General features: G+C 39.1%; 1 pseudogene; it reads left to right on the top strand.

Annotated features, from left to right (window-relative positions):
- The first annotated feature begins 27,174 nt into the window (after positions 1-27,174).
- LOC149205979 (uncharacterized) lies at positions 27,175-34,145 on the top strand (annotated as a pseudogene).
- The last annotated feature ends 37,944 nt before the right edge of the window (positions 34,146-72,089 follow it).

Below are 72,089 nucleotides of genomic sequence, written 5' to 3'. Positions count from 1 at the left end.
ACCTTGGCTTTGTTCTTTGTTCTGTGGTTTAGGGGCACCTTTCCCTTGCTTTGGATTCGCAAATCCAAAGTCTCACTTCTTTTGTTTAGACTTCTGCTCGATCTTTACGGCATATCGGTATGCTATGCCGAGCGATGAGATGTTCAGAAATTCCATTTATTCTTGGATGTACTTGTGTAGGCAGCCGCGGTATTTGAGTATCAAATGCTGCTCCGAATCCTTGATACCCAACTTCGTGCGAAGGGTATGGAAAATATTGGTGAACTCCGGCACATCTTGATCCCTTCCCTACCGCAGCGTGGTCCACTTTATGTATTCGTCCTCATAGCTTCCAACAGGGTAGTATTGCTCCTTAATGGCATCCCGGAATGAATTCCAGGTGGGTGTGGCTGAAAATACCGAGCCTGTAGTTTCATCCTTCTGCTCGCAGTAGGTTTCCCACCAGTCCTCGATGTGGGGGGCTGCTTTGAGAAGAGCGAAAACAATATTTTCCCGACTCGAAAATTCATGAACAGAAAAATAACCCTCTAGCATATTTAACCATTTATCTATGACATCTACGTCTATCTGGCCCTCGAATATGGGGATTTCAAAATTAACTTGTACCTTAAAGGGTGTGGCGTTTCCAGAGTAGCTGCTGGAAGCCGATGCGTCACTTTTGGGTAGCCGCTGAAGCATTTGGGCAAAGTTGTCCATCATCGCTTTCCGTTGTCGCTCGAGGGATTCTTCGAGCAAGATTTTGATAGGATCTCCTGCTCCCTCGTCTTTCTTCTCATCTTCCATGGGAGGCCGTCGGTATTTGCGAGGCTGGTCTTGCAATGGTTCGACCAGCTCAAGCCCTAACTCCTTATATCCTGACCTTGTTGGGGACATGCAAAGAAAATAGAGAAAAAGTAGACCGCTCTGATACCATTGATCCAGACTTAAACAGGAACGCAAAAAATTACAGAGATAACCATATACACAAAGATGCAGTGGAAATAATACTTCATTTCATTAATGAAAAATATTGAAATATGCTTACAACCAGAAATGGAAATAAACCAGCTAGGGCGATGGTAGCTTATCTCTGAGAAGAGATGTGTGGCTACATCCCTCTGAACCGTGTTACAATGAGGCTCGAAGGCCTATTTATTGTTGAGAAACAATGGAAAACCCTTCACATTCCAAAACCTAACCCTAGAAGATGAAACGCCAAATTGTGGGCCCCATTTTTGGGTAAGTTGGTACATCAACTTCCCGGGGTCGCGAATTGGTCGTATTATCTCCGTTTGACGCACATGATAGCCCGTTGGAAAGATCTCTTCGAGGACTACGACAGAAAAGATGATTTTTAGACAAAAAAGTCGTTGGCGGGTAGATTTCCCAAAAAACGTTGTTTAGGGCCTCAAAACGGCTCTGGAAGTTTAGGACTCGAAAAATTGCTAAAAATAGTAAACTGTGCTATAATTAAGGAAACTGAAAAAACCGAAAGAAGCACTAGAGGGGATCCAAGTGGAATTAGTGGGTGGCCACCAATATCCGCCTGGATCACTTAGAGTTTCACCCTACTCAATAATTATACTTTAAATTTAGTAAGCTTTTGTTAGTTAGCTTGTAATAACAGGTCAAAAAGTCAAAATTTTAATATTTAAAATTATCAGGGAAAATGATCTAAGAGGTATGTAAGAGGTTATAAGACGTTGGAAGTTAAAGAACCACCCACTCAAATAATAAATAATACCATTTCCTTCAAGCAAAGGGTTCTCTTGTTGGGATTGCAATCTATCTTCATATGTTAATGCGCCTAGTGGTTAAGGACATGTGTTTCCTCATAAGAGGTCACAAGTTCAAATTAAGAGTGGGGTAGAGTATGTAAACCTCTGTAAACTTTAGTAGTCATATTGTTGCATGGTAGTGGATCCCTTGTCCCACAAACAAGTGGGTCTCATACACCACTTTGGTTTCTGGCTTGGTAGTGACCTTAACATTAGATTATTATTATTATTATTGAGAAATTATTGTTGTTGTTGTTGTTAATAAAGAGATTATCATTCATGAGTTGTTTCATACTCTTGGAGGTTGTTTTATATGTGGATTATTTTCTACTTGCATAGTTTTCTTGGTGCTTGTGGATGGTTGTATAATGTTTTATGGACTATTACGTTGATTTTCACTTACTTTGTAACTTGCTAACCTCTAACCTAAAATATGGAGTTTATTGATGGTAGTGGATTATTCTCTAACACAACAACTTTGATTATTCATATGCATATTTAGTAGACCATTCTCTTTTTGTTTTCTCCATATGACTAATCTGGTTTAACTACATAATATCTTTCCATAAAACATTAAGTTCTACTCCTTTTACATTAGGACACCTTATAAGTTTACTAGAAATAATATAAAAGAAATAATGATAGTGAATTCTTTTCTAAAATCTTACATAGATAATAGTAATGACATAAAGATGGTTGACGTAGCGCGGAAGAAGAACTCAAGAAAACCCCAAAATCACCCCGTGGATCCCCTTTAAACTATAACCCAACTGTTTTCCTTTTTTCCCGAAATACATTGAAAAACAATGCAAAACATTGATATTTACCTTTTTATATTGGCGCGCTTATCGTATGCCGAAAGTCAACACACCGATGCTTTGGAACCGTCGATCTGGATCGGTGAGATCTGACAGTTGTCAGAGATTTCGGGTGGAACAATAGACTAGGGTTTAACCACCCGATATACAGTTTTATTCCCCTCCGCCTTTGCTACGTGGCAACGTTTCAATGGAATCAGGTGTCGGACCACTAAAACCACTTACCACCTTATGTGCACCTGAAATACCATTTACTGTAGTGAGACCGCTTAGCAATCCAACGGTTGCGGTTGATCGCGATCCAACGATTGCGATTTAATTGCCCGATTGCAAGTCGCAAGGTCCAATTGCCAGGATCCTTATGCTTCAAAGCGGCGATGTGATAATGCTTCCGGACCCGATAGGTTATAAGTCCTTCTCTATAATATTTCGGATCTGGTTGTATCGAAATATTGGAGTTCGATGATTTAATAAGCCGTTTCCTTTCCACTGAAGTGATGCGATTGAGGTCCACGAACCCGATAACATCAAAAACCTCCATCCATAATATTTGAAGTCCGGATTCCAAATCTGAATGTGTTTTGCGACGATTTTTAGTGTAATTTGGGTTTTCCACTTGCGGGATCAAAACGATAGAATAAACTCGCCGATTTCGACATGAAACACAGAATAGAAAAGGAAATAACACTCTGTCCCGAATGCAAAGGATTTGCAAGCAAACAAGGGTTTCCACAGGTTCGATAACCAGTCTTACACAAAATATGATTCATTCATAATAAATTACTTATAGAATCTCGGCCTTAGGCTTGATTACAACAAAATAAAGACCTCTGTATCAAAACCCAATCCACACACTATTCCTGCTCTCGCTCTACTCAACCCTCCCTTCAATCCTCTCCCTTTTTATTACATGTTTCCTTCCTTTTATCAATCGGATATCACTCTAACTATGTCTAACAAATCAATCCCTATTTTTAATAAGTCTAACAACAAATCTTCTAATTGCTAGCTCTATCTCACACCTAAGCTAACAACTCATATTTGAGCCTAAAATAAGACAATTTCTAACTTATTACAATAATGAAATATAACTCATTTCTTGAGAGATCAAACCCTCTCAGTAAAACTGCCTTTCGACCAATCAGGTAAATGAAATTCACTTGTTTAGCCAAAACATGTGAACAATCTTTCACATTGCTGGCTAAGTCCAGATGCTCCTGCATCAGACCCCCGGGGAAGAAAAGAATTGTCCTTCAAACTTTCAGGACTTACTCCATACTTCTGCAATTCTACTGTTGTCAACCAGCTAGCATCCTCCACTGGCTGTCCTTTCCATTTGACTAGATATTGGAAATAATTCTGTCCTCTGGTTCTTTTGGATACTCTTTTCTCCAAAATAACTTCCACTTCTTTCTTAGCTGCCTTTGGCATTTATTCTTCCCAGTTCATAGTTTGAACTTCATCTCCTGTAGTTTCCTCCTGTAGCTCTGTCTCTGCCTCTTTGTATGGATACAAATCTGCAACATTGAAGATAGGTGATATTCCAATCCCTTATGGCAACTCAATTTCATAAGAATTACTTGAAAACTTCCTTTTAATTCTACATGGCCCTATCTTTTTCATTTTCAGTTTATTGTAAGTTGTAGCAGGAAATGTTTCTTTTCTCAAATGCACCATCACTAAATCTCCCACTTGGAATTCTTTCTCTCTTCTTTTCATATCTACCCTCTGTTTGTATTTGCTACTGCTTTCCTGCAATCTTCCTTTGACTTCTTCTTGTAGTCTCTACATCTATTCTGCAAACTCTTCAGCTTTTGCACTTCTAGTCTCCTGTTTACCCAAATCCCTGAGCTCATACACACCTCTTGGATTCATTCCAAAAACAATCTGAAATGGACTCATTCCAGTACTTTGGTTTGGAGTATCATTATAAGCAAACTCAGCTTGAGCTAGTGCTAAATCCCACTGCTTAGGATTTTGATACACTAGACTTCTCAATATATTTCCCAAGCTCTCGTTTACTACTTCGGTCTGTCCATCTGTTTGAGGATGGTATGCTGAACTAAAACTGAGGTTAGCTCCCAGTTTCTTCCAAAGAGTTCTCCAGAAATGCCCTACAAACTTTGTATCTCTATCAGACACAATACTTACAGGCAATCCATGTAATCTTACAATTTCTGAAAAAATAGATTAGCTATATGTGTCGTATCACTAGTCTTCTTACAAGCAATGAAATGTGCCATTTTGGAAAATCTATCTACCACAACATAAATATAATCATTCCCTCTTTGAGTTTTAGGTAAACCCAAAACAAATCCATGCTAACTGCATCCCACGGTCGGTCTGGTATTGGAAATGGCTGATACAATCCTGCATTCTGACTCCTTCCTTTTGCATGCTGACATATCCTGCACTTCTCAACAAATTTCTTAACATCAGTCTGCATTTTTGGCCAATAATAAAAAGCATTCACCTGAGCAAAGGTTTTATCTTGTCCAAAGTGACCAGATAATCCTCCACTATGTTTCTCCTTTATTATGTTTTCCCTCATGGAACATTTGGGAATACACAACTTGTTGCTTTTAAACAATAGGCCTCCTTGAATGAGATAGTCCAACCACTGAATTCTGTTATGACTCATTGGATTCTGAACTGTTGTATAGATATCTTTGAAATCTACATCATCCTTGTACATTTCAATCATTTCCTCAAATCCTACAACACCCACTTTGAATTCTTGCACAATAAAACTTACCCTGCTCAATGCATATGCTACTTTATTTGACTTACCACTCTTATGCTTTATTAGAAAAGTAAAGCTTTGTAGAAATTCTACCCACTTGGCATGTTTCTGATTCAGCTTCGGTTGGTTATTGATGTGTTGTAAGGCATGATTGTCTGAATACAATATGAATTCTTTTTGCAGCAAATAATGTCTCCATTTTTTCAAGGCCTGCACAATAGCATAAAACTCTTTATCATAAGAAGAATATTTCTTCTTTGCATCATTCAATTTCTCACTGAAATATGCTATCGGTCTTTTCTCCTGACTCAGAACTGCACCAACTGCAACTCCACTAGCATCTGTTTCTACTTGAAAGATTTTCTCAAAATCAGGCAAAGCTAAAATTGGCTCCTCTGTGATTTTCTTCTTCAGCAAATTAAAATTTTTGTCTACTGCTTCTGTCCACTTGAATGGCTGATTGATCTCCTTGATTGTTTCAAGAATGGGTGCACAAATTTGACTAAATCTTTTGATAAACTTTCTATAAAAACTTGCAAGACCATGGAAGCTTCTTACCTCAAATATATTTCTAGGAGTAGGCCAGTTCCAAATTGCTTGGACTTTCTCTGGATCCATCTTCAAGCCTTCTTTAGAAACTAAAAATCCCAAGTAAACCAGTTCTTCCTTCATGAAACTACATTTCTTCAGATTTATCAGTAGTTTCTCTTTCTGCAGAGTTCTTAGAACCAACTTAAGATGCTCTAAATGTTCTTCTTTACTTTTACTAAAAACTAGAATATCATCAAGATAAACAATAAAAAACTTGCCTGCATACTCCTTCAAGACTTCATTCATTAATCTCATGAATGTGCTAGGTGCATTAGTGAGTCCAAAAGGCATCACTAACCACTCATATAACCCACTATTTGTTTTAAATGCAGTCTTCCACTCATCGCCTCCTCAAATTCTTATTTGATGATATCCACTCTTCAAATCTATTTTAGTAAAATATTTTGATCCATTCAAACAGTCCATTAAATCATCCATGCGTGGCAAAGGAAATATGTACCTGATTGTGGTCTTGTTTATGGCTCTGGAGTCTATGCACATATGCCATTCTCCTCCTTTCTTTGGACTGAGTACTGTTGGTACAACACATGGACTAAGACTTTCTCTGATTAACCCCTTATCCATCAGCTCTTGCACTTGTCTTCCAACTTCTGCATTCTCTTGAGGAGTTAATTTGTATGCTGCTTTATTTGGCAAACTTGCTCTTGGTATTAGGTCAATATGACGACTAATATTCCTGATCGGTGGTAATGCATTCGGAAACTCATCCACAATAATGTCAGCAAAATCATCTAACCGAACTTTAACTTCTTTAGACAAATCATCCAAGTTTGTGGAAGTCAAAATTACCTTTGGTCTTCCTACAATAGCAAAATGCAACTCCTCATTCTTCACTACCTCCTGCAGCAGCTCCTTTCCACTTATCAGCATAATACTACTTCCAGGTGTTCCTTTGTCAGCATTGTCCTTTAATGGAAGCAATGTGTGTTTAGTTCCATCCTTCTCCAGAGTATAAGTGTTTCTCCTTCCATCATGAATAGCTATTTGATCAAATTGCCACGACCTTCCCAGCAATATATGGCATACATCCATGGGCATTACATCACATAATATCACATCTTTATACGTACCAATTTGTATCTCCACCTTGCGTTTTTCAGTCACAATAATTTGTTGTCCCTTCTATAACCATGATACCTTGTAAGGAGTAGGGTGCATGGTCTTTGCTAGTCCGAGCTTGTCCACCATCTTTGTAGAAACAAGATTGTCAGTGCTTCCTCTATCAATTATTACTTTACAACACTTACCTTTGGATTTATAGGTAGTTCTAAACAAATTCTTCCTCTGTGCTGGTTCTCCAATCTTCGACTCTGCCCTAAGCAAATTCCTTCTCAATAATAGTGATTCACCTACTTCAGGGGATTTTTCCTTTTCCACAAGTTGAGGTGGTTTTGGCTTTGCCTCAGCCACATTCACATTCCTCTGACTTGCTGGTTTATTATGAGGACAGTCCCATGACATATGTCCCCATTCTCCACATGTATAACACCAAACATCTCTTCCTCGCCCTCTTCCTCTGGGCACAAATCTTCCTCTGTTAGGTTCTCCCCTCTGTGGTGGTCTACTACTTGAGCTTCCTGCTTCATGCTGATGTCGTTGTCCCCTTGGTCTGGTAGTTCCTCTATCTCTTACTGAGCTTCTTCCTCTATTCCTCTGACTCTATTTCCTTAATATCTTCTCTTCTGCCTTCAAACTTGCTTGATAGGCATCCTTAATAGTTTTCAGACTTAACAAGCTAATCTCATCTTGTATATCATACCTTAAACCATTGATATATGTAGCTATCTTTTCCATATCATCCTCTCCATGTCCTACCCTAATACTCAATCTATAAAATCCTTCTGTATATCCTTTAACAAACATTCCTTTTTGCCTTAAATTTTGCAATTGCTTAAAAAGATTTAACTGGTAATCTTTAGGCAAAAACTCGGCTTTCATTTTACTTACCATTTTGTCCCATTACTTGATCTTGGACTTCCCTTTCCTCGTTCTTGATGTCTGTACCTCGTCCCACCAGATAGTTGCATGACCCCTCAATCTGGTAACTGCAAACTTCACCATGTTCTTCTCATCAACCTCTTCATAGTCAAAGTACTGGTCTAAGGATCTGATCCAATCCATTAGCTCTTCTGCGCTCAAACTCCCTTCATACATAGGGATTTCCCCCTTAGGATTTCCTCCTACTTTCACCAGCATCTTGATGACTTTGGTAGTTTCATTGCCTTCATCTACTTCCTCCTCAGGAGATTCTTCTGAAGAACTATCATCTCCTTCATCAGGCACTCTTCTCTGAGCAGTCTCAATTGTCTCCATTCTCGCACGCAGACTCTTGACCTCTTCCTTGACCAATGCCAACTCTTTGTCCTTGGTGGCATTTTCGCTGCAAACAACCCTTTATTTTGTTTTGATACCACAAATGGCGCAGTGCGGAAGCAGAACTCGAGAAAACCCCAAAATCACCCTGCGGATCCCCTTTAAACTATAACCTGACTATTTTCCTTTTTCTTGAAATACATTGAAAAACAATGCAAAACATTGATATTTACCTTTTTATATTGGCGTGCTTATCGTACGCTGAAAGTCAACGCACCGATTCTTTGGAACCGTCGATATGGATCGGTGAGATCTGACGATTGTCAGAGATTTCAGGTGGAATAATAGACCGGGGTTTAACCGCCCGATATACGGTTTTATTCCCCTCCGCCTTTGCTATGTGGCAATGTTTCAATGGAATCAGGTGCCGGACCACTAAAACCACTTACCACCTTATGTGCACTCGAAATACCGTTTACTGTAGCAAGACCGCTTAGCGATCCAATGGTCGCGGTTGATCGCGATCCAACGGCTGCAATTTAATCGCCCGATCGCAAGTCGCAAGGTCCAATTGCCAGGCTCCTTATGCTTCAAAGCGGTGATACGATAACGCTTCCAGACCTGATAGGTTATAAGTCCTTCTCTTTAATATTTCAGATCTGGTTGTATCGCAATATCGGAGTTCGACAATTCAACAAGCCGTTTCCTTTCCACTTAAGTGATGCGATTGAGGTCCACGAATCTGATAACATTAAAAACCTCTGTCCATAATATTTGAAGTCCAGATTCCAAATCCGAATGTGTTTTGTGACGATTTTTAGTGTAATTTGGGTTTTCCGGTCGCGGGATCAAAACGATATAATAAACTCGCCGATTTCGACATGAAACGCAAAATACCAAAGGAAATAACACTCTGTCCCGAATACAAAGGATTTGCAAGCAAACAAGGGTTTCCACAGGTTCGATAACCAGTCTTACACACAATATGATTCATTCATAATAAATTACTTACAGAGTCTCGGCCTTAGGCCTGATTACAACAAAATAAAGACCTCTGTCTCAAAACCCAATCCACACACTATACCTGCTCTCACTTTACTCAATCCTCCCTTCAATCATCTCTTTTTTTATTACATGTTTCCTTCCTTTTATCAATCGGGTATCACTCTAATTGTGTCTAACAAATCAATCCATTTTTTAAATAAATCTAACAACAAATCTTTTAATTGCTAGCTCTATCTCACACCTAAGCTAACAACTCATCTTTGAGCCTAAAAGAAGACAATTTCTAACTTATTACAATAATGAAATACAACTCATTTCTTGAGAGATCAAACCCTCTCAGTAAAACTGCCTTTTGACCAATCAGGTCAATGAAATTCACTTGTTTAGCCACAACATGTGAACAATCTTTCACATTGTCGGCTAAGTCCAGATGCTCATGCATCAATGGTTTAGAAGTTATTAATTACACTTAAAACCTTCTCAACTTAAAATTTGACTTTAAAGTGTAATACTCCCAAAATGTGATTAAATTGTGATTGTTATGTATCATTATCTGAAAATATCAATCTGCACCAATACTCCTCTTCTAAATTTTGTGTAAGGATAATGACTTTAAATAATCACATCAAAATATTTTCCATTTTTAACATTGATTTATAATTGTATTTACTCACATCCATACTTTTCTAAATTTTCCAATTTTAACATTGAATTATAATTGTATTGACTCACATCAATACTTTTCTAAATTTTACTTATAACAAAGATGAAGTGCATTATTCACACCAAAATATTTTCCTAAAGTGCATTTAATACATTTAGCTATTTTTAAATCATAGTTATAGGTGCACTTCAATAACTATTTAAAGCATGTGGATATATTTCAATCCCATACTTTTTAGATAATTTTATTTTTAATATCTATATATATATAGATATATATATTAATAATTTATAACCAAGATAAAAATTTTCTGTAATCGACCGGCCGATAATGTGGGAGACGAGTTCGCTGAAACACTTAATACAAGCAAATCTGTATAGGCCCATACAATTATTACAAAATTGAAAATTGAAAAGACGCTCATCTTTACATGATGTTTACATGCAAAGTATTTTATGTAGCTAACATTTCTCTTAATAAAATATTATATAATGTACTTTCAAATTATTAACTTTTTTTTTTAATAATTTATTAGTCTTAGTCAAAGCAATATTATATCAATTGATTTGTTGGACGCTCATCTTTATCTGATGTTCACATGCAAAGCATTTTATTACATTAGAAAGTGGCTTGGGTTGGGAGAATTACTAATTAAAATGTAATATTATTACATTGTATTTAATATTTCTCATCACTCCCCAATCTAAATATTACATTTTTTTATCGTTGAGTTTGTTTACTTTTAAACTTCAAATATAAAGAAAAATTACAATAAAAATTGGACCAATTTAGGGGAAATATTGGGTAAAATACAAGCAAAGATCCATCTTAAATACAGATCTAACATGAGCCGAGAGGGATCCAATTTCTTCACGTGCAATTTTTTTTTATGAACTGACATTCTTTAAATATTTTGTATAGTTATTTAATTTCTTTTTATTTTCAAATTTTATGCATCATTTTGGGCTGTAGAATGAGTCTCTCGCTTAATGAACCTCTCGGGTCAATAATATTATAGTCTTATATTTTACCCAATATTTCTCTCAAGCTAGTAAAAAGTGGTTGAAGGTGGGCATAAATAATACATAAAATGTAATAATTACCTTTTACCTAATATTTCTCCCACCTCCTCCCCTCACCCCAGCTCACTTTCATAGTTAAGCTTATTCATTTCTAAACTTAACATTCTAGATCTATCATATCTCTATTTCTATAGCACATTATTACACATAAATTAAGAGAATATATTACATATATTATTTAAAGTGATTCTAGCCATCATTTTCTACCACTAATTAAGCATCTAAATATAACATCAAACCAATATGGATCTAGGCTAGTTTAATTTCCCCTTTAAATAGGTTATATTCCACATGAATACCATAGGTCCTTAATACCATGGGTCATTTTTATTTTTTATATTATGATTTTTCATAGGGTTATTTTTATTTTATTTTCGCCAAGTTAAAATGATTACACTATATTAAGTTACATTAAGTTACGCATATCTACCATATTTTATTTTTATTTTTTTCTGAGTCAAAATATTTACATTAACTTTACAAATCTCTAGCATCCCAAGTTTGAGAGGACCTCTCAACCCAATAAAAAATGAGTAATTTTATTAAAAAGGTAAAAAAAAAATTATATTATATTTTAAAATAAATACATTATACAATTAAGAAAATACTTTTGCCTCCTAACCATCCACTATGGTTCAAAATCTATAATCTACCAACCTTAAATTAACTATTTTACTTTAATTATTTCACATTTTCTCACAAAAAAAACTTCTGATATGAAATGATCATAAACTAAAACTGATGTAGAATTGATTGACCAATACTGAATTGAACGTTAACTAACAATGCAGAAATCGAGGAAAATTGCTTGAGAAGAAGACTTTACGATAGCTGATTAAACATAAAAATGATGCATAACAAAAATTAAAACAGTAAAAACAACAACAATACCAGAAAACAAAATTGATGACGAAGTTCATCCTTGATGGACTACGTCTCCGGGTCCACTTTCAAGATGGGCGATCGTTTTGATTAGGAATGAACATAAGGTGTTGATTACACAGAGAATTGATGTAACAACCTTGAAATAAAACATGTAATTAATTAGATTAATCATGCGTTTTATAATCAACACACAATTTATTAACTAATTAACATAAAATTTCAGAAATATGAGTAGAGACAACTTACCTGTGGCGATGATGTTTCTCACTTGTGACTTCGGGGTTGAATGCTAGTTGAATTCTGCTAACTGCAACAAAGTCTTGGGGACGACTCTCCACCCAACCGTAGGCTCAATTGCACAAAATCTTGCTACAACTGGCTACCCCGAGCCCTCAATCAACGTACTACTGTCAGGGAATCCTTTGTCTCATAACACTATTCTCCCAAGAGAATGGATGATGGAATCATAGAATGATGGAATGCCTCTCATCTTCCTCACCATCTATTAAATAGAGAAAACATTGGAAGGGGAACCACATGCACACACTCAATTTTTCAACATGCAACTTTACTGCTTTCTTGTTTTATTTCTTTTGTTTTTACTTTTTGATAGCTTTACTGATTTTTACTGCTTTCTTGTTTTATTTCTATTTATATTTATTTAGAGCTTTAGTATTGTTCTTTATTATTTTATTATTATTTATTATTTATTTACTATTACTATTTATTATTTATTGTTTATTATTTATTTTCTTGTATTTTAATATTATATTATATTATTTATTATTTTTATTATTTATTATTTATTATTAAGGGACATTACATACTCCCCCACTTTAAGGAACTTCGTCTCGAAGTTAAGTTGAATTATTTAACATTTTATTTTGTTATTTATTACTTCATGTTCGCCGACACCCTCTGCTGAACTAGTATAACCAACAGGCATCGAAAGTTTCACAACACCCAGGAAATCCCAAGGAATCTCTGTCCTTTTTCCCACTTTCGGAACAAGGCATAAGCCTCCCCGGTTTGTATCCTAGTCCAAGGCTAGCCCCAAGGCTCGCGCCCGACTCAGACCTCATCTGCCCCAAGGCAGGCATCTAATACAGTACTCAATGACTCCGGGCATCTCGCCAGGTTGGCCCACTCCCTTCACAACTACTAAGGCACACAACCCCAGGCATCAAAGTCCTTACACCCCCACCAGACTTCGGCATCCCAATCCAATACTAGGCACCTAGCCTACAATATCAGGCACTTGGCCTCCTCAAGATGGTCCCATAGCCCCTCAAGAGCTATCCATCAAGAGCTATACAAGAGAAAGGAACCACTGGCATATGTAGTGTTGATTGAGTTTGTCCCTAACCCATATGGTGTTACTTATTCTCCCTTGTGCGTATGGGATCGCATGAGATCATCAAATAAACCGGCCCTCTCGGCCCATTTGTGGAGTCTTGTCAATCATCACACCTCAACATGCAACCAATGCATTAGCTATACCATCATAGTATCATAGAAAATAATCCACATGCCAAGTCTTGCATGTCATCATAAGAACATTCATCATTGTTAATCGCAACATTATGAATAATAACGAACTGCATGCTCATGCATGTCATAAATTTGTACGCAACTATCACATGCTTCACCTCATGAAATACCATCATAAGTTATAACATCAACATATTTTCATCAAAGACATATCATGAATTCACATAATAAATGAACCACATGTCAATAAACCTCATATTATAGCATCATAATTCCTATGCCACGTTATGCATATCATATCCATGTGTCAACATGCAACTTTACTGCTTTCTTGTTTTATTTCTTTTGTTTTTACTTTTTGATAGCTTTACTGATTTTTACTGCTTTATTGTTTTATTTCTATTTATATTTATTTAGAGCTTTAGTATTGTTATTTATTATTTTATTATTATTTATTATTTATTTACTATTACTATTTTTTGTTTATTGTTTATTATTTATTTTCTTGTATTTTAATATTATATTATATTATTTATTATTTATTGTTAAGGTACATTACAATTGATAAATCTAAATGTGCACGCAGGCACTTCTGATCACTGTCATCAGATAGCTCTCTGAATCAACTTTCCAACACCTCTTACGGATTTCAATCTCGACTCCGGATGCTCTTGTAACACTGAAACCAAAACTACCTATGACCTCCAAAATCTGCAAGCAAAAAGTCAAAAAAACACTCTCCTCTTCTTCAAAGAACTAAATTTCCCATTATAGGCCTACAAATTCATTCAAACTTCCTCCACTGAGTTTAGTAATGAATTTGGCCTAATTTGGGTTCATAAGGTTCGGTCTTGTTATGGTAGGACACCTTAGGTGTTGGTTTGCATGGTGGTTATATTAAAATAGCATAAAACTTAATTACAAAACCCATAATAGACTTTGGATAAGCGCTGACTATTGGCGGTCTGGGAAACTGCGCTGAATAGGTGATAGCTACATGTGAACAATCGCGGTCTAACCGCAAGCTGCCACCCGACGGCTGATCCCTGACGGTTCCGGTTACGGTTGGCGTGTTCACATGCTATAACTCTGCTACGGTTATCACTTTGGTCTGAACTCCGCCTGTCGGTTAATGTAACCTTTTGAATGTTCACATGTGCATGACTGTTGTCACGGTTCCGATGCGGTCTATAACCTGACTGCCATAGTTAATCTGTGCCCAGTCTCCATACTGTATTCCATTCACATGTCCCCGTTGCGGTCAGGCTGCCCACGCGGTTAGACTGCAGCGGTTTAGGACTGTGTTAAGTTTTATTTGTATTGTTTTCAATGTATTAATATTTGAATATAGTCCAAGAGTTTAATAGGTTAGGTTTAGGACTTTAGGTTTGTAACATGATTTGAATGTGATGGTTAGGGTCATTAGGATTAGGCTTTTAGCATTAGGTTTATGTCTTTAGTGTATGGTTTTAGGTGTAGCATAGATTTAGGTCTTAGATGTAGATTAGGGTTTAGTACATAGAAATTTATCAACCCATTTACAATCATTTCGTCACTAAGCGACATTAGCGACATTTATCGCATGATGACAAACTTGTCGACAATGTGACATAAAACCATATGTACGTCATCGACACAAGTGGTATTTGCGACGACAACCTGACGATGAACCATATCGACACTTTGCCACAGATGACACCCATGTCGACACCAAATCCTACGAGTCGAACGACAACGCACATGTCGTCAACCAATCCTAGCGGAACTATTGATGAACTCATGTCGACAACCAGGCGCTAAACCATCTCAACTAAACGCCTTGAAAACCATAAACATTACCTGAACAACCTGATCCATAACAAATACTATTGAACTGTCGAGGCTGAACTGAAGTGACGACGACACTGAACACTGATGATGACACTTGAACACTTGTGCATTGAATCAATGAAATCCTCTTGGATCATTCCTCTCCACTTGAAAGCTTTTGGACTGCAAAATTTTGACTAAACAATTAGTCGAACTCCTTGACTTGCCACAAAGATAGATAAATTATCCTCGAACTCATTATATTTCTTCGCATACCTTCCAAATAAGCCCGTTTGATAGTTTCAACACAAGTGGTAAACCCTACATCCAGAACCTCAATAAGAGACTTGGACAAGTAGTCCTTTTTAACTCGATAAGCAACTTCAACTCAATCTAGATCAGGTCCTTTTGAGAGAGATACAAACTTGTCTCCTATCCAACTCAAACTAGGTTTCTCTTGGACTGTGAACCTAGCTTTGATACCATGTTGAAATTAAGTTGCAAGATTGAATTTATAGTCATGATAATTACTCTTGAAGATGGAGGGCAGAACTCCCTCTCTTTCCACCTTGACCTGACGATGTACCAATACATTCGATAAATCACCTGCAAGTGATGACCCTGATGATGCTGGCCATGGAACTTTTTCAGTTGGTGACCTGTTTCATCCATATGCAGTATGAACAACTTGGGACGATGGGCAAACAACCTGTTATAATCATGGCAATTGAATTCTTTCCATGAAGAATCATGAGTTAGTGATTCATAATCTTTGAAAACATACTCTACTGGATGTTTTTTAATACCATCAACATGTATAAACAATATGTTTTGCAGAATGACAGAGACAATCCAAGATACTTTTGACATCAAACCAGTTACTTGATTACACATACTTTCCTGCTTCCTCTTTACTAAGTGAACTTGCTGCAATGAACCTATCCAACTGTAAGGTGAAATTTGTTGCAACTTAGTTTGATTCTGAAAGTATTGAATCAGTTGTTGATTTGTTTGAATCACTTTTCCTTTGTTTAAATGATGTTTCCATTGATTAGCACTTTCCTTTGTTGCATAAGTTCCCATTAGACACTTCGACACTGCTTTAGAAAAGGCTGTGCTATGAAAACAAATAGATTTCCTCTCCACTTGAAAAGAGGTTTCCAAACTGTTCGAGACATGACATTGTGACACATTACAAGAGAAATTGAACATTAGTTTTTCCCAATATTGACCTGTATCCCCGCAACTGTTAAGATCCAAACTTAAACTGAATTGATTCATTCTGACATTAGGAAGAGGAGCTTTAGGCACATACTGTATTTCATGTTGTAATCCCCGCTTATGAATAAGATGTTTGGTTTTACATAGAACGGAACAAGTTTCTATCTCTTCAATCAAACCATATTTAAGTTGAGTTGCACAACTTAAACAAGAATCATGTTGATTGTTATGTTGATCCTTTACACACATGATTACAAACCTATTTTTTGAAATTATTAATCGCTTCATCTGATTAACATTAACTGAATTCAAGTGATTTTTGTTTTGATGTTCCATGACAATAATTTCAACCCCATCTTTCTTAAGGTGATATTTATGTTCTCTCCTGTAAAATACTACGTCATGATCATAAAGATAAGGACTCCCTAAGACAACTCCACATATGTCTACTAGAACCACATCTAATTCCACTTCATCAATGTAATTAGTTGTTATGGAAAATCTTAATTGACACTGTTGGGTGACTTTTATCTAAGTTGATTTATTTAGCCATCCTAATGGGTAAGGTCTTGGATGATTTCGTGTTTCCAAACCCAAAATTTTAACTAAATATTCAGAGATTAAATTCACCTGTGATCCATTGTCAAACATTGTATCTATCTTTATATGCTTAGAAGTTATCCTTATGTTAAACAATTCAACTCTTTTATCCTCATGTGAAGGATTTATGTTTGAAGAAGATGCAATAGTTTTCGAACTTGAACCAGTATCAGAAGTTTTACCTATCGTAACCATGGCGATTATCCTCCTTTCATCCCCTGAATTTGAACCTAGATCCTGCTGGACTGCTGTAATGGCCTTCTTTTCATCCTTCTCCTTAAGAAACTTTTTGGGCTTAAGTTCTGGATGAAGTTTCTAGCACTTCGATTCATCATGACCGATTCTCTGGCAATGAGAACAAGTAGGTCTTTCCTTCTAAACGATCGCTGATTTCTTTCTCTTCGAATTGTTCTTCCCCTTACTGTCACTGGAATCTTTGGTTTCCAACTCTTTGGATGACTGCGATGAAAAATTGAATGGTCTGCCACCTGATTCAATATGTATGGCCTAAACACACACCTCATCAAAATCATCAGGATTAAACATCAATAAAGTATGCTACAAATATGAATGTAAACTGCCGATGTATTTTAACAAAGTTTCACGTGTATCCAATGAAATACCAAGCACCAATTATTTCTTTTTGAACTCCTGAGTAAACTCCTGAACACTCTGCCCTTTACCTTGCCTCAGATGCTGCCAATCAATAACAGCTTGCTGCATGTATCCTAAAGGATAGAATTGTTTCCTAAGAGCTTTTAAAAACTTAGACCATGAAGAGATGACTTTTCCTTTACGCTTTACATCTATCTGAGTTTTACTTTCCCACCAGATTAAAGTTGTTCCCCCCATTCTAAGTGTAGCTAACTGAATTTTAGTTTTATCACTAGAAATGTTCTGAATGTGATAATACACTTCTAACTGCTTAATCCAGTTATCTAGCTTTTCAGGATTCATTTCGCCATCATAAACAGGTAACTCAAATTTAACATCAAGTTTCAAAAGAGATGTTTTCTTAGGTTTCTTTTCTGTTTCAGATTCTGCACTGGAAGAAGAAGAAGAAGAAGATGATGATGATGATGGAGATGATGGAGGTGAAGGAGGTTTATCAGTCTTCCCTTTACCTTTGTCCTTCTTCGATGGCTTTGAAGAAGAAGCTGCATCTCTTGCCTTCTTGTCTTCGTACAATTCTCCCAACATCTGCTGCATAGTTAAGAATGATTGCTAAAACTATTCTTCACTCATCTTAGTTTCAGTTTTTTCACCTGCATCAGATCTTGACATGGTCGATTTATGATCGACTCATCACTTTCCAATCTCTAGATCGATCTGCTCAAGGATTCCTTCTCCTCGTTGCGACTTTGACCTGGTTAAAATTCAATGGAAAATTCTACAAACACAAATTGCTCTGATACCAAATTATATGATCTGAAATGATCAAAAACTAAAACTGATGTAGAATTGATCAACCATTACTGGATTGAATGTTAACTGACAGTACGGAAATCGAGGAAAACTGCTTGAGAATAAGATTTGTTGGCAACTGATTAAACATAAAAACAATGCATAACATAAATGAAAACAGTAAAAACACAGCGATACCAGATAGAAAAATTGATGACGGAGTTCGTCCCTAATGGACTACGTCTCCGGGTTCGCTTTCAAGATGGGCGACCGTTTTTATTAGGAATGACCAGAAGGTGTTGATTACACAGAGAATTGGTCAATCTGAATGTGCATGTAGGCACTTCTGATTACTGTCATCAGATATCCCTCTGAACCATCTTTCCAACGCCTCTTATGGATTCCAATTCCGACTCCGGATGCTCCTGTAACACTGAAAACAAAACTACGTATCACCTCCAGAATCTGCAAGCAAAAAGTCAAAAAAACACTCTCCTTTTCTTCAAAGAACTAAATTGCCTCTTATAGGCCTGCAAATACATTCAAACTCCCTTGCTAAGTTTAGGAATGAATTTGGCCTAATTTGGGTTCATAAGGTTCGGTCTTGTTATGGTAGGACACCTTAGGTGTTGGTTCACATGGTGGTTATATTAAAATAACATAAAACTTAATTACAAAACCCATAATAGACTTTGGCTAAGCGCTGACTGTTGGCAGTCTGGGAAACTACGCGAAATATTGTCACATGTCTTTAGCTCACTGGCCCACATCTGCCATTTTAGACCAGTGGAAGGTATATCGTTTTTTAGCCTTGATCCAAGTGGATATTGGTGGCTTCCCATATATTCCACTTGGACCTCTGACATTGTTTCTTTCAGGTTTTCAGTTTCCTTAATTGTAGCATAGTTTACTAATTTTGGTAGTTTTTCGACTCCTGAACTTTCAGAGTCATTTTGAGGCCCTAACGCCATTTTTTTGGAAAATGGGAAAACATAATTTTTGAAAATGTTTATAGTTGAAATTTATAGTCCTCAGATAGATATTTCTAATGAGGTATCGTGCGCATGAAATGGAGATCGTATGCCAAAGTTACGACCCCGGGAAGTTGATGTACCAATTTACCCCAACGGGGCCCATAGTTTTGGTGCTTCATCTCTTAAGGTTAATTTTTTGGATGTTCAGTATTTTCCATTATTTCTCAATAATAAATAGCCTTCGAGCCTCATTGTAACACAATTCAGAGGCATGTAGCTGCCACATTGCTTCTCAGAGATAAGATACCATCGCCCAAGCTTCTTTACTTCCATTTCTGTATGTAAGCATATTTTAGTTCTTTGATGTTAATGAATTGAAGTTTTATTTCGGCTTCATCTTTGTGTTTATGTGTATATATTTATTTTTTTGCATTCCTACATAAGTACGGATCATTGGTATCATAGTGGTTTGCTCTTTCTTTGTTTTTTTTTTGCATGTCCCCAATGAGGTCAGGGTATAAGGAGTTAGGGCTCAAACTGGTTGAACTATTGCAAGACCAGCCTCGCAAACCTCGACGACTTCCCATGGCGGAAGAAAAGAAAGACAAGGGCGCAAGAGATCCTTTCAAAATATTGCTCAAGGAATCCCTCAAGTGACAAATAAATGTGACGATGAATAACTTTTCCCAGATCCTTCAACGACTACCTACAAGCGACATATCTTCATATGGCAGCCACTCTGGAGGTGCCACTCCTTTTAAGGTACATGTTAACTTTGACATTCCCATTTTTGAAGGCCAGATAGAGGCAGACATCATAGATAGATGGTTAAATCTATTGGAAAGATATTTTCCAGTTCATGACTTTTCAAATTGGGAAAAGATATTATTTTCACTCCTCAAAGCTGCCCCACATGTCAAGGTCTGGTGGGAAACCTACTGTGAACAAAAGGATGAGAGGGAATCCTCACTGTTTTCAGCCGTAGCCACTTGGAATTCTTTCTGAGATGCCATCAAGGAAAAATATTACCCTTTCTAGAGCTATGCAGATAAATACATAAAGTGGACCATGTTGCAGCAAGGAAGGGACCAATATGTGTCGGAGTTCAAAAATGTTTTTCATACCCTTCACACGAAGCTGGGTATCAAGGATTGCGAGCGAAATTTGGTACTCATGTACTGTGAATGTCTACACAAGTACATCTAGGATGAGATGGAGTTCCTAGACATATCTTGGCTTGGCGTCGTTGATACACTGTTAATATCGAGTAGAAGTTTAAATAGAAGAAGTGAGACTTTCGATTTGCGAATCCAAAGCAAGGGAAAGGCACCCCCAAACCATAGAACAAAGGATAAAGCCAAGGCAGGGAAACCCAGGACAACCCCCCAAAGTCGTAAGTGAAGAAAAACACTATGAAGACAAAGAAGGACACGGGGAAATCGTGTGAGTTCCATAAGAGCCCCACCCACAACACAAGTGAGTGTCGAGCCAAGCAGTCATTGGTGGTTAAGTTGAAGGCTTCTGAATTAGATGCATGTTTCGACTCTGAGTCAGAAACTAACAAGGAGAATGACAAAGAGAAGGAGATTATCGATGTGGAGCCTAGTGCCACCACTTCCACTACCAAGATCCAGAAGGATGAGCCCAAAGATTGAGAGGAGGGGGAGTGACTCTTCCAATCACAGATGTGGGTGAAGGGTTCTCCGTTGTAGTTCATTGTCGATAGCGGGATCCAAAAGAACCTTATTTCAGAAGAGGTCATGAAGTGGTTGGGCCTAGCGACCACACCACACCCATAACCATACACCATCGGGTGGCTTCACGAAGGGAGAGATCTCTGTGTCAGCCAACAGTGTTGCCTTCCCTACAACATCAAGCCCTTCATAGATGAGGTATGGTGCGATGTTGTTACTCTTAAAGTTTGTGATGTTTGATTAGGCCAACCATATTGTGGAAGCGACATACTATGTATGAGTCTAGGCCTTGCACTATTATTATTACTTTCGGAAATAAGTTTTACAGAATACCAGAGGTAGCACTGCCTACCGCTATTTCTTTGATCACTGTGAATCAATGTAGTAAGATCATTTCCCAGACCGGGAAATTGTTTTCCTTATGATTCACCCTCAGGGAAAGAAGAAGATTATGGTCACAACCTCTATACAGGGATTCTCTTCACGACATTAGTATATGGACAAGGTTATAGAGGAGTAGAGGGACATCTCCACCTCACCCATAGGGGTACCTCTACACTATTAGTTCAAGCACTCCATCGATCTGACACCGGGCACACTGCTACCCAATGGTCTAATCTATCAATGCTCTGTTTTGGAGAAAGATGAAATCAAGAGGCTGATTCAAGAGCTGTTATAGAAAGGGCACATCAAGACAAGTTCATCACCCTGTAGGAGCCCGATCGTGTTGGTACAGAAGAAGTATGAGACTTGGAGACTCTGTATTTACTATTGGGCACTGAACAAGATCACTCTCCAGAATAGGTATCCAATCCCACAGATTGATGACCTTCTGAACCAGATCAAAGGGGCCAAATATTTCAGCAATATTGACTTGAATTTCGGGTATCACCAGGTACCGATCGAACCCTCTAATGTGTGGAAGGCTAGCTTCAAATCCAAGGAACTTTTTGAATGGTTGGTCATGCATTTTGGGTTGATGAATGCCCACGCAACCTTCATGATGCCGATGGATGAAATCTTGCGACCCTTCACCAACTCATTTTTGGTGATGTATTTGGATAACATTTTGATCTTCAGCTAGAGTTGGGAAGAGCACCTCCACCATATTCGACAGGTCCTCTAAACCCTGCGATAACACAAGTTGTGTGCCAATTTGGAGAAATACACTTTTGGTATGACCTAGGTTCAATATATGGGGTACATCATTAATGAAAGGGGTATGCATGTGGACTTAGCCAAGATACAAGTCATTTGGTATTGGCCAGCCCCAACCACTCTAATAGAGATCCATAACTTTCTGGGTCTTGCTAAATTCGACCACAAGTTCGTGTTGGGTTTCTCTCATATCACTTGGCCTTTGAGTCAAGTCACCAAGGGAGGAGTGAAATAAAATTTCTTTTGGTATAAATCCCAACAAAAGGAATTTTCCGATTTGAAACATCACCTCTGCTTTGCATTAGTTCTCACATTACTAGACCTGCAACAATCATTTGAGATCGATACAAATGCCTCTGACTATGCTATTGGTTTAGTACTTACTCAACATGGGCATTTGGTGGCATATCACAATGAGACACTTTCAGACACAATTCGAAATTATCCCACCTATGACAAAGAGGTGTATTCCATTGTGCAGGCCTACCAACAATGGAAGCATTACATTCCAAGGAAGGAAATGGTCATCCACACAAACCACTGACCCCTGCATTTCATACAGACACAAGGGAATTTGCATAACGATCACCATTGGAAATGGTCCACATACCTGCAGCAATTCCATTTGAACATTAAGTACTAGAAAGGCGTCACCAACAATGTTGTAGATTTCCTTAGCCAACCGTCGGTCATGGCACTAACCACTGTTCTCGACTCTAGGGGCATGAGACTATGGGGTGGTTGCATATTTACAAGAGTGATCTAGAATTTGAAAACACATACCAGACGCTCCTGGAAGGGAAGCAATTTCCAAATTTCACCTCTATGATAAACTGTTATGCCACCTGGGACACCTTTGTGTTCCTTCAAGCGAGCGTTCCAAGATGATTTACGAGGTGCACTGCAATCGGGTTGTTGGAATTTTCGGGGTAGAGAAAATAGTGGTAGTACTAAAAAAGTATTTTTATTGGCTGAAACTTTGACAGGATGTTGGGAAGTACATTAGATCCTGCACTGCCTACGTCGTTTCCAAACTGACCATCAAGAAGCAAGGCTTATATACTCCTATGCCTATCTTAGTCAACCTTGGGAATCCATCTCCATGGATTACATGTCGGGCCTTCCTTCCATTGAGCATAGCGATGACTACATTTTTGTGTTCGTCGACATATTCTCTAAGATGTCCATTCTGGCAACATACAAGAAGAGTATCACAGTAGAAACCACTGCTAAGCTCTTCTTTGAACAAGTGTGAGTACACTTTGGGATCCCATAGTCCATTATCTCAAATCAAGACAATAGGTTCCTAGGCACATTTTGGTCAGGTCTCTGGTCAATGTTGGATACAAAGCTCACTAAGTCCATAGCTTTTCACGCCCAAACTAATGACCAAACAAAGGTCGTAAATAGGATGATCGTACATATTTTGCGCATGCACAAGTCAAAGAGTCCACACACATGGGATGAAAGCTTCCCCTATGTCCAACACAACTACAACAAACCTCTCCACAACTCAACTGGACACAACCCCTTTCAGGTGGGATTTGGGATTCCATCTATTATGTCCCATTGATGTGGCCATACCATTTACAACTACTTAGGAAAATTCGTCTCATGTCCAGTATGAAGCTGACAGGGCTGATAGCTTCATTGAGTGAATTTAGCACATCCTCCTGCAGGTCCATGACATATTGGACATATCCAGTTCTAAGTACAAGCATTGACATCATCAACATCGAGTGCCACACAAGTTCCAAGTGGGCGACAAAGTTTGACTACATTTGTAGAAGGAACGCCTCACTGGGCCCCACCGCAAGCTTCACCCACTCCGATATGGGGCATACACCATCACCAAGGATGTAGGGGACAATTCCTTCAAGATCGACATTCCACCGTTCCTTGGCCTGCACCCAGTATTCAATGTGGACCCCCTTCAACCATACTTTCCACCATTACTGGACACATCAGACATTGCAGTACATCTTGACATAGCAAAATAGTTAAACCTTGTATGCATGGAAAAATCCACAACTGATCAAATAATGGACACACAGATCAAGAACACTCACTAGTAGAAGATCCAATTGTATCAGGTTGTCAAAGTTAGCCAACTCCTCCACCAAGGCAAGTGGCTCACCAGGGACCAAGTTCAGCAGAAGTTTCCCCATCTCATGGAGGCACTCAACTCAATGGGTACCATTTCTTCCTAAGGGGGGAGGACTGATCCAGGTGGATATTGGTGGCCACCCATCTATTCCACTTAGACCTCCACCATTGTTTCTTTTAGTTTTTCAGTTTCCTTAATTGTAGCATAATTTACTAGTTTTGGCAGTGTTTTAGATGTTGAACTTCTAGAACAGTTTTAAGGCCCTAAACAAAGTTTTCTTTTTAAACGAGAAAAGATGAGGTATTGACCAATGTTTCTAATCAAACGTTATAGTCCTCAGATAGATATTTCTAAAGAGGTATCGTGTGCATCAAACGAAGAACGTATGCCAAAGTTATGACCCACAAAAGTTGATGTACCAATTTACCCCAACAGGGCCCATAGTTTTGGTGCTTCATCTCCTACGGTTAGGTTTTTGGATGTTTATGTTTTTCCATTGTTTCTCAATAATAAATAGGTCTTCGAGCCTCATTATAACACAATTTAGAGGCAAGTAGTTGCCACATCTCTTCTCAAAGATAAGCTACCACTTCCCGAGCTACTTTATTTCCATTTCTGTATGTAAGCATATTTTAGTTCTTTGATATTAATGAAATGTAGCTTTATTTTTGCTTCATCTTTGTGTTTATGTGTATATATGTATTTTTTTGCATTCCTGCATAATTCTGGATCAAGCCCCTTAGGAAAATATCCTACCATTTAAATGATCTTGTACCAATTTTGACAGACTTGACATTGGGCTGTCAACTTGCAGACCCTAGGATTTTCATCAACTTCTATGACCTGATCGACTTACTGGGTTTTGTCACTACCACTGCTAATCCTAAGCCTAGATCTAGTTCTTCCTGATCCAATAACAGATGGTTGATTGACTGATCTTGATTTCCCATTAGTTGTTGTCCATCTATCGACTTCCGAACACCTCGACAACCAACCATACCTCATTTCTACAATTATTAAATTCTCTAATAATTGACACCTAATACATGAATATCCCAACATGTTGACACCTAAACATCCACGTCACTATAGCCTAAGTGCCACCTAGATTCCACTTAGCACCATTGTGTACAATGATCCTTGTCATCTTATCATGTCAGTTGGCCATGTATGCAGAGGCCATGGTCAGTAAGGGGAAATATCTTTCAGGACAAAAGGAGGAGGACAAATGAGTTGCCATCAATGCTAAAGGGGGAGATTGTTGGCAATATTTACATTGACGTCAAGTTAAGCTAATTTATTAATGTCGATAAATGTTATTGATGTCACTAAGCTCACTGATGATAATTTATGTCTAATGGAAAATGTACATAAATGTTGAATGTTGAATATAAAAGGTTGAAAGTGATGTGAAGTTAAAAGGCTATGCTAATCAATGTGAAGGCTAAACATTGAGACAAAAGTTGAAATACATATATTTGTTTGAACATAAAATGTTGATAATCCAAATATGTTTTATCTCTTGTAATTATTACTGAATGAGCTATTATTTCAACTATATTTTATTTTACAAATAATTTTTCATAATTGAAAATGAAAAGACAAGCTTGTGAGTAGTTTTGGAAGTCTAAGACAATATGGTTCATTTCATATTCCTCCAAAGAATATAAACAACCAAGAGGGCTTGCTTATAAAAAATAAAATGTGGAATGAAACTGATGATCTTCTTTTTAATGGGTGTGGTCTACATGAGAACGAATGAGCAGTAGTAGAAGAGAAGAAGAGTAAAAAGAAGAAGCAGTTCATCAGAAAACTTGACAGCAGAATTGGATATGAGGTAACCAGCATTTGTGACTTGATATATTTCTATTATTTTATAAGTTGCAGTTTGAAAAAGAACATGTTGTAGCATGCTGAGGTAGGAGCCCCATGTGGGTTGTAGCCTGTAGAAAACTTGTGGGAGTTAGAGCTTCCTTTGAGGTAGGAGCCTCTTGTAGTTTGGAGATTACAAAAATCTGATGTAAAAAGGAGTAGCAACTTTCCTTCCCATCACTTTTAGCCTAAAGTATGTGGTTTTCTCCCTTCAGGGTTTCTACTTATATCTGGTGTCTTCATATGTTTAATTCTTGGGTGTTGTGTGAACGCTTTAAATTCTTGGTAAACAAATTTGCAAACCTCTCTCCTTGAAATCTACAAAAGGAATTCAATAACTATTAAGCACAACCATAAATCATTAATTGCAGAAGAATAAGATTAAGTTGAGAAAAATAAATAATTTAAATTACTGAATCACCCCTCCTCTCAGTGATTCCCATCTTAAATATCAATTATTTATCCATCATTTTCGTTTGTTCTTTTATACCTTTTTTTTTTCTCTTAGTTGTAACTTTCCCTTCTGGCCCCAATGTCAAAATTTGTAGGTACCTACCAGTCCTTTCTACTGGTATAAATATTACAATTTTAAGTGTGAAAGGCCCACGTGCATACATTTTTCCAGGTTCTAATTTGAACCCTATTGGGTGATTATAGGTTTCCTCTACGGAAACCATTCCTTTCCCTTCCATGGATTGTAAAAAGGTTTACTCTTTAGGGTTTTAAAGAATTATTTAATGTATTCTTTTCTACATGGTTGTAGCAAATGGATGCATAAGGATGAATTTTTGTTTTTGACCCATGCTTTTCCAACCTTTTGTAAGGAAATTATCAATGTGCGCATATATAAATAGTTCCTTAGTTAATTTGTTGTTATTTGATGTTCAACTATTGGATTATCGTAGGCAAAGGTAGTTGGAAGGTGAAGAATGTTGATGGCTCTGGCATCGGTTTATGCTTAACATATTCCTGCAACTCCCTTGACATCTCCTGAAATTAAACAACAACTACGATATATGAACATCATCTATAATTCAACACAACCAATTGACTTATTTGTGGGTGGAGTGCAAGGCTCAATTACTCCATTTGTGCATGGATCTTCTCCAACAATGGGACATCAACCAGGGAACTTTCAACCTAATCTTACTCAGACAGAGACATATCTTGAAAGGCCTAGCCAACCAGAATGGATGTGTTGGGTCCCTATAATACTAGTGATTACCCCATTACTATTGTAGTTATACCCCTTATTAATATTGTTGTGCCTCTATTGCCCCCATATTGTTATTACTGTGCCCCATAGAATTCCTCTATTATTATTTTTGTTGCTTTATATTATTATTGTTAGGTCAGCTGGATTATATTGTGACTCCTTAGACTCCTATATATAGAAAGGAGGTTTTGTCATTTGAATCATCCAAGAATTGTTCATTTATGTAATGTAAAGGAGGTTGCCCCCTCGAAGAGGCTGAATTCTAAGGCGTTGATCTATCTTTTCTATCTTTTCTTGAGCCGGTTTCATAACATTTGGTATTAGAGCTTTGGATTTTAGGGTTTCGCTGCTCCAAACAGGTCATCGTGGCATTTTCGCTATAACTTTTTTTGTGCGATGTTTCAGAAGTTAAAAAAAAAAAACCCATTTGAGAAGAAATCGCGCTGAACCTCGGGTCCAAATTTCAGAGCTTTTCGCGCTATATTTACGGAGATATGATCTGAGGAAGTTGGTCTTTTTGCAGACTCCTAAATTACATTCCAAACAGGTGACCTGGGGAAAATTGTCATAACGTTCTCTCTGGGGATCAGATTGAAATTTCGTAAGAAGGTACAGAAAGAGGATGGACTGTAGTTTTTTGTATGCATTATTCAGATCCAAAAGTCGAAACAGTGACTCGTGGCATGTCGTACAAGTTCGCTCTACTGAACTAGTCTATAATCAAGTCACTGTGGAAGATTTCACATAACTCTTCCTTGGAGAATCTAATTTGGGTCAGAATTGTGGCATTGGAAAGAGGACACAGAAGGCTACTACAGGTCACAATTTTAGAATTAGAAGATCTGAAATTACAGAGATACATCAGATTCAATATCAGGCTTCTACAAAGTGAAAAAAGGTGTGTAGTTTTTTTTTTAAATTTTTGCGTAAGCTTGGTTTGAAGGAATTCAAAGGGTATAGTAAAGAATTATTATCGGTGACTGATGCCCCAAGGAAAGAAAATGAAAACACCTATTAAGGAACCTGAAAGCTCTAGCACGACTCGTGAAGAAGAGGAAGAAATGCTACATGATATATCAAAATTACAAGAACAAGTGCAACAAATGTCACGCTCGCAAAAGCTGACAGAAGCTAAGATAAATGGCATGGAATCTAAGATAAAGGGCTTGGAAGCTAAGATGGATGATTGGAAGACAGATTTGAAGACAGACATGGAAGAATTGAAGATAGATTTGAACACAAACTTGAAGACAGGCATGATAGATATGAAGATAAATTTGACAAATTTTCTTCAAGAAATACTTACTAATGGTGAAAAGGTAGTAAAGGAAACTCATGATGCGAACAAAAGAAATGTTAATCATGATATCATAGACTCTAATGTTGGATCGAAGCCCCACCATATTCCAAAAATCGATATGAGGAAATTTGATGGCAAGGATCTTGCAACATGGATATTACAGATGGAGCAATTTTTCGATCTCAATAATGTGCAAAACACACAAAAGGTACGTATGGCAACTTTATATTTGGAACCAAATTAGTTTGTATGGTATCAATGGCTTTTCTCTCGTAAACAATTTATCACTTGGGCAATTTTTACAGAAGAATTGATAGCACATTATGAGGATACAAAAAGCAACACTTTTTTTAGCCAATTGATAAATCTCAAACAAAAGGGTTCAATAATGGAGCACATTAAGGAGTTCCAAAAATTGAACATAAGGGTAAAAGATATTCCAGAGGAGCATAGGATTGATGTGTTCATAGGGTCTTTAAAGGATAATATCAAACATGATGTTCGCCTTTGGGAACCTGATTCATTAGAGAAGGCATTCAGGTTAGCAAGAAAAATGGAAAGCAAAATTATGGCAACCAGGAAGCATACCACTCACAACTATAAAGAGGGAAGTGTTGTTGCCCCTAGTCTTCCACAACCTATAAGGTTGACACCACAAAAATTGGAAGAAAAAAGAACAAAAGGGCTTTGTTACAGTTGTGATAGCAAATACACTAAAGGTCATAAGTGTGCTGAGAAGAAATTATTCTACATAGATTGTAAAGAGGAAGAAGAAAAGGAGCAAGAAAGGTCAGAGGAAGAGGATATACTCCAGGAACAAAGCCTAGATGAATAACAAATAAATCCGACCATATCTTGTAATGCATTTGTGGGAATTACCACTCCTCAAACCATCAAGATAGAAGGACAAATCAAGAAGAAAAAGGTAATAGTGTTGATTGATTCAGGAAGCACCCACAATTTTATTCATTGTAGGGTAGCAAAAGAATTGAATTTCTTCCTATATCCAGCTCCAGAGTGTCAAGTGATGATTGCAAATGGAGGAACAATAAATTTCTCTGGAAAGTGCCATAATATCAAGCTATCCATGGGAGAATATGTATTGACTAGCTCAATGCTTTCCATTCCAATGGGAGGTGCTGATGTTGTACTAGGAGTCCAATGGCTACAATCCTTGGGTACAATAGCTTTTAATTTTCAAGAAATTTTCATCAAATTTTCTGCGGAAGGAAAGGAAGTTGAATTAAGGGGTATTGCAGGGAAACTAGGAAAGATAATAAGCTCTAATGGTATGACAAAGCTTCTAAAAAAGGAGCAAAGAGGTGTAATTGCACAATTATGTTCGCTAGATGTTTCCACATCGGAATCATCTATTTCTCCAGATCTCCAAAAAGTCCTAGACAATCATTCCAAGGTATTTGAGACTCCCAAAGGTCTCCCACCTATGCGTGATCATGATCATGCTATTCATCTGATTCCAGGAAGTGTTCCTCCAAACATCAGGCCGTACAGATATCTCTATGTCCAAAAGAGTGAAATTGAACGTATGATTGTAGAAATGCTAGAGGCTGGTATAATTCAACTGAGTCAAAGTTCTTTCTCTGCTCCAGTAGTATTGGTGCACAAGAAGGATGGATCATGGCGCATGTGTCCGGATTATAGGGAGCTCAACAAGCTCACTATTAAAGATAAGTTCCCCATTCCTGTCATTGATGAATTACTGGATGAATTGCATGGATCAATTTACTTCACCAAGTTGGATCTTCGTTCAGGATATCATCAAATTAGAATGAAGATTGAAGACATTCCGAAAATAGCATTTAGAACTCATGATGGCCATTATGAATTTTTGGTCATGCCTTTTGGCCTTACCAATGCACCTTCAACATTTCAAGGTTTGATGAATTCAATTTTCAAACCATTCCTTAGAAAATTTGTGTTAGTATTTTTTGATGATATACTAATCTACAGCAAGTCTTGGAAGGATCATGTTGAACATGTTGACAGGGTGCTACAACTATTGGAGGAGAAACAATTATATGCAAAAAGATTCAAATGTTTCTTTGGAGTCCAGGAGGTGGAATATTTGGGTCATATTGTATCTCATGAAGGAGTTAAGGTAGACCCTAGCAAAATTAAAGCCATTAAGGAATGGAAAATCCCCACATTCGTAAAGCATCTGTGAGGATTTCTTGGGTTGACAGGGTATTATCGCAAGTTTGTTAAGAATTATGGGAGAATAGCAGCACCTCTAACAACATTATTGAAGAAAGATGCATTCTCATGGACTCCGGAAGCAACAAATGCCTTTGAACATCTGAAAGAGGCAATGTGCCAAGCATCGGTCTTAGCTACACCAGAATTCACAAAAACCTTTATTGTGGAATGTGATGCTTCAGGAAATGGAATTGGTGCTATTCTAATGCATGATGAAAGACCCATTGCTTTTGAAAGTCGTCCAATCAAGGGAAAGTTTTTAAGCAAAGCTATTTATGAGAAGGAAATGTTGGCAATACTCCATGCACTTAAGAAATGGCGACCCTACCTAATGGGAAGACACTTCAAGGTAAAAACGGATCATGATAGCCTTACTTTTTAGAACAAAGATTATCCTTTGAAGAGAAACAAAAGTGGGTCACAAAGATGTTGGGTTATGACTTTGAAATCATCTACAAAAGAGGGAAGCAAAATGTGGTGGCAGATGCACTCTCAAGAAAGGATGAGGATGTGGAAGCATTGTTGTGCGCCATTTCTATTATCCAACCAGATTGGATAAACGAATCAAGAGAGGAATGGAAGAATGACGAAGAAGTGTGGGCACTTATTCGAAAGCTACAACAAGATTCCAGTTTGTCTGATACATTTAGCTGGAAAAATGATTCGTTATGGTACAAATATCTCTTATACCTCTGTAAGAATTCCCAACTAAAACAAAATATTCTTATGGAATTGCACACTTTTCCATTAGGAGGGCACTCAGGATTTCTAAAAACTTACCACAAGGTTAAGAAGGAATTTTTTTGGGATGGCCTTAAATCAGATATTCAAAAGTTTGTGGCAGAATGTTTGGTTTGCCAACAAAATAAAGTGGAAACAATTAAGACACCGGGTCTATTACAACCTTTATCCATTCCAAGCCAACATTGGGAGGAGGTTTCAATGGATTTTATCACAGGTTTACCCAAGTGTGAGGGAAAGAGTGTCATCATGGTGGTAGTTGACAGACTTACCAAGTATGCACACTTTTGTGCATTATCACATCCATTTAAAGCCAGTACGGTTTCTACTGCATTTATGGAAACAATTCAAAAGCTACATGGAAACCCAAAGATTATTGTAAGTGACAGAGATCCCATTTTCACTGGAAATTTTTGGATAGAATTATTTTCTTGTCTTGGTACTCACTTAGCTCATAGCTCATCTTATCAAACTCAATCTGATGGGAAAACTGAGATAGTAAACAAATTTTTGGAAGGATATCTTCTTTGCTTTGTATCTGATAAACAGACACAATGGGTCAAATGGTTGCCTCTGGCTGAATGGTGGTATAACACTTCCTTCCATACAACAACAAAAATGACCCCATTTATGGCACTTTATGGGTATCAGCCACCATCCATCACATCATATTTAAGTGAAAATTCTAAGGTTCAGGCAGTGGAACATCACATCGAACATCAACAAAAAGTCCTCCAACTCTTAAAGGATAACCTCGTGTTGGCAGAGAATAGAATGAAACAACAGGAAGATCAACATCACAGTGAAAGAAGTTTTGATGTAGGTGATTGGGTATTCCTACGGCTACAACCATATAAGCAAATGTCCCTCAAGCAAGCTAAGAAGGATAATAAATTATCAGCAAAGTATTATGGTCCGTACAAGGTGTTGCAAAAGATTGGTACTATGGCATACAAATTGGAGCTTCCTGCAGCTTCTCGATTGCACCCAGTTTTCCATGTTTCATGTTTAACGAAGGTTATAGGCGACAAGCTCCCAGTTCAAACAATATTGCCAGAACTTGATGAGGAAGGAAAAATTATATTGGAACCGGAAGCAGTCATAGAAGCAAGAACTCGACAACTACGAAATCGATCAATTTCAGAGTATCTTATCAAGTGGAAGAACTTATCTGCTGAAGATTCCACATGGGAGGATAAGAATTTTATGCAGAAGTATCCAGAACTACTCAAGCGTTGAGGACAACACTTTTTTGAAGGCGAGGGGCATGTTGGGTCCCTATAATACTAGTGATTACCCCATTACTATTGTAGTTATACCCCTTATTAATATTGTTGTGCCCCTATTGCCCCCATATTGTTATTACCGTGCCCCATAGAATTCCTCTATTGTTATTTTTGTGGCTTTATATTATTATTGTTAGGTCGGTTGGATTATATTGTGACTCCTTAGACTCCTATATATAGAAAGGAGGTTTTGTCATTTGAATCATCCAATAATTGTTCATTTATGTAATGTAAAGGAGGTTGCCCCCTCGAAGAGGCTGAATTCTAATGCGTTGATCTATCTTTTCTATCTTTTCTTGAGCTGGTTTCATAACAGGATGTGCTACATAAAAAAAAGGGACTGTAAATTTGGTTTTTCCTGTAGATATTACCACCCTCAGGAAAGAGTTTCACAGTCATCTACCTATGTGCTTAGTCTAATTTGACTTCCCCTGTGACCTATAAGTTTTTAATATTTTGACAAGTCTTTATTTACTCTTTGATTTTGTATCTGTATTGAATGTCTTTTGAGCTTATGGCTATCTATAGACTCTTTATTTATTGGATCTCAAAGAACTCAAGTTTGGAAAGGAATGAAATATTTTGAGAAGTGTCATGTAATTCCTTGAGAATTTTGTTTCAATTCATGTTGCTTACTGTGCGTTTTTGTTTGTTCTGATATTAAGATGCAACCGACATGCACCTATTACAACCACTATGTATATGTAAGTTTGGACTGACATGCAAGTTTAATCATCCAATGATAGGTCTTTCTTATAGTCTGTCAACTTCTTCCCTTTCAGAGATACCAGTGGCTCCATATCCTAGAGGTAGTTCCCCAACAACCACACATGTTCAGTCCATTTCAGAACCCACATAGGAAATTACAAAGAGAAGAGATCAACCCTCAAGAGAGCCTACTAGCTCCAAACAAGATTCAGATACTTTTGTTTTAGGAAATAAAAAGGAAAATGCTTCTACATATTTTGATGTTGTTATTTCATCCAAGTTTGCACAAATTGCATTGTGATAAATGTAGCTGGTCCATGGCATAGTTTGTGAAAATTAGAATTTCTATTTCGAGATACAACATAGTTTGCAAGGCTGAATTCCTTAAAGTATCCAAAATATGTAAAGATGTTGAAATTTCATCCATTTCATTCTTTTTCTCCTATCTAGGGTGAACAGGTGTAGTAAAATAAGGCTGAAACTTTACCCATGACACCTTATTTTAAGTCTACAATTCTTTTTTAATGTAAATGGTTGTTATTGGATAATCCCGATTCAAATGAAAGTTGTATTTTATTATATGAAGGGATTTTTCATGATTCACCAATGCCATCAAGCTATTTATCTCCCTTTCTCTCACACAAACACACGTGCATGTGCATTTAAGCACTATTTGTTGTTTAAACCTAATTAAATTAACATTTTCAGTGTGATGAGACGTATGATTGATACATTCTAGTGAAGTTTTAGAACATATATCATCTGGATGATTTGGATTCAACGCATTTTTCCATGTCATTTGCTTCAACATTAACTATGTTTAAGAGAATTTTGTATTTTTATGGATAAAAAATGGACTTTATGTTTGAATTTTTTTATTTATTACCCATGAATGACATAAAATATGGAGTAGTCTGCTTCAATAGATTCCTTCACCCAGTAAATATTGGTCCATTGCATGTTCTTAATGGTCATTGTAGATTAACTTTAATGTGGATGTTTTCATATTAGGAACCCATAAGTTTGTATGAGAAAGTGAGTTGTCTAGACTCTTTAAGAATGATGACATGTAGTTTTTAGTGACTATTTGGTGCTTCTTCTTCTCATAGGATATACAAGTTACAAGTAACTACTTACAATAACACTTGTGGATCTTCGAACGTGGATGTCACATAGTTCTGTGTGGACAAAATAAATTCTTAGGTGTTCATCGTCTTTGGCTAACAAAATCTGTGAATTTTTGTATCACATGTGGAGTCATGCAACTTGACATATAACTGCTTCTATCAATGAGCGGAGCGCTCCCTTTAGGGCATACTGCTTTGACCATGTATTATCCAAGAAACCAATAATCCCCTCAATCAAGCAATAATTTATTCCTAAAATTGTTGCTCTAATAAAGACACATTCTTGTAAGTTTTCTCCTTAGTTTGTCACAACTGTATGGATGAGGGAAACCTTCTAGTTGCAATCCAAGTGTTGACTTAGAAGTGGGTTGAATCTTCTCAAGCATGTCCAAAAAATATCTATGGAAGATCATGCATCTAGGAGGGGTCAGTTTCCAATTCACTGCAAAATAAATGTGCAAGGATAAAAGTAAACACTGAATGTGTTGCTTGTAAGATCTCTTATGATCTCTGTTAGCATATTCATCACAATATCTCATGTAGTTGTTTTTGGGTGGTGGTTTTTTTGCTTGGATACTCTAGTGTCTATGTACACAAGTGATAATGACTGTAAGAATCATATCAATTGAAGAAAATTAGAGTCATTATCCACATGTTTCCTCCTTGTGGCTCATTTCTCTGACCCAGACTAACAACCCTCTTTGATCTCAACTTATATATTCAAGAGAGGGTCAACCTTCCTCCAATACTGGACCTAATATGGACTACCTTGAAACATGTGAAACCAATTGGATATGGTATTGGATGCCCTCCTTGGTATCTTTGGTTTATAACACCAAACTTTACCAAGAGAAGGGAGTGCTCCTTCATACAACATTTATTTATACATTTCCTGCCTTTGAAGACACATCGATGTTATATGTAACTATTTCATACTTTGAACTACCCATGAAAAATACTTCTGTGATCATTGTATGGATATTGTTGATCATGGCTAGGGGGACATGATACATATTCTACTACAAATAAAAAATATGCCTGAACCAAATTTAGCAAGAGATGGAACAAAAATGTTAGGCCGAAACTTGACGCAGGAAACCCGCTCATAAGGCAAATCCCTCCATATATAAACTATCGGAAACTTGGACTTATGGTTATGTTCACACATCTCTATCGGAAGCGTTATTGTTGCTTTCCTTTAAAAACCCGACCTATACAACTTTATTGAATTACAAAGGAAATAAGGGGAAAACCCGCTCCGAAACTCAAAAGCTGGAACTCAAAACTTATACAGCCGGAACTATATATATCGTCGGGTTCGTGTTCCGCTTTAGTCCTTCCGACGCGCTGCTCCTTTATATTCCCCAATTCTCCAATCAGCGATTCATCGCTATCGCGATATCGCTTAATCGCACATCGGCCTTCCATCACACTATCCATCGCCTGATTCACTAATGCGATTAGTGATCAAATCATGGCTGCCCATTTCATCCTCTGATCCAATGGTCAACGTTGCGCTCGATCCACAAACTAATCGCCAATTCCCTGCCATCGATTAAACTGTAGCAGATCTGACGGTTCACATCTATTTCGGGTAGACAACAAGCTCGGAGGTTAACCACTTGATAAGGCGGTTTCCTCTCTCCTCCCTTTGCTACGTGTCAAACGTTCAATGGGAACAACGGCCACACAACATTACTGCGTACCACCTTTTAATCACTCGATATACCATTTTGGTATATAAAATTACTAAAATTCGCCGATGCAATAAAGTGGTCCTGCTTGGCTTGATTAGATATGGTCCGTTGATCTTATAGATCCAATGGCCACAATTCCTTCTCACAATTATTTCCTCCTATATTGGTCTCGCTTGTTTTAATAAACTTTGCGTTATAAACACATTCTCCGCCATACTCTGTTCTTCACTGCCATTACTCCATACGACAGATAACTATGATATTTTTGAAGCGACGATTGGGTTTTAAGTGGATCAAACAATGTTACCAACAATAAAGCTCCAATTACCTTTGATCGTTGCAACACATGACTTATGCATAAAACAAACATAGCAAAATGCCTCAGTTATTCCGCAGGCAAACAATACAGAGATAAGGAAAGGTTTTCAACAAAAACAACACCTCCACAACACTGGTATTTTATTCAATAAAGAGTTACAGAGTCTCACCCTCTAGATCGATTACAACAATAATAGACCATGTTTCTTTCGTTAGCCTCTATCTACACTCCAGCTAATCTATTCAACCTCTCTCTTCTCTCTCGCTAACCTCTGAATTATACCAATAGATCATATTTTATAGAAGAATGGGTTCATGAACCAATTCTGGTTTAGAACCAGAAATCTCTCACTCTCTCCTAAAAAGTCTCTTCAACTCCACTCTTTTCTGAACAAACGCTAAATCAAGCTTTCAATTTCCTCATATTCTATTCAAACCAAATAAATCTAACTGTTTGGCCTGATCTCCACACAGGGAGGATCAATCAGCCACTATGCCCTTTTCTCATATTTGACAATAAATAAACACTCTCACACATTTAAATAAATAAAATTAACTAAACTCTTATCTTCCAACCACTTGTTAGTCACAACATGTGATCATGTTATCACATTGCTGACTAGGCTTGTATTCTCCTACATCAGACTCCCAAAGTTGAAAGTTTCCATGACCTCCTAGTCATGTCTTCCTTCTACTGATCATCCAGTATCCCAAAATTTACTTTGTAACTAGTCATCATTTTCATCATGCTGTTGATTCAATTCTTTTGCCACTGTCACTTCTGTTCCTCCAGATTTGCAAATCTTATGTTGTTGCTGCCCTTTTTCCTTGCTGATACAAATTCTTGTTGTTAATTTCTCTTCCTTGTTGTCCCTCTTCTTCACTGACTTCATCTTCCATAATTTCTCAATTTCCTCCTTACCATTTGTTCTTAACTGAACTCCACTAACATTTGCCTGCTATACATTTCTTTCCATCACAGAAATTATGAAATTTCCATGCAATTATTCTTCACCTCTGCCATTTACAAATTGTTGTTTGTACTCTACATCTTCTCTTCCATTATCATCAAAGATAATCCTTTCCTCTATGTTATCAGGTTCATCTAATAACCTTTCAAAAAAAATGTAAATTCCTTCATATTCAATGAGCATGTCATTTTCATATGACTCCTTCTTCCTGCATAAAACAAAATTTCCATCACAATTTTCAGATTCAAAATAAATATGGTTTTCAATCTTCATAGGTGATTTTTCCATCAACTCTTTATACTGTCCTTTTGCAAAAGTTATGAAATTGTCATCAATTTCCATTCCAATACTTTCCTCTACATTACATAGTGTTCCTTGTTCTAACACAAGATTATCATTCAACAATTCAATAGCTAGGATTTCTTGGAGCATATCATTATGAAGTATCTTTTCATCCTCTATACTTATACCATTGCAACAAAATGGTGTTGTTTCATCTTTTCCTACAACAGAAAAAAAATTCTTCTTTTCTAAAGCTTCTTAATGGTTTACAGCTTCATAAAAATAATCCACTTTAAAATCATAGAATTCCTAAACTTCTGCATCTTCCCACATTATATTACATTCCTTCATAATTTCCATAGTACTTCCATTTTGATTCTCTACTGAAGATATTTCATTTTGATTGTCATCACAAACTTTCATTTTCTTATCTTCAGCTTCTTTAATTATGACAATTTCCCTGTCAATAACATCATTCTCAAGATTATTAAATACATGCTCAAAATATCTTTCTGTTTCAGCCATCTCTTCCAGTAATCTCACTTCTTCATCAACATGCATAAGCACATTGTCCAATTGTTGTTCATCACCTGTCAAACCTGAAAACAAACGCAACATGTTAGTTTCAAAATTACAAGGCTCTTCATTTGAAGTCTTAGTGATCAGCTCCTCATGCTTCCCTGAACCATTCTGATGGTTCACTAAGTTATTGAGAAATTCTTCCTCAACATCTTTGATTTCTTCCTCATCAAAGAAAACTTTTGGGACTGCAACTTCTTGACTATGCGTGGCAACTTCATCACAAGTTTGTAGAATACCTTCCTATTCTACACAATTTCTTCCAACACTCAATTTATCCAAATAAGACAACAGTGTCTCTTCCTCTTCTCTGATAAGACTTTGATCTTTCAAAGATTTCCTTGACTTAACTTCTTCAGCTAAGTTCTCTGTGTCAACTTTCCTTCTCTTCACTTTACAAAGAGGCAATGCATTTGTTTCCTTTCCTGTTTCCATTTCCCATTGGTCTTCTATACATGCTAAAATTCCTTCAAATATGATCCAATAAGTTTTCACTAAGAGAGGACACAACCATTTAGCCATACCTTTTAATTTCCTCCACCAATTGAAGTCTTAAAAGTCCTTATGCATCTCCTTTTTTGTTTGTCTTGCCTCTACCTCTTTCACCTTTTTATACACAAGTTCAAATTCATTAGACTGAATACCTGCAAATTTACATTCACAGAAATAATTAATCCCAAAAATATGAGATCCTCTTGTCCGTGAGGATGCTACCAGCACATTCCTCTCATTCTGATATGCATGGATCAGTTCTCCATCATTGTCATCACTATCTCCTTCCCCAAGGAGAGATCCTTTCTCTGGTTCACAGATGTATTCTATTCCTTCATTCTCAACTGTTCGAAGTATTAAATTCTCAGCAAACAATTCTTTGACAGGCCATTTAACTTTTCTCCCCACATAAAATCGTTGTTTCCACTTTTCTCTAATTACTTTCAATACCAGCTTCTCCAAATGTCTAAGTTTTGCCTTCATCTTAGCCAACTCTATGTCCCTTTCTTCTTTACTCATTCCTTTGAGTCCAACTGCTTCAACACTCTTTTCCCTCTGTTTCTGACTTTCCTCTGTACCCTTGTCATGACTATCAATATTCAGTTCCATTTCTTCCTTTGGTGAACTTTCCTTGTTCACTAGTGAGTTGCAACTAACCTTCTCCATTTCACCTGTAACAAGTCTCCTTCATGCCTCACCAAACTTTCCTAAGTTTAGCCTTTTAGCATCTATTGGTTCTTTCCTCGAACCTTTCACTGACTAACAATTCTACTCAGCACTCCTCTTGCTGGAATTGTTATCTCCTATCCACAATCACAATTGTGGAGCATCCTCAACAACTTCTACCCAACCATAGTTGGAAGTTGTTCTCATCTTCTCTCGAACACTCCTTGCTTTAGGCTCTGCATCTTCAATTTCTCACTTCCTTCTTTCATTCAGTAATTTCATTTACTGTCGGGTACTGTCACCTTTACTCATCTGAGAATTCTTCTTGCTCTATCTTCTTTAACATAGCTCATATGCTATGATGCTAGTACAATGCATTCTATCTTTCAACAATTCCACTACTTCCACTGACCTGCACAATCTTATCTCAAGATACATCAAAGCATCTTTCAAACCTGCAATATTTCCTTCAAAGATGTCTTAAAACTAATTCCCATTCCATCAGTTAAATCTTTGTCAAAGGTTTCATCTGTTCACTATTTCATTTAGAATTTCCATTCAAAAGACTCCATACTTCCATCAACTATTGCCCATTTTACTTTTAATAATAGACTCTTCAGCTTTCAAGATCAATTGGGATTAAATCTGAACTAAAATTATTTTACCAATTCATGACAGACACTACCAATTCCTTCTGATAACATGTTTGTAAGCAAATCCTGTCTTGCTTCTATAAATTCCAAAATTCATTCCTTGTAGTGGTTCTTCTTTCAGTCCTATTAAACTAAATCTCTGTTCTTTCAATCATCAATATCATTGCCTTCAACAATACTTCAAACAATCCTCAATCATTCTCAGTTTTCACAAAATTCTTCAAATCATTTAAATGACTTCAATGCCATAGAAAACCACTCTTCTATCCAGCTTTAACTTCTAAATATTTCATCTCAATCAAATCAATCATGCAATCAACTTACATGGAAATTTCATTTTCCTGAAAGGAAAACACCTTCTCCTTTGAAATTTCAATCCCTTGTTGTTCTTTAGACATTCAAACAAATCTCTGCAAAATTATCAAATTTAAACATTCTTACCAGGCCTTCCTCAGAAGTTCACTACTTCCCCATTCTAATCTCAGTGTCCTTTGTAGTCTGATCCCCATCTGTATCAGATTCACTTCATATGTTGAGATTACAATTCAATTTTCAAACCAATCCTTACAGAGCGTTGATCTAGCTCTGATACTAAAAATGACGCAGGAAACTTGCTCATAAGGAAAATCCCTCCATATATAAACTATTGGAAACTTGGACTTATGGTTATGTTCACACATCTCTATCGGACGTGTTATTGTTGCTTTCCTTTAAAAACCCGACCTATAAAATTTTATTGAATTACAAAGGAAATACGGGGAAAACCCGCTCCGAAACTCAAAAACCAGAACTCAAAACTTATATAGCCGGAACTATATATATCATCGGGTCTGTGTTCTGCTTCAGTCCTTCCGATGCGCTGCTCCATTATATTCCCCAATTCTCAGATCAGTGATTCATCGCTATCGCGATATCGCTTAATCGCACATCAGCCTTCCATCGCACTATCCAATGCCTGATTCACTAATGCGATTAGTGATCAAATCGTGGCCTTCCATTGCATCCTCTGATCCGACAGTCGACGTTGCGCCCGATCCACTAACTAATTGCCAATTCCCCGCCGTAGATTAAACTGCGGCAGATCTGACTGTTCACATCTATTTCGGGTAGACAATAAGCCCGGAGGTTAACTGCCCGATAAGGCGATTTCCTCTCTCCTCCCTTTGCTACGTGTCAAACGTTCAATGGGATCGGCGGCCACACAACATTACCGCTTACCACCTTTTAATCGCCCGATATACCATTTTGGTATATAAATCCACCTTTCCTTACTAAAATTCGCCGACGCGATAAAGTGGTCCTGCTCGGCTTGATTAGATCTGATCCGTTGATCTTATAGATCTAACGTCCATGATTCCTTCTCACAATTATTTCCTCCTATATTGGTCTCGCTTGTTTTAATAGACTTTGCGTTGTAAACACATTCTCCACCATACTCTATTCTTCACTGTCATTACTCCATACAACAGATAACTATGATATTTTTGAAGCGACGATTGGGTTTTAAGCGGCTCAAACATTGTTACCAACAATAAAGCTCCAATTACCTTTGATCACTGCAACACATGACTTATGCATAAAATAATTAGAGCAAAATGCCTCAGTTATTCCGCAGGAAAACAATACAGAGATAAGGAAAGGTTTTCAACAAAAACAATGCCTCCACAACACTGGTATTTTATTTAGTAATGAGTTACAGAGTCTCGCCCTCTGGCTCGATTACAACAATAATAGACCCTGTTTCTTTCGCTAGCCTCTATCTACACTCCAGCTAATCTATTCAACCTCTCTCTTCTCTCTCGCTAACCTCTGAATTATGCAAATAGATCATATTTTATACAAGAATAGGTTCATGAACCAATTCTGGTTTAGAACCAAAAATTTCTCACTCTCTCCTAAAAAGTCTTTTCAACTCCACTCTTTTCTAAACAAACACTAAATCAAGCTTTCAGTTTCCTCATATTCTATTCAAACCAAATAAATCTAACTGTTTGGCCTGATCTCCACACAGGGATTATCAATCATCCACTATGCCCTTTTCTCATATTTGACAATAAATAAACACTCTTACACATTTAAATAAATAAAATTAGCTAATCTCTTATCTTCCAACCCCTTGTTAGTCACAACATGTGATCATGCTATCATATTGCTGACTAGGCTTGTATGCTCCTACATCAAACCAGATTTACCAAGATATGGAACAAAATTGTTAGGCCTGAACTAGATTTAGAAAGACATGGAACAAAAATGTTAGGCCTGAACTAGATTTAGCAAGAGATGGACCAAATTCACTACTAGTGCATCATAAACCTGATTCATTATCGCTAGAGTAATGGGCTTAAGCTACTGTAGGTGATCAAGGTGCCTCAACTCCACATCTATCCTCCACATACGTGCACCTAAAATGAGTCTCTTCCCTCTTGAACTGCCATTTATACTAAGAAATATTTTAGGGTTTACCTCTAAAAAATTATGAATATATAAGTCGACCCGACTTCATTTTTTTTGGTTTATAATGTTCTCTGCTAAAGCCCTGAAATTGGTTCTCCCTTAATTCTACCCACTTGATATAACCCCTGAAATATGTTAAATGTGTTCCAAGTTCTGAGTGCTATTTTTAGAAGCATAATGAACATAAGCCTACTCTCAGAGAGGTCTAGAAAATAACTACTTTTACCAAACAATGTAAAGATGCTAGAGGTTCCACTAGATCTATTTCCTTTGTCTATTGGATTCTTTTTAGGTAGTTGAGTTCAAAACATTTGAACTATCACATATTGTTGTATGATTTTTTCCATATATTTGGATATCCCTTTAAATGGCCCCATTCTCCAACCTCTCTCAAAGGATACAAATTCAATTTCTTATGTAAAAAACAAAGCTATTAAAATATGTAATAACAAGAACATAATTAATGTTCTCAACATAAATAAAAATGCATTCACATTGAGGACCTGAAAGATCTTGTAGAGTGGACATGTACAACCAAAAATATGCCTCTACCTCTGCCCATATCAAATAATGGAGAAAGTTGTCACCAATGTAATGAACCCACACCTTTGTACTATTGAAGCTAATCCAATGATTTAGGCTTGATGATACATGATACACAATGAGCCTCAACACCTATGTGAATAACATATTGGAAATGATTTATTGGTTGTTGTCACATGTTTTTCCTTTGCTAGTTTAAAAGACAATAAAATGTGAAGCATCACATTGGTTAGTAGATGTGTGATGACATTATTTAAAGCTAGAGCGGCATACAACACTCATTTGTCTTCATCAACTATATAACCAACTAATCTTAAAAGAAATAATGAAAAAGCTTCTCTATAAATTATATCCAGGATTCCAAATCATAAGCTCGGGTTCTAGCTGCTATTGGGTTACCCAAAGAAATCCACCCGTCTTACTTCTTGTTTTCTATATTTTTTTCAAGAGAGACATGGCCAATAGAAAGTGCAACAACTTAATCTATTGTAGAAAACCTTTGAAATCTTCCTTACTCTAGACAAACAAATCTTGAAAACAAAACTCCATACATAGTGCTAGACAACACATGTATTTTAGTGCATATAGAACACCACCCTAAAAATTATATTCTCTTGATCACAAAAAAAGAATTGTGACAACATACTGGAATTGACATAAAAAATGACTAAAATGCACATACATTATCTTGAATCCCTTCTAACAAAAACTATTATCCATTTCATTGTGAATTAAAGGTGTTATGAGATTACTGTTCTATGAAATGTTTGATTTAAATAATTTACTTATAACAATTCTTGAATCTTAATGAAGATCATTTTCATAAATCCTTTGGAGTTAAGGTGTTGCGCATTACCTTCATTTTGAACATATTCTGGAATATTGGCCTGGTTGGAATCTCCTTGAAACATAACATATGATAAAAAACAAAGCCTAGTAAATAAACAAAATTGCATAAAAATTTTACTTCCTTCTTCTATGCTACTGTTTCCTATGCTACCTCCTTATGATGTTTCCTTTGCAGCATGTGGTGCAATTGCTAGTTATAACCCTTTTGAATCTGGAAAAGCATCATCTCCATTCATTAAAAATGAGCTCCTTGGAAATAGCATTGATAAAGAACCAAATTCAATTGGAAAGATCATTATTATCCCTCCATATGATAAAGGATGCTTGTAACAATTTTTTTCCGTTATGATTTCACCTTCTTGGATCAATTTCCTATCTATTGATATGAAATTCTTGCACATAGGCAAATTGAGCCTGCCACTAGTTGAAGATTTGGAGTCTTAAATTCACCTTATCAAATTCAAGGACATGTATAATTTATAGTTGAGAGTCTTCCAACCAGTGATTTTAGACTATCAAACCCTAATTCTAGAAGAGTGAGATGATATAATTTCTAATATAATAATGCGTTGAATAAAAACCATTCTCATATCTCACTATCAAAATGTAAAATTCAAATTTCAACAATTTAATTAAAAAATAAAAATACATATATAATTTTATTTTTGGGCGGAGGAGAGCATTTTATAGTTCGATACAAGAGAGATGTGTAATTCCTTCCATGCATTGACATGTGTCCCTTTTTAAAATAAAAAGAAAATAGTCTCTAAATAAAAAACATTATCAACTATGATAAAACACACACACACACACACACATATAATTTTAATTAAGGCATTATAAAACAGCAATAATTTCACCCACTCTCATTGTGCTCATTTGGTGTGCTATTGATATTACAACCTGATATGAAAGAGATGCGTAAAAAAAATTCATGCTCACTCAACCTTTAATAAAAATATTTTGATTTCTATGTTAAGTAACATAAATTTACATCAACTTTAGGAAGATAAAAAAAATAGAAATCACACTTATATTTTCACTTTCCAATACTAAGAAGATGTATAATTCCTATACTTCTTTAAAATTATTTTAATATCTTAAATAAGCTATTTGAATACTCATCTTAATTAATGTATAACTTCGATATCAAATTCATATATATGTATATATAGAGAGAAACTGAAAAAAAAAAGAGATTTGTATCTAGTTCCATGCTTAACTTCCATGTCCCCTTTAAAATAAAAATATCACACTCTCTAAATAAAAAACAATTTCAAATACACACACACGCACATTTAATTAAAAGCACTACAAAACATCAACTATTCCAGTATCAATACGTCAATTTGGTTTGTTATTGATATTACAACTCAAGAGGAAGGAGATGTGGTAAAAAAATTCACTTTCGCTCAAACATAAATAAAACATTTAGACGTCCATGTTAGGTAACATAATTAAGAACCCAATATGAATGAAATATGGAAAAAACATTTCACTTTCACTTAACCATAAATAAAATTTTTGGATGTCCTGTTAAGTATCATAATTTTACATCTAATTTAGATAAATAAAGTAATTAAAAGGTTGAGAAAAAACAAAAAATGAAGATGTATAATAATTTCTTATACTTTTTTTAAAATATTCAAATATAAAGCTTAAATAAACTATTTAAATATTCATCTATATATTCTTTATAATATTTAAATATAGAGCTTAAATAAACAATTTGAATATTAATTTTAATTTATATATCTTGAGATTAACTTTATATACATTTATCATTTAAAATATTATTAATAATAAAAAATCCAATATTTTAATATGCATCATCAAACAAGATGGATGTGTATTTAAAAATGTATTAATAACAAAAAAACGTTAACAATATGGTTCATTAATAAAATATTTCAAATGCTCATGTTAAGTAAAATATTTCAATTTCAACCATGCATATATCTTATATATATGATTAAAAAATGTATATATATCTTATGTTTGGAAAACTACTTTTTGGACTCTGTAGTGGATTAATATATTCTACGGTGCGAACTATTTTTTGAACTCTAGTCTTCTGTGAAATTTGGAACTCTGCGCGTGTTGATATGAAGTCTCCTCCGTCTCTCAACTTAGAGGATAAATATATACTTTAGCTCTGAGCGTCTCTCATCTTGGAGGAATAATATATAACAAGCTCGAACTTTTGCGACTCACCTCTATGAACTCAGAATACTAATATATAATGTGCCTCGAAGGTGTACAATTACTCTGTGGCCATTCTTATTGAGACATGATGGATTTTTAATATATATACTTTGTCGTTGTGGGTAGAAGTATTTTTTCTGCAACATCTCATTATAGATTATACACTACGACCTTGGTGGACTTTCAACATAGTATTGCAACTCGTAATATAACTCTATGACTCACATCAACAAACTCGAAGGATTATAATATATTGTGACTCATAATTTAACTCAACGACATACAATCTCTTACCTGTTGCATATGTTATGTCTTACATTTTTCTTACTAAGTTTTATTTGTTAAAACTATGAGTACTTCCTCCCATATTTCTAAGCTTCCCTCTAGTAAAAGGAGGCCATGCAAAATTACCTTATAGAGTCTTTATGAGTACATTGAATCGTGGAGTTGAGGACCGACCGGCGGGAGAGACGAATAGCTAGGGTTTACAGTCTTTAGCAGGTGTTGAACTCCATGGAAGGGCGCAAAGGAGGGAGCTCCACTCCCTCCTACAAGAAGGCTGTAGCCAGCCGAGGTAAGAAGCCAATAGAAGAGGTCAGAGGTCTTGCAGAAGAAGGGAAAGAAAGAATGGAAGAAGAGCAAGAGGCTATAAAATCAAGGGAGAATAATAGCACAAAAGAAAAGGAGGAAGAAGACAAGGAACAGGGAGAAAAAACCAAGGCATAGAAGGGACCATGTAAACCCAAAACTGAAGTCACACACAGAGTGGTCCTGAATGATCCTGCTCTGCAGGCACACAGGGACCACATGCAGACATATGCTATCATTTGTAAATTCATGGGAGTATGGCCCAGTAAAAAGGCATTACAGACATGGATTAAATACCATTGGAAACCAAAAGGAAGCATTGACCTACATCTTGGGTCAAAGGGATTCTTTACTGTGGTCTTCACAAATATTGAGGATAAAGACAGAGTGTTTGAAGGAGGGCCCTACTTCTATGTAGCTGCAGGCCTCTACATGCGGCCGTGGATGATGAACTTTGTCCCAGAGCGGGAGACTTTCACTTTGGTTCCGGTCTGGGTAAGACTTTACTCCCTTCCTCTTGATTACTGGCAAACAGAATCGTTAACTGCCATAGGAAATAAATTAGGGTGTTTTGTCAAAGCTTTTGAAGCCACCAGAAGGGGAAAATACACTTCCTTTGCACGAATTTGTGTGGAGATGGATCTCTCCAGAGCTCTACCGGATGAGGTTATCTTGGAAGTTTTTGATGAAGAATGGGTACAAACAGTAGATTATGAACATATTCCATTTAGATGTCGCAGATGCCATGAGCATGGGCACCTTTTCAGGGATTTCCCTCTCAGTAAAATAGAGAACAAGAGTAAAGCTACCACAATGAAAGATACTGAAAGCTTTCACAAAGTGAGCCATAGAGGAAAAGGGGGAAAAAGGGGACTTAAGCAACATCAAGCAGAAGGGCCATAGGCTAGTCTGAATAGGTACCAAGTACTCAATGAAGAAGAAGAGATAACAAAAGTAGATCAGGGAATGGAGGGAAGTCCAGTGGAGAAGGAGAAAGAAGAAGACAAAGATCAAACAAAGGATAATAATAAACAGAAAGAGGCTATGATGAGCGATGTAGAACTGGAGATGGACCAGGAAATGACCCAGAGTGAGATGGAAATGGAGGACCATGAACTACAGGAGATTCTTGATAGAGAACACCTAGATTTGGAAGGGTTCTTGAAACAGGGAACCATGGGAGGGGTAGACTCGTTACCTCAAGAAGAGTTCACTAGAGTACAATAGTTGTACTTATGGAAAACTCAGGCTAAAGGGATGGATAGGCAAAGTAACACTACAAGACAGGGTAATGAAGGTGTGAAAACTATGAAAAACACACCAGGATTAGCACCTAGATACCCAGGAAAGAAAAGAGGCAGAAAAAAGTAGAATGAGCTTTTGATGGAATGTGGAAAGCTAATGATAGATTCAGGTAAGATGAAAGACCTAACCAGTTACTCCTTCACAAATCTTTAATGATGAAGTTCACTTCTTGGAATATCAGGGGTCTAGGTAGTAAAAGGAAACAAAGATTACTTAGTAACAGAATGAAACAAGAAGCTCCGGATATGATTTTATCCAGGAAACTAAATGTTCCATTCAGAAAATTAAAGAAATATATAGCAAATGGCTCAATCGATTTGAGTTTCTAGAAGTCAAGGCAGAAAATTTAGTAGGAGGCATAATAACTCTCTGGAACCCCCAAAAGATTGGTATAATAGATGCTGAGGCTTCTAGAAATTATTTATCAGTGGTTATTCAGCCTGTGGGGGATAGGGGGACCTATCTGGTCATGAATGTTTATGGCCCTCAGAGACCGGATGACAAACTCAGGTTTCTAGATTCTCTTGTGGATCTCAGAGAGAGATATGTAGAAATACCATGGATTATGGGGGGGGACTTCAACATGATCAAATCACTATCGGAGAAAAAGGGGGAACCGGAACTCTAAACAAAGACTCCTTAGCATTTCAAAATTTATGGATAATATAAATCTAGTTGACTCTGTTTCGAGTAATGGTCTATTTACTTGGAACAATAAAAGAGGAGGAGAATCTCAAGTAGCCTCAAAGTTAGACATATTCATCATCTCAGAGGACCTTATGCTCAATGATAAGGAAATGGTAGCGAGAATTACCCCCTTTGGAGGATCAGATCACTGGCCGGTTCAGCTAGAGGTGCAGGGCATTGGAACCCCCAGGAATAGACCTTTTAGATTTGAGAATATCTGGCTCACCCATCCAGATTTCATTAGCAACATTTCAAGCTGGTGGTCTGAAGATTTGCATATTCAGGGTACAAGAATGTTTCTTCTTCACAAAAGACTAAAACACATCAAGCTCAGGCTAAAAGATTGGAACAAGAATGAATTTGGCAATATTTTTGAAGGAAAAAAGCTGTTGAAAACAAATTACAGGAACTCAACCATACCCTTATCACGGATGGCTTTGATAAAGTCAGAAATGATCAAGCCACCAAATTTCAGCAAGACTGGGAGAACTTATGTAAACAAGAGGAAATATTTTGGAGACAAAATCTAGAGTGCAATGGCTAAAAGAAGGAGAACGAAACACCAGATTTTTCCACAGATTCATCTTGGCAAACAAAGCTCATAATAGAATCTCTTCGATCAAGGATGAGGGAGGGAAACTTCTTAGTTCCCACGAAGATATAGAAGCTGTGTTAGTTCAACACTTTCGTGGGATAGCAAAGGAAACCATTTCAGATAGAGAGCATTTCATCAAGGACTTAACAAGACATATACCAAGACTGGTGTCTAGAGAGGATAATTTCAACCTCAATAGGCCAGTTACTGAAGAGGAGGTCAGTGAGGTCCTCAAGGAAATGCAAAATGGTAAAGCGCCAGGCCCTGATGGTTTCAATGTAGATTTCTTTAAAGCTTGCTGGAATATTGTTAAACAGGACATTCTGAATGTAGTAGAAGATTCCAGGAGGAATAGAACTATTCTAAAGGCACTCAACACCTCCTTCATCTCTCTGATCCCTAAACAAGACAATGCCCAAACTCCAGATAAGTTTAGACCCATAGCATTGTGCAATGTGGTTTACAAGATAATATCCAAGGTTGTTGCCAATAGACTCAAACCTCTTCTTCCCACTCTAGTGTCTGGGGAACAATCTGGTTATGTGGAAGGCAGACAAATTCTCAATAATATCATTCAAGCACAGGAGGTGGTGCACTCACTGACTAGCAACAGGAAGGCTGGAATGATCATGCAACTGGACCTAGCCAAAGCTTATGATAAGTTGAACTGGACCTATATTAGGAGGGTTCTTATTGCTTTTGGGTTTGATCATAATTGGGTTAGATGGGTCATGGCCCTGGTAACTTCTTCCAGCTTTTCAATTTTGGTAAATGGTTCTCCCTCTGAGACTTTTATTCCTTCAAGAGGCCTCAAGCAGGGTGATCCACTCTCTCCCTTTCTCTTCATACTCATGATGGAAGGACTTGGTCGGTCTATCAAGCAGGCAAAAGAAGTCGGAAAAATCAAGGGTCTCCAACTTTCTGAGAATGGACAGTCCTTGACTCATCAACAATTTGTTGACGACACCATGCTGCAGGAAATCCCCATGGTCAAAGAAGCTCTTGCATACAAACAAATCCTAAGTGACTTTGCCATGGCCACAGGTATGGAGGTTAATCTTTCCAAATCTATTTTTTTTTCTTTAATACCAATATTGCTATTCAAAGGAATATCTCCAGAATTCTGGGCTTTCAAAGGGATTTCCTACCTTCAAAATATTTGGGAGTTCCTCTAACTGCTAAGCCTCTGCAATAAGAGCATTTGGGAGCCGGTGATTAATAAGATGCAGGATAAAATCAGGAATTGGACCATTATATATTTAAAATTGGCTGGTAGGTTCGTGCTTACAAAGGCTATTCTTCAATCAATCCCAGTTTTCATGCTATCAACACTCTTAGTGGTGAGCTCCAGTATTGTAGCAATAATGCTACAACTCCTGGGCTTCCTGTCTCTCATTTTATCAACCCGGTAGTTCGTACAAACTTGGAAGCGACGGTGCTATATGCACAAGTACTAGCTCTTGTCGCAGCTGTCACTTGGTCAGCTGGCACAAGTCCGCTAGGGCTCAAGCCAACTTCTATAGGCTCTCAGAAGAAGCTTGCTAATTGATGGACGAAAGCTAATCTCAAAGGAAAGCTACTCTACTTGACAAAATGAACTGAAAGCAAATCAAAGCATGTAAACCTAGGAAACCCTAATTTAACTAGTCTAACCTCTACAATGCAAATAATGTGAATGAAACTTCTACCAATGCTGCTGTTACCTCTAGTAAGTGCAAATGCATGGATCTAAACTACTTGCATCATGAAAGATATGTTTTTGTATTTTTCCTTTAAGTGTGTGGAATGATCGTGATCTTGTACTAACTAGGGTTTGGTTGTGCAGATGGGATGGAGAAGGAAGGAAAGCGTGGGAAAGGTTGGGGAGGCGAGGAGAGGTCCCTAGGGATCCTTAGCATCCATCCACAGAGGTTCCTCACATTCAGAAGCTCGGCAACCGAGTGAGTGGCCTCCTACAGGATGTCTGCAGGGGATCCTACAGGATACTCTGGTTTCTACAGGATGTCTACAAACTGCTACAGGATGGCCTACCGTGAGTGTTTGAAGTGATGGAGGAGTGATGGAATGGTAGGGGGAGATGTGTAAGGTAGGAATGAGGCTGGTGATGGCTGTGGAAGTGGAGGAATAGGATAGGGAGTGAATGTAGGGAGTAGGTTGGAAGATAGAGGGCTAGGTCAACGAAAGGGCTAGAGAATGGAAATACGTGAGGAGTGAAAGACTTTGGGAGATAACAGAGTGGAGCAGAGGTCAAAGATGTGTTTGCATGCGTGATCAAGATGGAGGACGAGGTAATGGAACGAGAGAGAGCAGTGTAAGTGAAACAAATGCTTATGACTGTCACCAAACCGAAAATGCATCAACCTAAACTACCTGTGCGTATAAATTCAATGAACAGCAATGCAAAACGCGAAGGAGGATGTGCATGAAGCCGTGATGAAGGCGTGTGTGCAGGTGTGAATCATGTGGAAAGATCTATCATAACGAGACTATGTTGCAGCATGTATGAAGTGAAGAACTGCGTGTTTTTGTGGCTGGTATAGGCTGCACTCCAATCTCCAAACGGAGATGGCAGTGGAGACTTCCTCAACCTTTTTTTGCTGGAGCTCCAATGTATTATCAACCTGCTAATCTAACTAAACAACCGAAAGCAATTCAACCATAAGCAAATCCTATCTGAACTCATGAAAACAACTAAATTGGCAACCTGTAATTCGAATTGCATGTGAAAATGAAAACCCAAAGTGCTGAAACGAAATGGAAACAACACTACAGCAGAGGGGATCTATGGCTCTCAGGTTGGGCCCTAACTTGAGAGCTATAGTCTCCTTAAGAAAACTCAGAGCTAGATCAAAATCTGCCTTCTTTATTCATAATCTGATGTTATGCCAAACTGGCTTACAACAAGAACTAACACCGAGCTGTGCTCAAAAATTACAATAGTAATGCGAAAGTTTCAACAACCTATCAAAGGCTACGGCCTCTATACTTATGCAAAACAGTGATCCAACAAGTGTCCTTGATTTTAGGAGCTCGGCTGTCCAACTAGAGTTTAACTGCTGATCCTGTAGGACAGTCATAAGTGTTGTTCCTGTAGAACAGTTGTAACTGCTGTTCCTGTAGAACAACTGGCTGCTTCTAAGCTTGGAGGGGAGATGGATTGGAGCTCGGAGTTCTTGGTGGGAATCACGAGGAATGTCCCCAAGACCGTGGACATCCTCTCCTAAAAACTAGCAGTGCCACCTCGTTGTCTCCTTGTCTCCTTTTTCGTTGTCTTTTGCTCCCTTTTAATGCCAAAGCCTGGAATCATAATGCATTAGTCACGTAGATAGAGTGCCTACCCTTCTTCCTACAAACAACATGAACAAACTAAGAAATGCATGCATAAGCAATAAAAAATGAATGGTTTGAGCAAGTAGAATAGGCCAAAATGAGCCCAAATTGTACCAAAATTGGGGCTCATCATCACCCCCCAGCTGAACCATTTGATCATCCCTGAGCAACCTTGCTCCTGCTCCTTGTCCTTGGCCGAGGACTCGGGACCGGAACGGGCTCTTTCTTTTCTGCTTTTGGTTGCCCTGCCTTCTCTGCCCCTGGTGGTGATGAGGGTTGAACTTCTTCCCTCTTTCCTGATTCTTTGAGCCGGGCTTCAGAAGGCGATTGGCCTATCTTTCGGGTCCAGGAGGTGACCTTCGGGCTTCCTTTCTCGGGGGTGGCCGGTGTCTTAGAGGGAGTTTTCTCACTGGGTGAGGTAGGAACACTCCCAAGAGTGGTTTGGCTGCTGGGAGGAGGCTGCGACTTATCTGTTTTCATCCTCTGACTTCTCCTGGTTTCAGAAGGTAGAGGGATCTCCCTCTCCCTCTTTTCTTTTGGCTTTGCAGGAGTGCTGAGGGTGGCAAGCGCAGCTGCCTCCTCCTTCTCGAGAACATCCGCCTTTTCTTTCTTGCTTTTTGCTTTCCCGGTGCTCCTTGTGGAAGGCCCTTCCCTTTCTATTTTCAGGCTTCCTGTAGAAGACCCTGCTTTGTCCACTTTCGGCCCTCCTGTAGAAGACTCTTTCTTTACGCTCGGTGGGCTTCCTGTAGAAGATTCGGCTTTAGCCACTCCCAGGCTTCCAGTAGAAGGCCCTCTCTCTGTCTTCAGGCCTCCTGTAGGAGGCTGTTTCTTAATGACTTTCGGGCTTCCTGTAGAAGCCTTGGTCTTTGCTTTTGGGCTTCCTGTAGAAGCCTTCGTCTGCTTTCCTGTAGGGACTGCTTCTGGGCTTCCTGTAGAAGCCTGCGGTGGTTTTCCTGCAGAGGCAACTGTCACCACCTTTTCCCGCTTAGCTGCATGGACTTTGCTTTTGGCTTTGACTTCAGGCGCTGACGAGGTGCTTGGGCTGACAGGGCCCACCTCAGTTTGGACTGTCCTACTTTTCAACCTCTTTTCTCTTACCGAAAGGATGGGGGTGTCCTCTTTTGCTCTGTCATCCTTTCCCTCCTCCTTCTCCTTTCGTTCTTTCTTCTGTTTTGGAGTCGGGATCTTTCGGCTTTTCCCCTTCTTACTCTTGGCTACTGGCTCTTCTTCCTCACCGCTAGAGGACCCCGTTTCTTCAAGCAACATCTTTATGTCCCCGTCTCTTGTTAAATTCCTAAATGATTCCCATGCGAGGGGGACCTTATATGAGTGGAGAGCATCCTCCACCAAAAGCTTAATTAACCCATGGTGGGCTATCTGATCCGGAATGCCGTCGTTAAGCTTTGTAGCGCACTCCATCAAGGACTGTAGTAAAAATTCAGGAATGCTCAGTCTCTGTTCTGCGGGAAGATCAATCCAGTGTCTTAGCTCACTGAGCAGCCGGAAGTGATATGCATACACGATGCTGTAGCGACCCTCACAGGTGATATATTTCATGACTTGCAAACTGACTTCGTTCCAGGGTGGCAACAGGCTTGTCCTTCTCACCCCATTTTTGTCCTTTGTGAATGATTCTTCAGGTGGGAAGAACTCTTTCTTGGCTTGCTGGCTGAGCTTGCGTTCTTCTTTATCCCACGGGAGACCCATAGGAAGCTCAGTGATTCTGCTGATAGACTCCGGGGTGATCGTGAGGCTTAAGCCTCTGAATTTGACTGTGGCCAGCACCGTGGATTTTGGCCTCAGGGCCTGCAAGAATTCCTCGACCACTTCCTCATCGTACCCCTGCAACTTATCACAAAAAGGCATCCATTGTGCTCTGGTGAAGAGCTCTACCACTGCCTGATTCCTCCTCAGCTTATCTGAATCCGTGGGTTCTCGCCTGATAAATCCACCTGGCATGATGCACAATTTTCTTAACCGGAGGTGGTGATGGTGGAAGAGAGTTTGGTTTCGGTGACAGAGTGTAGAACGATGCGTATAATCCATAGAATTTCAAAACACAGTCTAACTACTCAACAATCCTGTAGAATTGCAGTATAGGCACACAGACAGCAATTTGTCTACTTTCTCATTTACCCAGACAGTGACTTGACAATTCTACCACCTTAAATGACCATTTGCATGAGAAGTCCAGGGTTACCTCGTTACTCGGCCACCTTTTTCGTGAGCACTTGCGTTCCTCTAGAAGACTGCGTTCCTGTAGAGACTGCTTCCTGCAGGACTGCGTTCCTGTAGAAACTGTTCCTGTAGGAGCAGTGTGCAAAATTCGAGGAGGACTGCAATTGGACTGCGGTTGAGGTGCGCTTCACCGGTGCTCTGGTAGCCAACAGCTCGGCGTATCAAAGTGCAGAGGCGATCAGAATAACCACTCGAGTTTTGAAGTGGAGGTTGATGAATACGTGCGCATAATCTAGCCGGTTAGATTTTGAATCGGCGCAGCTCGTGGCACGGGGGTGATCTGTCCCTGCCGGACCGTTGGGCGACGTCACCCATCGTTCGCCTGCATATTCACTCGCTGCCACATTCATTCCCACAGATCTGCTGCCGCCCTTTTCGGTTAAACTTGTTTCTTGGTTGACGGGACTATCTTCACGTGCGTGCTGTGTGTTTTCTTTGTCGTGGCTGCCACCCGATCATCTGAATATACCATAACTAGCCGACGTGGCCAGTCAACTGGCCATACGGCTGCTCAACCATTCACTCTTACGCCATGCAAACAAATCAAAGCAATATTCATGCGATTTGATGGAGAGAAGGTTGAGACACTTACCTGCGCGCGTCTGCACACGATTTTCAGTTTTTGGACGACGGATCTACCTGCTGCACGCGGCTTACACAGACCCGGAGGCTCATGGTTACAGGTTGCTGACGCTGGAGTGGATGGTTTTGCTTTCATGCACCCGCGTTTCATCTCGGATGGCGGTGCTGCGGACGGTATTCACTCGAGCAGGTTGAACTGTTACAGGATCCCCTCGAGGGGTCTTGTCACAGTCCTTTCTCCTTGGGTGCATGCTGCATGCTGGCGGTTCTGGCTTCTCGATCACGATCCCAGCGCTCTTGTTGCATATGGTATGAGATCTCGTCATTTGTTACCTTTGGAAATGGCTTGCCTGCGAGAACTCATCGATTTTCTTTGTGGGTGCAGGGACTTGGCCGCATGTCGACACGGGTGGTGGAGCAAGGTAACAGCGTCGTGCATGGGCCCAAAAGAGGCTTGCATGCGTCCACACCAACCCGTAGTCATCAGATCTGCTCATGAAATGCATTCTGGGCCGTTCTGAGCTTCTACAGGGAGTTTCCTGTAGAAATACAGAGCTTCCTGTAGATAGGCAGCTCTTCCTGTAGAAACTGGCACCTTCCTGTAGAAACTGGCACCTTCCTGTAGAAAATCTGTGTCTTCCTGTAGGAGACTCAATCTATAATGAAAGTGCATATACTTGGAAGAACATAAGCATTCTTGGAGGAGGAGCTGGTGAGGTGTCCTGGCTGCATGATGAGGACCTTTGACTTTGAGTTGAGAGGCTTCCTCTCCTCCATAGAACACCTGCAATCTGCATGCAAATTTCACATAATAACTTATTGATCTTGTTTTTTTCTTTTTGTTTGTTTGTTTTTTTTTTTTTTTAAAAAGATAGCGGGGGCGCCTCAATGAGGTTTTCACCCCTACCACCTGCCTTAAGTGCCTCAGAGAGATTTTCACCCAAGGATCTTTATCTCTCTTTTTTTTTTTTTTTTGAAAGATAGCCGGGGCGCCTCAGATGAGGTTTTCACCCTTACCACCTGCCTTGGGCGCCTCAGAAAGGTTTTCACCCAAGGATCTTTATTGTTTAATTATTATTTATTTATTTATTTTTAGATGCTTCAGGGTGTGCCCAAAGCAGGGGCAGAACCCTTCTCTATGACCAATACTGCCTTCTCCATAGTTTTGATGAACTCTTGTCTTGATGGAGGCTTCCTGTAGATTTTCAATCGATGCCCATTGACAAGCATGGGGATGGCTTCCTCATCAATGGTCCGAATGAGAACAGATCCATTGTCATGGCATTTCTCCACTGTATATGGTTGTAGCCATCTGGTTCTCAACTTCCCCTTGAAATCTTTGTATCTGGAATCATACAACAAAGCCCAATCTCCCGGCTGGAATTGCTTGTCATGGAGATGTTGGTCATGCCACACCTTCCTCTGAAGTTGAACCACTTCTGAGTGAAGGAGGGCCTGCATGCGGTGCTCATCCAGTCCATTCAGCTGCAATAACCTTTCTTGCTGTGCATGGCTGAGATCTAGGTCCAGCTGAGCTGCCATCCTCAAAGTGTTATACTCAAACTCAATGGACAGCAAAGCTTTCTTCCCATAGACCAGCTCATAAGGTGTGAAGCCGGTGGTGGTCTTCCAAGTGGTGTTGTAAGCCCATGTGGCCTCAACTAGGCGATCTGCCCAATCTTTTCTACTGCTGCTCACCACTTTGGTCAAGATCCCTTCTAATGCTCTATTGGTGACTTCCACCTGCCCATTTGCTTGAGGATGATAGGGGGTGGAAGTCCTATGCTTGATCTTGTGATGAGCTAGTAGATCTTCAACCAAGTTGGATGTGAACTGGCTCCCTTGATCGGTCACCAGCTCTCTTGGGTAGCCAAACTTGTAGAAGATGTTCTCTCTTAAGAACTTGACCACCTTCTCTTCTGTTGCTGCTTTGATTGCTTTAGTCTCTGCCCACTTTGTCAAGTAGTCAGTACACACAATGATGTAGGATCTCTGCCTCGAAGAGGGATTGATTGGACCCACAAAGTCCATGCCCCACTTCTCAAATGGCTCAAGAGTCACTTGAGGTTGGAGAGGCATCTCATCCCTTTGGGTCGGTTTCCCCATTCTCTGGCATTGGTCACACTGGCTGACATATCTTCTGACATCTTGATGAAGTGTGGGCCAATAGTAGCCTGCCTGCAGGATCTTGAAAGCAGTTCTCTTTGCTGCAAAATGTCCTCCACAAGGCCCATCATGACAGGTGAGGAGGATGTCAAAGACTTCCTCTTCCCTTACACAATGCCTTAAGATCTGATCGGGGCCAAGCTTGAACAGGTTGCCCCCGATCCAAGTAAATGAGGCACTTTTTCTGATGATTCCGCTCTTCTCTTTTGAAGAGAGGTGCGGAGGGAACTGAGCTGAAACAAGGTAGTTTGCTATATCAGCAAACCATGGAGAGAGTACTGAGATAGCAAACAGATGCTCATTAGGCATCTGGTCATCCACCGTCCCGTCTTCATCTGCAGACAAATCCAATCTAGACAAGAAGTCAGCAACAACATTTTCTCTACCTGGTTTATCAACAATGGTTAAATCAAACTGCTGCAATAAAAGTAACCATCTAATAATACGAGCATTCACATCTGGTTTATTCATCAAATATCTAATAGCAGCATGGTCAGTATGTACAAAGGTCTGGTAACCAGTAATATAATGTCGGAACTTGTTTAATGCATGGACCACAGCCAAGAATTCCTTCTTGGTTACAGTGTAATTCAACTGAACTTTGGACAAGTTTTTGCTAACAAAGTAAATGGAATATGGAAGTTTCTGCTCAACTTGTCCTAAAGCTGCACCTATGGCTTTGTTCGAGGCATCAGTGTGGATGTGGAAAGGTAGGGCCCAGTTTGGACCTCTCAGGATTGGTGCTGACACCAACTTGTCCTTTAACTCATTCAAACTCTTCTGACAATCGTCAGTCCACCTAAACTCCACATCTTTTGCCAACAGGCCAAAGATGGGTGAGGCTAACTTGCTGAAGTCCTTAATGAATCTCCTGTAGTATCCCGCTAATCCCAAGAAACTCCTAACATCCCTGACCTTTTGAGGAGGTGGAACCCTCTTGATGAGAGCAATTTTGTTAGGATCCACCTGTAACCCTTGGCGAGAGATGGTATGGCCTAGCACGGTCCCTTCAGTCATTAGGAATTCACATTTTTCAGGGCTGACGGATAAGTTCATCTCGATGCACTTGGTGAGGACTTTTCCCAAGTTGGACAATGCTTCCTGGAAGTTAGCCCCGTAAGGAGTGAAGTCATCCATATAGATTTCTACTGCATCATGGACCAACTCTGAGAAGATGCTCAAGACAGCTCTCTGAAAAGTAGCAGGAGCATTGCATAGTCCAAAGGGAAGGACTCGGTAGGCAAAGGTACCCCAAGGACAAGTGAAGGTGGTCTTATCTTGGTCTTCCGGGCTGATTTGGATTTGATTGTACCCGCTAAACCCATCCAGGAAAGAGAAGAACTTCTTTCCTGCCAGTCCATCCAACACTTGATCTATGAAAGGTAGAGGGAAATGGTCTTTCTTGGTAGCTTTGTTCAGCTCACGGTAATCCACACAGATTCTCCACTTCCCATTCTTCTTGGGAACCAACACTAGAGGGGACACCCATTCACTATCTGAGATGGGGTAGATGAATTCGGCATCCAACAGTTTCTGCAATTCTTCCTTGACAATGTCTTTAAGTGCTGGATTCATTCTCCTCTGAGGTTGCCTAACCGGTTTACAATCCTCTTTGATGTATATATGATGGGTACAGACCGAGGGATGGACTCCTTTCATCTCTTTATAACTCCAAGCAAAAGCATCTAGGTGGTTGGCCAACAGACTACACAGCTCCTTTTCCTGGGAAGGAGATAGGGAGGAGCTAATTTTCAATGCTTTCTCAGGGCCGAACTCCACATTCTTAACTCTGGGAGTGACAGGGTTGGTTGTACAAAGATCCACTAAGGTGCTATCTTGGGCATCCTCCACCAATTCTTCTAAAGGTAGTGCACTGGTAGGTGGGTTTTGGATCAGAGTCTCAATCAAGTCATCCTCGGTTGGGGGGTTTCTTTTAGTGGTATCTAGGGTACACAGAGGCGCTGAATACACCTCGTCTTCTTCTCCTTCCTCCAACCAGAGTGGTAAATCATGCTCTAAAGAAGGTTGGGCAGGAGGGTATAGGACTAGCTGCTTGGACATGGGACCATTTTTGATGGTCATGTTTCCTGCCCGACAACTTATGTAAGCATCTGTAGTAGCTAACCAAGGCCTTCCCAAGATGAGAGGATATCCAGTAAGCTTGGCCTTTGGTTGCAGAACCAGGAAGTCTGCAGGGTATTCCCAAGAATCGATGGAGACCATGACATCCTCCACAATCCCTTCGGGAGTCACGGTGGAGCGGTCTGCTAATTGCAGTACTGTCGAGGTCTTCCTCAAGGAACCCTGAAGATTGAGTTTAAGCATGGTATCCCTGGTCATCACATTGATGGCCGCCCCCAGATCAATCAGGGTGTGGGGGATAATGGTGCCATTGATGTGAACATCTACTACAGGACTTCCAGGATCTAGGTGCTTTGGGCAGATGACTTGTCCTAGCATAAGGTCAGACAGTTGTCCTATGACATTGATAGTTGAGGCATCTTTCTTCCGTCTGCTTGGGTGTTTGAAACACTTCTCCTTAACCAGCTTGTTATATATTGGCACATCCTTGATGGCTTGGAGAAGTGGGATTTTTACACACAACTGCTTGAGCTCACCCAAAAGCTCATCTTCTTCTGGGTTAGGTTGTGTGGTGGCTGTTAGTCTCTCAGGAAAGGGTGGAATAGGCTTTGGTTCACTCTCCTGATGGTCTTCCTCGTCCTCTGGGGGAGGAGGTTGGCGATCTGGAAGAGTCTTTCCAGATCTAAGATTGATCTCCTGGATCTCCACAGCATAGGCAGGGCATGAGGTCTCCCCAGTATATACCTGCTGAGGCTGTCTATTGTTGGGGTTCAGGTTCGGTTGAGCAGGCATCTGAGGTTGCCTTGGAGGAGCAGGAGGTAAAGGCTGAGGTTGAACTGGTGGTGGAGGCAAAATGGCAGGAGGAGTGTTGTATTGGGGCCTCCACCCCGACTGAGGAGCACTCCATTGAGGCTGTGACTGGGCATGTGAATGATATGGATGAGAAGTAGGTGGAGTAGGGTACTGAGGTGGATAAGACCATGGAGGAGGCATGGACCATGGAGGATGAGCAGGGGGGCCCCAGGAAGGCATAGGAGTTGATTGGTTGGGGTTGTAATAGGCTTGAGATGCCCCTTGCATCCCCTGCTGATAAGGTCTAGATCCTTGTGGCCTCCTTTGGTTGAGGTAATAGAGAGGTTCTGTGGGAGCTTCGGTCCCTTGGTACATGGCTTTAAACCCAGGTAAGGTTGGACACTGATTTGTTGGGTGGTCCTCCTCACAAACGAAACACACTTCAACCTAATGTAATGGGCATTCGTTCTTAGGGTGTCTTCTGGTGCACCTAGGGCAGAAGACAGCCAAGGCTCTCTCAGCTTCCTCTTTCTTCTGCTGGATCCTGAATGTGTCCAGCTGCATGGCAATGGTCTGTCTCACCTCACTCTTAAGATCTTCTAATTGGTTTGTAAAATCATGTTTGGAGAAAGGGACACCAGTGGAGAGGAGATTTCCTCTACCTCGTTTCCTAGCTGCCCTGGAATGATTTCTAAACACAGTTTTGATGTCCTCATAAGGCAGTTGGTAAATGTCCCCCCCAGCTAACATGTGAAGGGTGTCTAAGAGATCTTCAGGGACTCCTCGGAGTAGAACCAACTTGAGGGATTCAGGGTCAAGTGTGCACCTGGCCCGCTTATAGCTAAGTTGGAACCTCTCCTCATAATCCTCTAAAGACTCATCATTCCCCATGGTCATCCGAAAGATCTCTCCCTTGGTTTCCTTAGACCTACAGTAATCCCTATACTTGGTATTGAAGGCTTGCTGCATTTGAGCCCAAGTAGCGATGCTATTCCCAGGTAGTCCCATGAACCAGCGTAGTGCTGCATCCTTAAGGGTTGAAGGGAAAAGCTTCAGCTTTTGCTCATCTTCAGTATAGTCATAGGTTCTACAAAGGACAGCAAACTCAAACAAGAAGGTATCAGGATCCTCAGTGGTCAGTCCATGGAAGTGAGGCAAGGCGGAGGGGCTAATGTTCTTCATTTTCATCTCTCCATTGGTCTCTCGGATGGGGAAAGCTCCTTCTATTCTCTCATCTTCTCTTCTATTATCAGCCATGGCTTCAGATGGAGTGGTCTCTAACTCTTCTTCTTCTATAGGGTCTTGGTATATCTCAGGATGTTCACCTATAGGTTCCTCTGGGTCACTGTCACCAAAGAAGAGAGAAGGGTGACTTAGTGATGTGGTGGGGGTGTTTGGTAGGAATTTGCCTGATCTATCTCGGTTCCTACGAGGCATGAAATGGAAAAGACTTTTCTTTTTTGAGTGCTTTTTCTTTTTCTTTGGTACCTGCAAAACTGAAACAAAGTGATCTACAACTAACTATATTGCTTAAATGAAATTGCAGAATTGGAAAGCTAATCTAGGAAAGCAAGAAATATTAATCTAGGAAAGCAAGAAATATTAATCTAGGAAAGCAGGAAATGCTAATCTATGAAAGCAGGAAATGCTAATCTATGAAAGCAGGAAATGCTAATCTATGAAAGCAGGAAATACTAAGCTACGTTTGCAGAATGGAAATGAAATAAACTACTGAGCAGAAGTAAGAGTACGAAAGTAGAAGAAAAGCAACAATTACTAATACTCTGACGCTTCCCCGGCAATGGCGCCAAAAAGATGGTGAGCTCCAGTATTGTAGCAATAATGCTACAACTCCTGGGGCTTCCTGTCTCTCATTTTATCATCCCGGTAGTTCGTACAAACTTGGAAGCGACAGTGCTATATGCACAAGTACTAGCTCTTGTCGCAGCTGTCACTTGGTCAGCTGGCACAAGTCCGCTAGGGCTCAAGCCAACTTCTATAGGCTCTCAGAAGAATCTTGCTAATTGATGGACGAAATCTAATCTCAAAGGAAAGCTACTCTACTTGACAAAATGAACTAAAAGCAAATCAAAGCATGTAAACCTAGGAAACCCTAATTTAACTAGTCTAACCTCTACAATGCAAAGAATGTGAATGAAACTTCTACCAATTCTGCTGTTACCTCTAGTAAGTGCAAATGCATGGATCTAAACTACTTGCATCATGAAAGATATGTTTTTGTATTTTTCCTTTAAGTGTGTGGAATGATCGTGATCTTGTGCTAACTAGGGTTTGGTTGTGCAGATGGGATGGAGAAGGAAGGAAAGCGTGGGAAAGGTTGGGGAGGCGAGGAGAGGTCCCTAGGGATCCTTAGCATCCATCCACAGAGGTTCCTCACATTCAGAAGCTCGGCAACCGAGTGAGTGGCCTCCTACAGGATGTCTGCAGGGGATCCTACAGGATACTCTGGTTTCTACAGGATGTCTACAAACTGCTACAGGATGGCCTACCGTGAGTGTTTGAAGTGATGGAGGAGTGATGGAATGGTAGGGGGAGATGTGTAAGGTAGGAATGAGGCTGGTGATGGCTGTGGAAGTGGAGGAATAGGATAGGGAGTGAATGTAGGGAGTAGGTTGGAAGATAGAGGGCTAGGTCAACGAAAGGGCTAGAGAATGGAAATACGTGAGGAGTGAAAGACTTTGGGAGATAACAGAGTGGAGCAGAGGTCAAAGATGTGTTTGCATGCGTGATCAAGATGGAGGACGAGGTAATGGAACGATAGAGAGCAGTGTAAGTGAAACAAATGCTTATGACTGTCACCAAACCGAAAATGCATCAACCTAAACTACCTGTGCGTATAAATTCAATGAACAGCAATCCAAAACGCGAAGGAGGATGTGCATGAAGCTGTGATGAAGGCGTGTGTGCAGGTGTGAATCATGTGGAAAGATCTATCATAACGAGACTATGTTGCAGCATGTATGAAGTGAAGAACTGCGTGTTTTTGTGGCTGGTATAGGCTGCACTCCAATCTCCAAACGGAGATGGCAGTGGAGACTTCATCAACCTTTTTTTGCTGGAGCTCCAATGTATTATCAACATGCTAATCTAACTAAACAACCGAAAGCAATTCAACCATAAGCAAATCCTATCTGAACTCATGAAAACAACTAAATTGGCAACTTGTAATTCGAATTGCATGTGAAAATGAAAACCCAAAGTGCTGAAACGAAATGGAAACAACACTACAGCAGAGGGGATCTATGGCTCTCAGGTTGGGCCCTAACCTGAGAGCTATAGTCTCCTTAAGAAAACTCAGAGCTAGATCAAAATCTGCCTTCTTTATTCATAATCTGATGTTATGCCAAACTGGCTTACAACAAGAACTAACACTGAGCTGTGCTAAAAAATTACAATAGTAATGCGAAAGTTTCAACAACCTATCAAAGGCTACGGCCTCTATACTTATGCAAAACAGTGATCCAACAAGTGTCCTTGATTTTAGGAGCTCGGCTGTCCAACTAGAGTTTAACTGCTGATCCTGTAGGACAGTCATAAGTGCTGTTCCTGTAGAACAGTTGTAACTGCTGTTCCTGTAGAACAGCTGGCTGTTTCTAAGCTCGGAGGGGAGATGGATTGGAGCTCGGAGTTCTTGGTGGGAATCACGAGGAATGTCCCCAAGACCGTGGACATCCTCTCCTAAAAACCAGCAGTGCCACCTCGTTGTCTCCTTGTCTCCTTTTTCGTTGTCTTTTGCTCCCTTTTAATGCCAAAACCTGGAATCATAATGCATTAGTCACGTAGATAGAGTGCCTACCCTTCTTCCTACAAACAACATGAACAAACTAAGAAATGCATGCATAAGCAATAAAAAATGAATGGTTTGAGCAAGTAGAATAGGCCAAAATGAGCCCAAATTGTACCAAAATTGGGGCTCATCACTTAGCACCAAAAGGAGTCTTACAACAATTCAGAACCATTCAAAGAGACTTCCTCTGAGGTAAGGGGGAGAACAAAAAGAAATGGGCCTTGGTAGCATGGGAAAATATTTTCAAACCTAAAAATCATGGGGGCCTTGGTTTGGACGATCCAGAGGTTCTAAGCAGGGCTTTAGGAGCTAAATTATGGTGCCGTTGGGTAAAAGACCCAAAGGCTCAGTGGGCGAGTATCTGGAAAGAAAAATATGCCGGAACTTGGCAAATTAATTATCATATAAGGATGTCTAGAAGTATAAAGGGCTCACACATCTGGAATAAGGCCTGGGAGAATAGAGGCTTAGTACAAAAGAATAGCTTCTAGGAAATCAGAGAGGGAGATTTGGCATTATTTTGGGAAGATAAATGGCAACAAGAACTGATACTGTTAGAAGAGGATTTTGTGGACCTCAAGAAAGAGATAGATATCATAGGATTATCTAAGGTAAAATAATTTTGGGACCAAACCAATAATGCAGGAAAATGGAGAAACTGGAGGAACATTGATTATAGGGAAGACAACCCCTTGAAAGCTAAAGTAGAGGCTCTTATGAAAATGTTGGAACAAAGGAAGATTCTAGTAACAGGGGGGCATGACCAATTAAGATGGGGCAACAACAATGAGGGGACCTTTAATCTTAAGGAGGTAAAATGCATACTCCTTGAGCTGGATTCTCATGCTCCGGATAGAATTTGGCAGAATCTATGGAGGCATCAAGGCTGGATGAAGATTAAACTCTTCATGTGGCTGGTTCATCATAAGAAAATTTTGACTTGGGATAACATTAGGAAGAGGGGTGTTCTGGGGCCTTCCAGATGCCAGCTCTGTGAGGCCCAAGAGGAAACTATGGAACATCTTCTCAATAATTGCATCTTCACCTCCAGGTTGTGGGATTCTTTTGCCACCATTTTCCAAAAGACTGTCAGGGATGGAGGGAGTATTATCAATACCGTAATCAACTGGGGGCGAAATTTTTCTGATTATGAAATTCTTGGCTCAGCTTGGGCTCTTACGCCAAGCTTCATTATTTGGAATGTTTGGAAAGAAAGGAACAAAATAATCTTCAAAAATGAAAAGAGACCCCACCAATGTCTTTTTGAGCAGATCTTGAAATAGCTTAAGGAGACAGTTAGTACTACAGTGTGAAATCCCCCTAAGAATCCACCTTCAAATGTTGAAATGAGGATTCTCCGACAGTTGGGTATGCAGGGGCTTATTCCTCAGGGCCTGGACAGGAAGGTTAGGAAAATGGACACTGAGCAGGACTACTGGTATCCTCCCCCTCAGGGTTTTTTGAAATATAACATTGATGGGGCCTCAAAAGGCAACCCGGGCACTGCTGGCTTTGGAGGGGTGTTAAGGGATGAAAACGGAAATATCCTTTCCATCTTCCATTTCCATTTAGGCAGAGCCACTAACAATATGGCAGATTTAATGGCTATGGAGCAATGCTTAGAACTCCTGGTGCAGGATAATCGTCAAAATGTGATTATCGAAGCTGACTTTGAGTTAATCATTAACTCGGTCAAAAGAATTAGTTGCGGTACGGAGCCGGAGAAGGTCTCAAAACATTGGAGGTTGATCCAGGTCTTTCAACGGATCCAGTTCCACTTCCTGGGCCTACGCATGGTAAGTTTTAACCATGTGCGAAGGAAGGCCAACAAACTGGCAGATTTTCTGGCTAATCAAGGAGTGAATAGCACCATTAGCAGGGTCGCGATGGGTTGGCAATGGTTGCCTCAGAACCGACTTAAGGCATAGTGTTACTACCAAGCGGATGAAGATATGATGGTGTATCGAAATAAAGCCATGGAGGCTGTGTCCAGATAATTTGGTATCATTATGACTTGCTATTTTTTCCTTCATGGGTGGCTCGGCAGATTCTGCTTTTCGGGTAGTTGGCCGGAGGGATGGAGCTTTACTTTACATGGGTTCATTAACTGGTGCAGAGGGGATGGAGTGAGAAGCCGGAATCCAGGCTTTCTTGGTGGCCGGAATACCCTAGATTCTCTTCACAGGGACACAATTCCGCTCACGGAGTGGTTTTCAGTTTATCGTGAGCCTTTCAAGCTGGAAGCAGTTTTTATGAAATGGGAGCGATTCCACTCACCACGCTCCATGTGGCCAAGGGGTGGGAACGAATACTGCCCTCATCGCACGCTAACTATCGGTGCTTTAGACCCATGCGATATGATCCTCAGCCGTCGGATCAAGCACGGAGGATCTACGGTCAAGAATCAACGAGCATGTTAGTGGGTCCATGCAGTTAATCGGCGGGCTTTTAGGCATTGCGATATCTTCCTCAGCCGTCGGATCAAGTATGGAGGATCTACAGTCAAGAATCAACGAGCATGTCAGTGGGTCCATGCAGTTAATCGGCAGGCTTCTTGGCATTGCGATGTCTTCCTCAGCCGTTGGCTCGGGCAAGGAGTTTTGACGGTGGAGATTAAAGGCTTCAAGTCCGATTTCTGTTTTATGGCGAGTTTCGAGGATGTTAGGTATTTCATTTGTACGAGTGTTATTCACCCATTCGGATTTCGGGGGGTCGAATGTTTGGCCTTGGTACTATCTGGCATTTGAGGGTTTTGCTGTTTTTTCGGTAGGGATCGGGGTTTTTACCCTTAACTCGATGCCCTTGGTTTTTAGAGAGTAGCTTTTTCTTGGTCCACGAGTCCACGTGGACGGCTGAATTTTATGTAAAATATTTTGAATTAATGATAACAAAGGTACGACTCTTGCTTTAGCAAAAAAAAGAGTACATTGAATCGTTAAAAAGACCAAGACAAGAAAGAGAAAAAAAAATTAAACTAGAATGATGTACAAGCTTGACAACAACCACAAATCATTAGAAAATAAAATGGTAGCATTCAAGACTGAACTCTAATGAATGAAAGATAGGATGCAAGAAATATAACACAAAAAGAAATGAGTGGTTGAATAAAATTGCAGCCTGAGAAATGAGATTAAAGATCTAAAATAAAAACTAAATAATAATTCAATCCTAAATAGCACATAGAATAAATTAGATATCAAACCCATAAAAGAGGAAATTAACAAAATAATTGAATTAGATCATGAGCGCCACAAAATAGCCTTGAACCTTATAATAATTGGTATAGAAGATCAACATGATGAGGGCACATTAGAAATAGTAAAAGAAAAATTGAAAACAAAGTCACAAATTCAAGCAACTTATCTCACAGAATAAGAAAGGGTGGGAAAGATACTTGAGAATAAACAGAGATTAATCTGTGTTAAGGTAAGATGTAATGACCATAAACTAGATATACTTAGGAAATCCCAAAACCTAAACGGGTCAAGAATATTTATAAATGAAGATCTTATTCCATAAGATCAAGATGAACTAGGGAAATAGGTCTAAAAAGTCAAAGAGGCAATAAAGGAAGGGAAATGGGGAACCATTAGGAGTAGGAAAGATTTCATTAGAGATAGACTATAAAATGAGAGTGAAAAATAGGAATTAGGATCACTTTGGATCCTCTTTTTGAACTGTCATGGTTTTCTATGGTGTAAAGGTCATTTTTTAAGTTGGATCTTGAGTGATACTGATCTTATTTTCTTAGTTGAAAGTTGGGGGCATGATGAATCTAGGGTCCCCCACATTGACAAATTCATTCTCTATTCAACTTGGAACTTGAAATCCTCTCGTAGAGTTTTTGGTGGTATATCTTGTTATATAAAGATAATGTTTCTTCTCACATTCAACTTCATAAAATCGACCCCTTCAATCTGTACATTTGGATCAAAATTTTTGATTCTAACTCTAATAAGATTTTTCTCACAATTTTTTATTTTTCTCCTATCAACTCTACCTCCTATAAGAAAAATAACTTGGATAAGAATTGCCCCTTCAATACGTTAGAACATGACATCCACAACCTAAGGAATGAAGGTAATATCCTTTTGCTTGGGGACTTCAATGCTAGAACTGCTACTAACCAAGCTACTCTCCTAAGTAATAACTCTAGCCTTGACCCTCTATGCCTAGATGAGGAGAGTGACATAGTTAATAGATTCAAAATAAATTATGAAGATGTTATTGGAAACAATGTTAATACTAAGAGGGGGGGTGAATCAATATTAAGTCTAATTTGAACTTTGATGCCAATTTATCTTTACTCATTCAAACGTGGCATCCATTATATGAGAGAAACCATTAACAAACCATAAAAACAACCATATTAATCAACACAAACATACACATCATGAGCAACACTCACATGAGACACAGAGGTTTAACCTAGAAACCCTTTCTGGAAAAAACCACCAAGCTTGTTTTTGTTATTGATGTAAAAATAAGAGCACCTACTCTATTACATCAATCTATTTGTGAGCCACTTCTCACAGGTAGCACCCACTACCACAAAGCACCAACTCCTTCCTTTTGTAGACACCTGATCCGCCTACTAGAAGCACCATCTGAAGCACCAACTTCATGGATTTTTTTCAAGCACCAACTTGCAGCTTCTTGGATTTGTACAAGCACCAAATTGCAGGAGGAACCAACCCCAAAGACTTCTCAGACACCCACTAGAGATGGAAGCACCAACTTGTTGTAAGTAGGCTCCAATCCACACTCAAAAGAAAATTTACTGCTCACTCTAATTGGGAGCCTCTCTGCCTGTTTTCATCTATGTTCTCCTCAACAACCTTTTTTGGTCCATGTAGCACTCTGTCCTCTTCACACTTTCTTGCAACTTGTTGTTCCGCTCAACAACATTCACTAACACACAACCCAAAAAATAGTCTACTGTTCTTGGACCTCTTCTCTCAACAACATGCATGCAACTCTCGACCTTCTTCTTATGCTCTTGGCACTTCAGCCTCTTTCCTCTCATAGGCACTCTAAACCTATTCTTTGTAGCACAAGCTCACTCGGCCTCACATAGAAACCTTCGCACACTTTGCCTCTTTCATCTATGGAATAGGCACACACAACCTCTTCTTTGTAGCACAGCCTCATTTGGCCTCACCTCAACAATGTACACACATAGAGTTCTCCACACAGCTCACTAGCAACAATGCTGCTTCCCCCAAATTGCTCTGCTGCAATCCTGGGTTTTGTTTCACTACTTCGTTGTGATCAATGTTGCCTATGTCATCCATGCTTTCAACATTCACGCACTGCAACCTCATTAACCACTGAGAATGGGCTATGTTTTCTCACTCATTGTTGATGCATTAAACATGAGGATGGGAACCTGAGTGTTCCCATGTCGAAACCTAAATCCTTAGTCAATCCTGCACACCCAACAAGGCTCTTATTCTTCCTATGAAAAAATATCATGTACCTGAGGCTTTGATCTTGTTTCAATTTCTTGTAGCATGGAAGCAATATCAGGGATGGCTTGTCTCAGCTCATGGAAGGCTCCTTGTAGTGTGCAAGAAATCTCAAGCATGGTTTTTCTAGAGTGAGCTACTAATTTTGCAAATCATGGCCCTCTCTGTCTTTATCTCCTACCTATGACAGTCATTATTACTCCATTAAAGCATTTGTGCAATCGTGGTCCTTGCTGCCTTGACTTAGTGATCTCTGTAGTCACCATTACTCCTCCGACACAAACCTTATTATGCACATTTACTTAGCTATCGACTCATACATCCTTCATACACCTATGTGCTACAATTTTGGAGCCCCTCATTTCATAACTTTATTAAGGCAAGTGTTATGAAACCACGAGATTCTGATCTTGGCCTTTAGCCCCTTTTGCTTCACCTGTTATTGTTTCTTACCATAATATCGGGTGTGGTGACTAGCAGCATAGCTCTTAGGTTCTAAAACCTTCAAGATCCTACCGAGGGCCTATCTCCTTGTGTTTTTTTCTCTACGCCCTTGGTTCTTTGGGCTTCCATAACCAAGCACTAACAACATTGGAGATCCTTAGTATCAGAGCTTTTTCAAAAAGTAATTACAACAAAGTTACGGAATCTCTAAACCCTGATATACTTCCAGGATGATTTCATGCTCTTGTCATCAATCCCATGTGGCATCTCCTTAGTGGTGACACATGTCACCAGGATTTTCCCCATTAGGCCACTCAATAACGCTGAATATGACTTCCACGTGTCCTTCGTACAACCACATAATGATGATGTCCTCTACCACCCTCAGCTCTTGAGGGCCAATCAACTGCTTCCATGTGTTTTGTCCGAGGAGAGAGAAAGGGTCCCTAGGTCCTTAGTTTTTCAAATGATTTCCTTTGTAATCCATGCTCCTCGCAACCCTCGACACTTTTAAAAGAATTCAATTTATAAGAAGTTGGGAAATCCTGAAGTTTTGAGGTTTCGAACTTCCGAGGTTACGAAGTCTCGAATTTCTGAACTTCCGAGATCAACCTGCTTCCCTGGTTCCATGCTATCTGAGGTTTCCTTTTAAATAAACCTATGATATTCCGACCTTTTGACGTCTTGAGATTTCGACCCTCCAATGTCTTGGAATTATGACCCTCCAAAATTTAGGGTTTTGATATTCACCCCGCTTCTCATATTTGGCCTAATCCAATATTCAGTCCTTCCAACCTCCCGAACCTTCAACCCTCAGAAATTCCGAGGTCCCAAATGGTTCCAAACCTCTGGGGTTATGATGTTCCATCCAACTTCTGATATTCTACTTGCTCTGATATTCATCCCTTCTGGCGTCTCGAGCTTCCGAGCTTCCAAGCTTCCGAGTCCCGAAGTTCTGAAGTTTTGAAGGTCGACTTGCTTCCCAATTCTGAAATTTGGCCTAATTCCCTGTTTTGAAATTATAAAATTTAGTCTGCTTCCCTAGACCTGAAATTCGGCCAGCTCCTAAGGACTTCAAGTAGGGAAAATTTTAAGAACCCCCCCTAAATTTACATGTATAATAAATGGGCGAATTTCCATGGTATATAGGAAAAATGGAAGGCGATTTTATCAATAATATGATATGTATATATAATTTTTTGGCGAATCTCTCACCAGGCATGGCGAATATTTTACTCAATTATAAAATCTTGTGTTTATTGAATACACAAATGAAATCATTGCATTTCTTTAAAATATCTTTTGAAGTCAAAATTACCGAAATTACATATCGATAACCTAGTGGGTGTAGGATAAAATTCACCCGTGCCATTCACAGAAAGTATGAGAAGAAACCTAATACTATATATAAAACCAAGACAAATTCAAATTCATCACTTCTAGGGACCTCGTAACCACCTTGCCAATACACAAGTATGTTCTTGTTTGCAA

This window comes from Pinus tabuliformis, chromosome 1_2 (genome assembly GCF_031772625.1).
Source record: "Pinus tabuliformis cultivar Carrire ecotype Pingquan chromosome 1_2, CPIR1, whole genome shotgun sequence".
NCBI classification, from domain to species: Eukaryota; Viridiplantae; Streptophyta; class Pinopsida; order Pinales; family Pinaceae; genus Pinus; species Pinus tabuliformis.
Note: the sequence above shows the minus strand (reverse complement) of the source record. Positions and strands in the feature narration are given on the sequence as shown.